This window comes from Lactuca serriola, chromosome 8, assembly GCF_051521515.1.
Source record: "Lactuca serriola cultivar US96UC23 chromosome 8, Lser_US96UC23_V15, whole genome shotgun sequence".
NCBI lineage: Eukaryota > Viridiplantae > Streptophyta > Magnoliopsida > Asterales > Asteraceae > Lactuca > Lactuca serriola.
In genome coordinates this window covers 251586631-251658719 of record NC_136415.1, presented here as the reverse complement: position 1 = coordinate 251658719, position 72089 = coordinate 251586631, and the positions used below count along the sequence as shown (strand labels likewise).

The window sequence follows — 72089 nt, the reverse complement described above, 5'->3', positions numbered from 1 at the left end:
TGATACCTCAGTGCTATGTGTTTGGTTTTAGAGTGTTGCACTGGGTTATGACAGATCCTAATTGCACTTTCAGAGTCACAATATAGTGGGATCTTCTTCATATTGAGTCCATAGTCTCGAAGTTGACTTTGGATCCAAATCACTTGTGATGTGTAGGATGCAGCGGCAATGTATTCCGCTTCGACAGTAGACAACGACACACACGTTTGTTTCTTGGATTGCCAGCTGACCAACTTCCCGTCAAGGAATTGACAGCCACCAGTTGTGCTTTTTCTGTCGAGTCCACATCCTCCAAGGTCAGCATCAGAATAGGCTTGAACGAAGAAGCCTGAGTTGGATGGATACCATAGACCTAAAGAGGTGGTTCGCTTGAGATAGCGTAAGATGTTCTTCACTGCAAGCATGTGAGGTTCGCGTGGGTTTGCCTGAAATCGAGCACAATAACACACAGAAAACATGATATCAGGCCTGCTAGCAGTTAGATACATCAGTGAGCCTATCATTTGACGATAGAGCGTGATGTCGACAGCCGGTTTGTCTAGAGATGGGGTAAGCTTGGTGCCGAATGCCATTGGGACTTTGACTTTTGAGTCTCCCATCATGCCAAACTTTGCTAGGAGAGTCTTCGTGTAAGCTTCCTGATTGATAAAGATGCCTTCGGGTCTCTGTCTAATATTTAAACCAAGGAAAAAGTTAATAGGACCCATTGAGCTCATTTCAAACTTAGTCTCAATCAACTTTATGAACTCAGCTGTTAAGCTGAGATTCGTAGAGCCAAAGATGATGTCATCGACATAAATTTGAACTATCATAAGGTGGTTACCTTCCTTTTTGCGAAAGAAGGTTGGGTCAACCGAACCTTGTTTGAATTTAGACATCTTTAAAAATTTAGTAAGCGTTTCATACCAGGCTCTCGGAGCTTGTTTGAGGCCGTACACAGCTTTATCCAGAATATAGCAATGGTTTGGATACTTTTCGTTCACGAACCCAGGAGGTTGCTCCACATACACAGTTTCTTCGAGTTCTCCATTGAGAAATGCACACTTGACGTCCATTTGGAAAACTTCAAAGTTTTTGTGGGCAGCATAAGCCAGAAATATTCTAACAGATTCTAGCCTAGCTACTGGAGCAAAAGTCTCTTCATAGTCTATCCCTTCCTCCTGACAGTATCCCTTTACTACCAGACGAGCCTTGTTCCTTATTACATTACCTTCCTTGTCCATTTTGTTCCTGAAAACCCATTTGAGACCAACAACCGAAGCATCTGGAGGAGTTGGAATGAGACGCCAGACTTTGTTCCTTTCAAATTCGTTCAGTTCGTCTTGCATTGCTTGAACCCAATCAGAGTGATCGAGGGCAGTGTTGACTGTCTTCGGTTCAACTTTTGATACGAATGAGTTAAACATACAAAACTCAACCTTTGAAAATAAGGATGTCTGTTTTGCCTTCAGTTGGGATCGGGTCAGAACCTTTTCAGATATATCACCAACTACTTGAGAGATAGGATGATCTCTGGTCCATTTGGTAAGAGGAGGGTAATTCGGATCAAAGGTTGGATCTAGTTCAGCATTGATCATTTCTTCTGGCCCAGATTGGCTATCGTAATCAAGCGTCATATCATCATGCTCCCCCTCAATTGATGAGCTTTGAGAGACATGAGGTTCAGGGGTTTCTTGTGGTGCTGGACTTTCAGGCGTTGAAGCACCTTCGGTTGACGAGGCACCTTCGGTTGGAGTTGTAGAACTTGGCTCCCCCTGGACTTGTGAGCTTGGCTCCCCCTCGACATTTGAGCTTGGCTCCCCCTCGACTGAAGCATTGTTGGATGGAGAGTCATCAGTAGTCGATCCTCCTTCATGCATTCTCCTTGCAGCGTCTTCGACAATCCACTTCATGTGATCAACCTTGTTGTCTGCTGCACCTGCTTCTGAGAGAGAAGCCTTCTCTGGTTCGTCAAAGAGTTCCAGAAATTTATCGTATAGGTTAGCGATCGAGACTGTGACTTGGCCAGTTTGAGGAAAGATTTCCCCAGCGGTATCTTCTTTGGCCTGCAGCTTTTTGACATAGCTATCGTCAAAGGTCACATAGTATGTCTCTTCAATTTTTCTCGAACGCTTGTTTAGGACTCTGTACGCCTTGGATGTGAGAGAGTAGCCCAGAATGATTACCTCGTCGGCTTTGACATCGAACTTGTTGCGGTGTTCTTTAGAGTTAAAGATGAAACACCGAGAGCCGAACACATGGAAAAATTTCACATTGGGCTTTCTGTTATTGAGAATCTCGTATGGTGTGAGCGTGAATCGCTTGTTGAGATAAGACCTGTTCTGTGTAAAGCAAGCAGCAGAAATAGCATCAGCCCAAAAATAAAGAGGTAAGGAAGCGAAACTTAGCATAGTTCGGGCAGCTTCACACAAAGATCGGTTTCGTCTTTCGACAATTCCGTTCTGTTGTGGTGTGTAGGGAGCTGAGAAGTTGTGACTAATTCCCTTTTCTGCAAGAAATTCTTCAAACTCCCTGTTTTTGAATTCCAGACCATTGTCGCTCCTAATGTTGCGAACGACTTTCTTGAGCTGTACTTCAATCTGCTTGATGAACAATTTCAACTTTTGAGTCGCTTCTGATTTGAGCTTTAGAAAGAACACCCATGTAAATCGTGAAAAGTCATCAACAATAACAAGAATATACTTGCTACCACCGATGCTTTCGATAGATGAAGGACCACACAAATCGATATGAAGTAATTCGAGTGGTTCAACAACTTTTGTGTTGATTATAGATGGGTGACTTTGACGACTCTGCTTCCCCATTTCGCATGCAGCACACAAATGATCTCTGTCGAACTTGAGCAATGGAAGACCCTTAACATGACCTCCAGTGACAAGTCGGTTGATATCTTGAAAATTGAGATGAGAGAGTCTTCGGTGCCACAACCAGCTTTCGTCAGATTGAGCTTTTGATAACAGGCATATAGCTGGGTTTCCTTTGATGGGTTTAAGGTTCAGAGGAAACATTTCACCCTTTCACTCCGACTTGAGAATCACCTTCTTTGTCTTTTTCTCAATAATTTAAGAACCTTCATCATCGAATGAGACTTTTAGACCTGTACCTCCAACAAGCTGAGATACACTGATGAGGTTGTGTTGGAGTCCTTCCACATAAGCCACCTTCCTTATAGTAAAGTCACCATTTGTTATCATCCCGTATCCCTTTATGGTGCCGAAAGAATTATTTCCAAACTTGACGTTGCCACCATTTTAAAGAGATATGTATTCCCTGAGCTCCTCTTTCCTCCCTGTCATGTGACGTGAGCAGCCACTATCGATGTACCATTCTTCGTCGAACTGCTCGTCACTTATAACCTGCAAAAATTAAGCAGATTTAGGAACCCAAAGTTTCTTGGGTCCATGTGAGCTTTTCATGGGAACAGGAACAGTAAGAGAGATGTCAACTAGATATGTTCGTTTCATGAGTGTTGTTTCATCTTTCTTTTTAATGGTAAAAACTTTTATCTTATTAGGATTGGGTGTGTTCGGTTTGGACTCTGGTTTGGATTCATTGACCTTCTGATTGCCCTTTTGTTCAGCAGATGGATGAGATTTTTGAGAACGAACAGAATTAGCTTTAGAGCGAGATGGAGATGAATTGGTAGAAGAATCAGAAGAAGTAGAAGAAGTGGGTTTAGATGGAGAGGACTTCTTAGCTGGAGACTCTAGGTGACCCTTTTGCTTTTGATCATTGGAGGGACATACCTTAGAGTTTTGTTCTCTTTTGACTTCAGAACCGAATCTTTGCTTTCGGTTGGAATCGTCTTTTGAACCGAACCTTTGGTTTCGGTTGAAGTCATTTTCAGAACCGAACCTTTGCTTTCGGTTGGTATTTTCTTGTGTACCGAACCTTGGCTTTCGGTTGTTGTGACTTTCAGACTTTTCGACAGGATTATTTTCATACTTCAGATTCTTGTCTTGATGTGAGAAGTATGCATTTTGGGATTGCCAGAATTGTTTCCTTTCAGAAAGATTCTTCCTGTATCTTTGGTTTCTTTCTCTCTTCTTATTCCTCATCTGCTTTGGTTGGTGATGAACATTAGCTTTCGTTTTCGGTTTCTCCTTGGCTGGTTCCTTTTGAACTGAAGGAGTTTTACTTTGAGCCGAGGGAGTAGAGGGAATGTCTGAAGGATTTTCACTTTGAGCTGAGGGAGTGGAGTGAACGTCTTCTTTTGCCGGACTTTCATCATCCTGAGGAGTATCTTTCGTACCACTGGTGCTTGGCTCATCGAAATTATCTGGCTTATTCAAGGGTTCAGGTATGTATCTACCTTTACTCATCCAGGAGGTTCTTTCAGATAAGCCAACCGTTTCATTTGCATTATCTATTGGAGCAGACCAGAAGAACTCATCACAGCCATCAGCATTGTCTTCGTTTACAATAGCTGTGAGTTCTGCTGTTTGATGTTCGGTTACTCCAGTCACCTTGTATACTTGATTCGGAGTGGTCCTGACCTTTTGATACACAACTGCTTTCTCTGTTAATATCGGGGACTTTTGTTGGGACAATCGAGCGAACTCCACTGAATTTTCAGAAATAAGATTCTTGTGGTTTTCAGGTTCGCTTTTAACAAATTCTGAGCAGTCAACCGTGTCCTCTACAAAAATTTCACTCATGTTATCGTCCTCGTTAAGCTCAGATGCATTTTCAACATCAATTTTGTTTTCTGAGCTTACGTTGGCGTTTAAAGAGTCAAATTTTTGTATGGTTTCGGTTCTCAGTTTAAGTCTATCATTTTCATCCAAAAGATTTTTAAGCATGTCCTTGTGGTCCTTGGATTTAATGAAGGACTCAATTTTGTCCAGTCCATACATGTAGGTCGGATTGACATCATCAGACGATATCACACTCTCACAATTGTAGGCTTCGGCATCAATTTCATCCTCCTTAAACTCTAGGAAGGGCAAAATCATGCGATGGATCTTTTGGCCTATTTCACAGTCTAAGTGAAGCTGAGTAATATTAGAATATAGACGTTTTGCAATTAAACAAAAAACATTCCGCTGTTTTAATAATTTTAAATTATATCTTTGCAAATAAATGTTTTCATCTTTAACTTTAACTAATTCAGACTCCTTCAACTCGATCCACATTCGCCGCTCCTCACTCTTCGATGCCACCCTGCTTAATTGATCAGTTAGGTTAGAATTGGTGACTCGAGTTTGAGTTAAGCTACTATCTAGATGAGAAATTCTTGTATTAACGTTTTTTAGTTCTTTCTCATATGAGGATGGTGGTACTTTAGATGAAATGAAAACCGATTGTACCTTCTTTATCAGTTCATCGAGCTCATTGAACTGCTGGCTGAGTGGTTTGGCAGTAAACACATGTCCTCCTGCACCTTCGGTTCATCGCTTCCTCCATCGGTGTTGTATCCCCTCATTTGAGATACGTCAGACACCATGAAGCATCTTCCTACGCTGCTCTCCTCCTTTGCCACATAAGCCTTTCCATGGGTAGGCTTCCTCACTTCATCGTCTTCTGAGTCGGTAGACCAAACTTCTGTGCTACCGAACTTGTCATCAGCAACCGAACCCTGCACAATAAGAGCATTAATAGAAGGGTTAGCGGTAGACTTCTTCTTTCTTAACTCATCCAGCCTCTTCTGCAACACAGCTTCCTCATCCTTTCCATCATCCTTTTCAGCCATCTTCTTAAGGACACAATCCTTAGCATAGTGGTTTTTCCCACCACAGTAGTAACAGCTTACTCCGGAATCGCCATCCACCATCGGTTCCTTCTTGGGCTCCTCAACCTTCGGTTCATTGTTCACCTTTTCTGAGCTGTAACTCCCCTGCCAGTTTCGGTTTTTATTGCTGGGGAATCTCTTCTTTATGAACCTCTTGGGATTGGACACCATCATGGCATAATCCTCAGACGTGAGGTCATATTCCTCCAGGTTGAGATCTTCATCCTCCATCACAACTTTACTTTTTGATAGGAGGGCCAACGAACCAAGGCTTGAAACGACGTTCTTCTCTTGCACCACAATCTTCTCTTGGGACTTGAGAATACCCACCAGTTTCGCCAAAGAGTATGATTTAAACTGCTCATGGGCTTTGACTGTAGAAACCACTGCTCTCCATTCAGACCTCAGTCCATTTAAGAAAGTAACCTTCTGCTCGATAAGCTTCCTTTCAATATCGTGTTTGATCATCTTGTTGAGAAGATGATTGAAGCGATCGAACGTCTGGGTCACTGTTTCTTCGGCTCCTTTCCTGAATTCTCCAAACTCAGATAAGAGCAAGGTTTGGATAGAGTGTTCAAGATCCTCGTCTGTAGAATACAGTTCGCGAAGTCTATCCCAAACTTCCTTCGCCGTCGTGCATGAGCTAACCAACCTGAATGTGTCGGACTGAAGGGCGAATCTGATCAACCTTAACGCCTTGATATTGCACTGGAATTTGTCCTTTTCATCTTGTGCAATATCCTTAATATCCTTCAACAGATCATTGTACTCCTTTTGTGTCTTAATAATCCTGGACGTTGCAGAATGAGAAAACGGTCCATTAATGATGGCTTCCCATATGAGGTATCCATTATCCTCAGATCCAATCACGTAGTCTTCGAAGTGATGCGCCCATACTTCATAGTCATGGGTGTATAAGATTGGAAACTTTGTCGTCGAACCAATGCTGTTGGAAATATTAATTGGATTTGATTGTGTCTCGTCCATTATGATCGAAAAAACCTATTCAAAGATCAGACTTGTAATCAAGCAGATTAGGGCAAAACAATAAATATCAAGATACGTCAATAATGAGATGACGGCTCAATAAATATCGATAGTTGCGGAAAAACCCTAATGGAAATCTTTTTCACAGAAAAGATGTGTATCGATTACACAGCCTCCTGCTCTGATACCAATTGATGGGATTAAAACAACCTTTAATCTATGAAGATCGATTAGATCTTGAACAAGTATGTAAATATAAAACTCTAAGAACGCAATAACAAGAACAAGACAAGATTGAATCAAACGAGTCGAATGATTAAACAAAATCCTCAGAAGAGCTCGATTAAGAACATCAACTGTAGAGGATTAGAAGGTTACAAGAACGATTAAAGAAACCTGCAATGCTATCATTAAGCTCTAGAATAATCGCTAAAATCGTTATCAATCCTTAACCTAATATGCATGCAAGCATATACTTTTATATTAAACATAATGGGCTCTCGGTTGGACAGGCCCAAACCGGAGTGTAAATTAAAACAACTAAACTATCGAGCCCAAAGGACGCAATCTTCAAAATAATCTTCAGCCCAACACTCTCTTTGTATGAGAAATCTCTCCAAGTATGTCAAATCTCTCCCAAATCTCTCTCAAAACCTCTTTTGGTTTTTCGTAATCAATTCGGGCGTCCTGACACTTGACTTAGTGAAAAACCATGCGAAACGGGAAGATACCTTGGAAAATAGCCTCTTAGGGTCGGAGTCCTTCTATGGGGATCAAACCCTTCTTGAACCGAAGTCAAAGGAGCCAGGCCGAGGAGACCGCAGCCAAGGAGACCGCAATCGTCCTGCCACAGCGAGCCTCGCCTCCTGACCGCATCAAGACTTCGGACCGCAACCCTTTTTCCTTCAGATCCACCTCCGCGACCAAGACCTCCCTTCGGATGTGGACTGCTGATGACCGAGCCTTAGCGCCTCCGGTCCTGGACTTCGGATTTCTTCATTTTTCACCCGGTTTTCGATCATTTCTCCGTTTTAAGTCCGTTTTTAATCATTTTAACATGGGATTTTCTCCAAAAATCATATTTTAACATATAAGACCCTAAATATTCATAATTTAGACATATTTTTATGGAAATATATATTTTAGAATAAAATCTATTAAGTGAAATTATGAGGTCTGTGGTGACAAGTGTCATTTAACGGCGACGCCTGAAGAACGTCGTATTACGAGGCCGTCTAAGTCAAGTATGGTTATGATAGCTCACATGTGGTATTAACAAATCATAAGATTTACGGGTTATAACTTTAAATTAGCGAGTTATGTCGATTTAGCTCACTGAAATTACTTTAAGTATGGAAAAAATACTTGTACGCCTTCATATCAAAAAGGGTTTTATGTCGATTTAAAATCACTTTTTATATAAATAATTACAGATATTATTGTATGTTTTCAGTCTTGGTATTTAAGACTACACATCATTCATTACGAGCTTCTTCTCAAATTAAAAAGGGTTTTTACGCCAATTTAAAACCACTTTTATATCCTTAAGTGTGACAAATACTTGTTCATTTTCGGTCCTGGTATTTAGGACCACATAACTTTCATAAGGAAAATATTGGATTTTTCTTGGTAACATACAACTCCTTACAAAGATCGATTTTTCAAACTCTTACTATCAAAAGCTTATGAACTCACCAACCTTTGTGTTAACACTTTTTCAAAACTACTTGTATTCTCAGAATTCAGTGAAACAGGAAATCAACAGCGTTTTGAGGATGGGACGATAAATCATAAATCAGTTCATTTTGTCATCATAATGTAATTGATTTGAAATATGTAAACATATACATTGGTGTAACCTTTTCAATTAAATTTATGATGGTTGTATTTACTTTGAGCACTATTATACACGTTGTTGTGATACTATACATGAAGTCCTCCACCCCCGGACGTTTCCGCCGTCCTTGGTTTGGGGGTGTGACATTTAGCAAATATGTAACAATTTACATACAACTTTCTTTTTATATACTCCGCATATCAGGAATATTTATTTAATTCTTTGTACATACTTTAGAATATTTCTTTCAATCACCCTATGATTTATTCTCGGATTATACTAGTATCTTTTCATCATGCTCTAATCATACGATATATTAAATTATAGTAATGAAAGTAGAATGTTATATCCTTACATTGTCTTTGACCAACACTTCAATTCCTTCTTCCACTATCTCCTTCATGAACCTTAGCATGTAGTAGCCACATTCGGTACCTCCGGGCAGAACTAGACACTACACAATTACATATAAAATGATCATTGCAATTGATCCAAAAAATAAAGTTAAAACTACAATTTCAATAAGGAATTAAGTGTTGACCGTAACATTAACCCAATTTAGTTTAACCCTTTTATTGGATCCACTTTGTGTAGCGTATAGAACCATTGCCCTATAAAAAACATCAACAAATAGGTGTTTATTGTATTCACATCAAATGCTTTGATAATTTATATTACTTACGAATCAACAATTTTCTTCAACTGCATATTGAAATTGGCAGAACTCAAGGAATCAAGATAATAGCAAGTATCCGATTTCATGTCTAGTACACCCAATACCCAATGTCTTCTACAAAAACCACAAACAAAATTAAGTCAAATAATTAATATAATTGCAGTCATTTTCAAAATAAAATGTCAAAATCAAACCCGGGATTGTAGGGCATAAAGATGATGTCATTGCCCTGTCTTTTAGACAACCGATCTGCTAAACCTCTGCTTGCATCGTCAATATTCTTAGATTTCCCTTTACGCGTACTTGGCGAAATTAATGCCGGGTTCACAAAGAAAATTCCATGATCTCTTTATGGGGAGCCATACTTCATTTTGTTAAACAATACTCTATTATCATACAAACACTAAATTCATTAAACAAATCTTGTTTTAAGACACAATGATATTTAAATTAAATTTCTTGCACTTACATCATATAAGACACAATAACAGCACCAATCAGCTCATCCATTGTAAGAACTGCTTCAAAATCATCCCAATTTAAGTACGTGTAACTATCGTACCCAAAAAGATCCTTCTCACTCTGCACTTCTATAGAATCAACCTTCGTAACTTGTCCATCAGCCATCATTGCAGTCATTTTCAAAATACTACTCTTCTCAATCCTTATTCTTGTCTTCATCTGTGCTCTGGTCCACCTTCTTTGCAAGGTCACATTTTGTTTCTCCTTCTTTTTAATCTTCTTTTCTATTCCATTCCCTTCTTCCATATCATCCACTTCTTCCACATCACATGGTTCTTTTTGTTCATGATCAACCATTTTTCTTGTCCCCTTTTCTTTCTTATTACTTCCTATTTCTTCTTTTAAAGGTGTTGCACCTTCCTTCAACGATGTTGCATGTTTCTTCACTGGTGTCACAGGTTTCCCCACCACTTTTCCCTAAAAAAATTATCAAAAATATAGAATGAAACAAGAATCATTTACTGAAGCTGAAAAAGAACTCACTCAAATATCAGAAAAAATAAGAAAACCAAGGGAAAATCTGTGAAAATTACCAGGTCAGAGCATCAATTAACTAAGTGTCTTGGCTAACTTAGTATGTGTCCCAATGCATCTTTGACCTTCACAATGAACTCCTTTTCAAGTGGAATGGGTATTAAAGCTTCTCCTTGAAAAATTGTTTCCATCATAACTTCAATGTTTTCATCTGTTACATTAATGCAAATATTTTTGAAAATACCCGATGCACTATACTTCATTATGGTTCCTTTAGCGACTACATTTGCAGCAAATTCAATCGCAAGAAGACATGAATTATCCTACCAAAATATAGTATGTTAGTTTGTAGAAAAAGAAAATTTTGTAAATATATTTTTCATAATTGTCTTCAAGGACTTACAAGTGATTCATCCCGTGATTCTTTTTCAACATCTTCAATGACGCCCCCTACTTGGCAACTTGCGGCTTCATAAACATTAAGTACATCTCTTTTTAGTTTCTCCAAGTCATCTTCAAGTTTGTTGATTCGTTTATCCACCCTATCGTTCTCAATGTCCAAGTAATACTTCACATTCTTGGGTAAATAAAAGTATTGTTGTGGCGTTATAAATTTACCCATCCCTCGTACACGCCCACGTTGTTCCTGAGTACCCAAGGCCTCTGTAAGCACATCATGTGTTCCACGTGTAACCTCTCCAAAGCTTCCCGATTTCTGCAGCTCATCCTGTAAAAAAATTGGGACAAATGTTAGAAAATAAAATGGGACAAATGTTATTTTTTTATATATATATATATTTGGCGTTCAATGAAACTTACAATTTTATCAACAATCATCTTGACATTTGATTTGTATCCTCCTGTCTTCAACTCTCTTGCTTTTTTCCACAACAGTGTCCTATCAATCTCCTCTTCTGTCTTGTCGGTTTCTTGCATCTAAATTATCAAGAATAACAAAGTCAATTAACATAAATTTATACAAATAAAATAATCAATACTTAGTGGGAATCATACGATGTTATTAATGAGTCTGGCATATCCTTTTCTGCTCAAACGATAATTGTATTTATGATGTGCACGAGTAATTTTTACCTTTTGTACTTTTCTCCTGCATTAGAAATATTAAAATTGTAACTACAAACTTTTAACTGTCCATTTTTTTGTAATTCTATGGGATATAAATGCATGTAAGAAAAGTTTAACTAACCTCCCACTTTTTTGTAACTCTATGGGATACAAAAACTTTCTAGTCTTCTTTCTTTATAAACGGATAATCTTTCGGAGGTTTGAATAGATTTGCCTTGGGATCTTTACTTTGGTTCTTAATGAACTTGGCATATAGATAATGCTTGAAGTTTCTCGACTTCTTCCTGATCGATTGGAGAGTTTGCTTCCGGATCTTTGGGTCAACTACAAACTTTTCCTGAAACATAAAAAAAAGGGGTTGGTTAAAAAACAGATCTAAACATGGACAAAAACAGAAACACGGACAAAAATAGAAACAGAGACAAAAACAGGTAATAACAAGAAGAAACAGAGACTTACCAAAACATATTGCCATAACCCTTCCCTTACTTCTTCACTAACTTCCAGCCAAGACGCGTAGGTTATGGGAACCATTGTTCTTGCAACCAAACCCTCAAAAGTAGACAGTTTTGTGGCTTCCTTTCCAACCAGGACACCTTTTTTATTGTAAGTTATTACGAGTTTCACTTTATTAGCTTTTGCCTTATATATCGGATCTCTTTGTTTGGATTCTTCATCGTGATCAGAAGCTGAATCCGATTCCATGTCACAAAAATACAACCCGTTTCAACAAAGATTCAAATAAAATTAAGTACATTGTTATTTGTTGCAGTTGGAAAAAAATTAATCACATTCAAAATCTGAAATATAAACATACCAAAAACTTTATTATTCTGCAAAAAATATATTTAAACTAATATGCCCTTGCCATCTGGGCGCGTACACAAAAAATCATCATCAAGGTCTAATAAAGCGGAGTCTTGTGTTAAATCAAAAGTAGCATCAAATTCCAACATATCATCAGTTTCACCATTTGATCCATACTTGTACATCCTATGTGGTGTGAATCCAACAACATGCAAATTCTCATCTTGTTGATCTTGAACATAAAAAACCTGTCTGACTTGACTAGCTAATACGAAGGGTTCATACTTCTGACTAAGCCTATCAAAGTTAACTACCGTGAATCCTAAATCATCCTTTTTTACTCCACGACTACCAACCCAATCACACATGAATATAGGAATAGTAAACATGCGATAATCAAGATCCCATATCTCCTTTATGCGACCGAAGTAAGTAACAGCACCATACACAGGATTGGAGTCTTTTGCACTAGCAATCTGCATAGTATGTGCAACTAAATATACTCCACTGCATTGAGTTGTTCTAGACTCATCTCGAGATGTTGTATGAAAATGATACTCATTTATGGAAAAACCGCTATATTTACTAACAACAAAATTTGGCCCTTTGGCCAACCAACGAACATCATCACAAATATCTTCCCTGTTAGCCAAACGTTTTCCAACCTAATAGAAAAATATCTAATTAATGTAATTAAAACAGAATAATAAAAAATATTATAATTCTAACAATCTTATTTTAAAAACAAACCTCTTTCTTAAAACAACTAATAGATCTTCGACTATGTTGGCTCTGCAACCATGTACTCTTGCGAGCGTGACGGGGGTTCAGATCCTTCAATTCCAACATATGTTGCCTGAAGTGTATTACAAGTTAGAAGAATGTTTTATATGATAGATAATGGTATAAGAGTATACAGTTTCATGTAATTCTTAATCTATATATGGCTCCACAATAGCAGTGTTTCGTAATACATAAAGATGAGCTTGATCAAGTAACTGAGCATCTACAACATCGATTGTAGCCTTTGATAAAGGCTTGCCGCTGCGGATTCTTTCATCAACATGTTCATGAGCATTGCCAATTGATTTCCTATTTTTTAAGTAGTCTGAACAAAATTCTAAGGCCTCCTCCGCCACATAAAACTCTGCAATGCAACCCTCGGGTTGATGATGATTTCTTACATACCCTTTAAGTGTTTTCATGTATCTCTCAAATGGATACATCCACCAAAAATGAACCGGGCCACACAACCTCACCTCTCTAACTAAATGCACCATCAAGTGAGTCATGACATCGAAAAATGGAGGAAAGTACTTCTCTAACAAACATGATGTTAATATGATGTCACTTTGCAACTTGCCTAGCTTACTAACATCAACAACTTTACTACACAACTCATTGAAAAAATGGCACAGGCTTAGGATTGTTCTCCGCACCTTCACATCTAACACCCCTTTGATTGCAAAAGATAGAAGTTGTTGCATTAGTACATGACAATCATCAGACTTCAAACCATTCATCTTTGAAACATCATCCGACACGAGATTCTTGAAATTAGAGCAATACCCATAAGGAACTTTTATGTTAGACAGGGTATCATAAAATAGATGTTTCTTTGCGGAATTCAATGTGTACTTGGCAGGCAGAAGCCAATGTCGATCCCCTTTTGGTTGAGGTCGTAATTCAGTCTTAATGCCCAACGCTTCAAGATCTTGTCGTGCTTTTAATCCATCCTTTGTCTTGTGAGGCAAATTCAACGTTGTCCCATAAACACTCTCGGTCACATTTTTTCTATGTGCATGAGATCTAACTGATGGCGAATAGGAAACTTCTTCCAATAGTCAAGTTAAAAAAAATCGACTTTTTATGCCAAAATTTAGATCTCTCGTCGATACTTTCTTTTTTCTTCTTTGAATTTTCCTTCTTTGGCGTTCCTTCTTTGATGCTCCCTTCTTTGACTTTATTCTCTTTAACTTTATCTTCTTTGGAACCTTTTTGCCTTTATCTTCTTACCCCATGTAGTCTCAGATCCCGCCAGATAGTCATAAATATCTTCACCTGATGATGGTTGTGGCATAAAAACGTGCTCATGTTGATTGTTGAAATGTTTTTTTCTTTTACGAAAAGGATGTTCAGGTGGTAGGAATCTTCTATGCCCAAGGAAGCATACTTTTTTGGACTTTGGCAACCATTGTGAACAAGTATTCTTTGAACATATTGGACAAGCATAATAACCATTGGTAACACATCCCGAAAGATTACCATATGCGGGAAAGTCACTTATAGTCCAAAGTAATATTGCTCTTAGATTGAAGTATTCTTTCTTATAAGAATCAAAAGTCTTAACGCCAGTTTCCCACAAGAGTTTCAGATCTTCTATCAATGGTGCCAAGTAGACATCAATATTGTTTCCAGGTTGGTTTGGTCCGGATATCAACAAAGTCAACATCATGAATTTTCTTGACATACACAAATAAGGGGGTAGATTATATGTTATTAGGATAACCGGCCAACAACTATGCTTGGAACTTAATGACTTGTGAGGATTGATACCATCAGCAAACAAGGCTAATCTAAGATTTCGTTTTACTTGTCCGAATTCTTTCCACGTGTTATCAACAAGCTTCCAAGAAGGGGTATCGCGAGGATGAGTAAGCTTCCCATTATTGACCCGACCTTGTGCATGCCAAGTTAATTCATGTGCAATTTGTGGTATTGAAAACATTCTTCTAAATCTAGGGATGATAGGAAAATACCACAAAACTTTTAAAGGTATGTTTTTGGTATTCTTCTTCCAATGAGAAGTGCCACAAGTTGGACATTGAGAAGCATCTTTATGTTCTTTCCAGAATAGAACACAATCATTTTCACATGCATGAATCTTCTCATATTGTAGACCTACTCCTTTTAGCAACTTCTTGGACTCATATATCGAGCTAGGGATGGTATTGTTTGATGGTAAGATATCTTTTAGGACAGACAACAAAGCATCAAAACTAGCATCAGACCATCCTAACTGACCCTTCAAATGTTGGAATTTCAATAATCCACTAAGTGAATTATACTTTGACCCTACATAAAGTGGCTTATCACATTCTTCAAGAAGTGATTTCAACGAATCAGGTTCTTCGTCTACATATTTGAAGGCATCATGTAGCATATCCTTTGTATAAATAGCATCAAGAAGAATGGAATTGTTAGGGAATCTAGAATCACTCTTGGGTTGATTTTCTCCATGGAAAGACCAAATCTTATAATTCTCATCGAAGTCGTGGGCAAACAAATGATAACGAATATTGTCAATTGCATGCTAACACAAATTGATGCAATTTACACAAGGGCATGGAATAACATCTAACTTTGGATTATTAGTTTGTGCAAACTCTAGAAAGCATTCACACCTTCATCATATGCATTTGATAATCTACTAGAGGAAATCCATGATTTATCCATTAACATTTGTTTCCAACCTACATAATTATTTACCATTTAAAGCAATAACGATTACGCATGTTTAAGGGACAAAAACTGCGCAAAAGCAAAACTGTACAGGGGCCAAAACTGTATAGGGACAAAAAACTGTACAGGAACCAAAACTGTACAGGGACAAAAAACTATATAGGAGCCAATCTTGACAAAAAAAAATAGTTCAGGGGCCAATCAGATGTCAAATACATGTTCAGGGGCCAATCCTTTACAAAATTTTATATTTGTATTTGTTGTGCAGGGACAAAAAAACTGTACAGTGGCCAAAACTGATGCATGGACGAAAACTGTACAGGGACAAAACTGAAGTAGGGACAAAAAATTTTATATTTGTATTTATTGTAGTTCCGGATTGCTTGTAGTTCATATTACTTTTTCAGCATGTTATTAGGGGTAGTTTAGTCTTTTTTTCAGCATGTTATTATGTGTATCTGTTTCTTTATACTATTAAAATTTTGAATATGAGCTTATTTGAATATTTTTATATGTTTGTTATAAAATTTTATGAGCTTTTACAGAAATTTGAAAGTTAGAAATACTGTTAAAATTTTGAATATGAACTTTTACAGAAATCTGAAAGTTAGAAATTTTGAATATGAGCTTGTTTGAATATCTTTATACTATCTGCTCTTGCTGTATAAGTACTATAAATGTTTCAAGAACATAATTATGCTACTTGTTTGTCATCTTTCAAGAACATATATGTATGTTTGAGGATTCATGTCCATAATATTTAAAGTGAGAGATACTTTTAACCATTTTACTTGGCTTTAGCTTTCTTGTAAAAATCCTAACAGAGTTGAAGTCAACCAAAGCATATCAGAAATGGGCTAAACAGGTGTCCAACACAAAACCACCTGCAAACCCATTACTTCATAATTTATGTGTGTGACCTTTTTACCCTTGGGTGGTCAATCTGTTTAAAATTAGCTTAATTTTTCAATATATAATTATCTAACTGTAATATTTTCTTTAATAAATATAGATTGCTCCAAGCCCAATCTTACAAATATAAATACATGCATTTGATATTTGGTTTGACGTATTTTTAAACAGTTTGGGTGATGCAACATTAAACATTCAGATAATGCCTCTTATCAACAAACTTAACATTCATCTACAACACGCAATTCTTTTTTTTTATTTATTTATTTTCTGGACTAAAATCCATAATATGTTAAATGATCATCTTATTTATTGTATCTCTATTATTAAAAATAAAAATCAAGCAAGGTGTTTATATGGTTAATTATTGATTTGCCCTTGATTCAAACGTACTAGAAGCACACTCCTATAAGGATAGTTATTTTAGAAAACTTTTGAGTTATAACTTCCAGATGACAATGATTTAAACTGTTGAAAGGTATAAGCGAGACAAGGGTAATTTGGTCAAGTACATGTTAATTAGCAGTCTTTATTAGGAATTATGGTATTGGCTTTAATCCATTAGTATGAACCAACGTGTTAGTTTAGAATGGGTATTAGTGAATGTTGTGTTGGTTAGATAGAAAGTAACTACCATAATTAGGTATTAACTGTCAGTTGACAGTTACATTCTAAACATGTATAAATATTTATGTTTGATGTTGATTGTGATTAATAGTGCATAAGAACTTCTCCTATCTCCTATCATTCTTCTTCAATGTATTTCTCCAACACAAATCAAGACAGAAATGGAAAAAACACTCCAATAGCTGCTTCTAGTAGCTAGAGATTTTTTTTGGACAACAAATACTTTATTAGAAAAGACCACCAGCAGGAAGCTGGAAACAAAGTACAAACAAAGAAACTTAAACGTACAAAACAAAACATAGAAAGACCGCCCAAGGGTAAAATTGTCACAAACATAAAGTTATCACCATAGGAGAAGTGAGTCATACAATTCTTTTACATTCTAAAAGTTTGTTGTACTGTGTTTCTCATTCTGTTAATTATTATTAAAATATTAACAGATTGAAGAAAGTGTCGAATGATCTATATGCTATAATTTCACAAAGTCAAAGTGAGAGAAAAGGGCGTTTGGATTCGATGTTTTCATATCTAGTTAGTAAATATGGTGGAGCGCAACCAAGTGAAGAGCCGAGTGAAGAAGAATTTGAAGCTGCAAGGGAAAAGCTTGAAAAAACGCAAGGGTAATAGAAAGTCTAAACAAAATAAGTACAGTTTTTAAGAGCTCTAGCCTCTAGTGTGTGTGTGTCGAACTCAATGGCATTTTCGTGATTTGTAAGATAGTTGTTTGGTCCGGTATATTGTGGATTTTACTTGTTTCTTGACTGTTCAGGGGCCAATCAGATGTCAAATACATGTTCAGGGGCCAATCCTTTACAAAATTTTATATTTGTATTTGTTGTACAGGGACAAAAAAATTGTATAGTGGCCAAAACTGATGTAGGGACCAAAACTGTACAGGGACAAAACTGAAGCAGGGACAAAAAATTTTATATTTGTATTTATTGTAGTTTCGGATTGCATGTTGTTCATATTACTTTTTCAGCATGTTATTAGGGGTAGTTTAGTCTTTTTTTCAGCATGTTATTATGTGTATCTGTTTCTTTATGCTATTAAAATTTTGAATATGAGCTTGTTTGAATATTTTTATATGTTTTTTATAAAATTTTATGAGCTTTTACAGAAATTTAAAAGTTAGAAATACTGTTAAAATTTTGAATATGAACTTTTACAGTGAGGGCAAGTTCTAAATGGAAAACAACTTTGGGAGTTGATAGAAGGCCTAGAAGCTAACAATCTACTATACTACACACATATATTGACAGATATTTGATTATTTTATATCTTTAAAAAACATTTTATTTAACATGACTAGTTACAAGAAGAATTATGATTTGATGGTTTTGTTGATGCATTTACAAATTACAATTACAGGTTACATTGGTTCAGTTTCTTTCTTTGATAATGTGTTAGAAGTAGTTAAAAAGATTCGATCCATCAATCCTACACTTACATATGGTAAGTTATGAAGGATATGTTTTCTTTTTGAGACTTGTGAATACCAGATATTGGGAAAAAGAAGATTCTGGTGGGAAGGGTAGCTTTAGTTTGACAACTTTTACTTAGTTGGATTGTTATTTGTGGTGTTAAAGTTATGTTGATTTAGTGATAAGTTGCTTGGGACTCCACTGGACAAATGATCTTCCTGGTGCAATGATACAGGTAATGATACTTATGTGAAAAGACGATTATGTCCTTCTCAATAGCAGCCTACAGGAACTAATGTACTGATAATTGGCTACTTGCTTTATATGTGTGACAGAGTAGGTTGGCATTGAAACCTGATGGCTAGTTTTTAGCAGCTATTTTTGGTGGAGAAACACTAAAGTTAGTTATATTTTTTATTTTCCTTGCAAAATGGAAGTTTACACAAGATGAAACCATGAAAAGAGCAGCTATAATCAAACCCAAGTAAGTGCAAGCATATACATGAGGAGAAAACCCAACTAAGAGCATCAGTTATCTTGAAATGTTACCTTGTGTTCAAATTGAGAAGCTTCAAAATGTGAGAAACCCTTGAATGTGTTCAATTTATCATCGATTTCATGGATACCAGGCGCTTCTTCCCCTCATTCTGCTCTTGCTCTTCTGTCACTTGATTCTAGCAAATATAGATGAAAGTTAGTTCTCTGGCTAACCGGGGAAGTTTCAGCAGGAATACCAAGCTCAAGTAACTTTACCTTAGTCAGACCTGGGGAACGTAAAATTGAATAGTCTCCAATGATGGCAGGAGAGCCCAAGCTCGTCGGCGATGCGAAGTCATCTGGAAGAGAAGGAACCTAACATCGTTGGAGGGGAACTCGCCGGAAGAGAAGGAACCTAACGTTGTCGGAGGGGACGTTTTCTGCAAGGCGAGTCGATGGTCGATTGTAGAGAAAGAGTGTATTGAGTGATGATCATAGTGTTTTGATCTTTGTTGAAAAGCCCTAGATATTTTTAGCGGATACCTCGATTTTCGAAACAAGAGCGCGTCTCATTAAAATTAAAAGGAGGCGGTTATAGAGGACGCATGTTTAATGGAAAGCGCCCTCCGTGTTTTTGAAGAGAGGAAACAATTTTAAAGTCACTTCCATTTGCGTAACATAAATCAAAGAGCATCGTGGATTGCACGTCGTAAAAGGCTATCTTTCTAGTAGTGTCAAGAACTCGTCGAGTTCTCATTCAAACAGAATCGGGACCTTTTGCTCATGACTCGCCGAGTTCATCCTTGAACTCGTTGAGTCCTGCTTCATATAAGTTGGAACGTTTAGCCCTTGACTCGCCGAGTTCTTCCTTGAACTCGTCGAGTTCTTCTTCATATCGGGACGTTGCCTTGAACTCGCCGAGTTCATCCTTGAACTCATCGAGTTCTTTGATCTTCAAGTCCATATTCACGTCCATCTTATTGAGTCCTCCTCTAGACTCAACCAGATTGCTCAGAAACAGAAAAGGTCGGGGAACCATGACCCGACTCGCTGAGTCCTATGAACGACTCATTGAGTCCCCCAAAGTCCAAGTCGATACAGTCGGGCTTATTGCATCCAAAGCATAGATCTGATCTCCTAGGTTCGATATAACACGTAAAGTTACAAACTTTACATGCATGCATGGGTGGTATGAAGCTAAAACACCAAAACTAAGCCATAAATGAGTTCTAATTCATGGGATAGGGACATATCTCAATAAAGGTGGCAACTTTAAGCTTCCTTGAGCTCAAAAGTTCCCATATTTGAATTCATTGCTCTATTATGCACTCCAATCCCGAGAGTGACTTAGAAATGGCTCAAAAGTGACAATATGCAAGCCCTAAAGAAGATCTAAGTGATGGAAAGCCAAGGTTTAAGCTTTTTACCTCAAATAAGCTGAAAATGCAACCAAAACTCTGGATCTACTGCCTTCTTCCTGGATCTCCAAGCATTTCCTTCCTTCTCCAAGCTTTAAATCACTAAAATGGCACAAGAAGCTCAAGGACACTCATAAACTGATTAGGGTTTCGAGAATAGGGTCTGAGGGTGATGGAGGCTGGAGTGGAGGTCATATAAGTTGCTTAATTAGGGTGCAAACCCTGAAATTTAGGGTTTCATTTAGACATATCTACTCGTCGAGTTGGGGCTTCTGACTCGTCGAGTAGACTCTTCCACCTGCGTCCAAAATTCGCCCCTACTCAACGAGTTTGGGGACTCAACTCGTCGAGTCACAGTGTAAAAATGCAAAAACTCATATTTAAAATACATACCGGGAACTGGGCGTTACAATCTAGATTTATTCAAAATTTCCAAGTGTAACATGTTCCTACTTAATAGGTACAAAACATGTATTGTTCAAATATGTCTATTTGGTCATCAAAAGTTCCGCCAGTGTCAATAACAAAAATTCTTATATCCCTAACATGGAATACCATTCGTCCGTAATTATTTGCTTATTTCTTCCAAACATATGCACATAATATTAAATATTAGTGTCACATGCAATATTAAATACTCAAGTGTATGGTGGAAAAATAAATAGTTCTATGATCTATCATATAGATATATGAAGTGTTGGTCATACCAGACATCCTCAGATCAGTGAAATAAGAGGAGTAGTTCCTCTTTTAGTGTTCAATTTCTTCACAATAAGAACAACAACGATCATTTTGTCGTTTTCTTGATTTCTTGGTTTTATGCTTTATTTCCCTTAACTGAACAATACGTCTCTTAGAGTACACATTCTCTTTTACCTTACTTTTATCCAACGATAAATAGTGTTAACCAGGTTCTACTGATCTGAATATATATATATATATATATATATATATATATATATATATATATATATATATATATATATGCTTTACTTGATTAAACATTTGATATGCTTCATAATTCTTCAAGACCTTCTGCAAGTCAAAGGAAAGTTCCCCCAGGGCTCTTCTCTGGCCATGAGTGACATATTTTAGTATGAACCCATCTTGAGGTAATTTTAGAAAGAATAATATGATGGTTCCCACCGTCCTCATAATCTTCCTCGTCTTGACCGATAATAGTCAATTATGGTCCAATTCCCTATAGTCTTCATGTAAGAAGAGAAATGAGTTCCATTCGGTGAAAGGGATCTATGTGGCTCATATGTCGATGACAAGCGGCTTTGTGCTTCAATATACTAGCATGTGTACTAGAGAGGCTACGTATGGATTTCATAAGGGTTGGCAAGTCAGCCAAGCAATTTTCTATTCTCGAAACATGGGTGAATGTAATCTCCTTAAAGCGCTTGATTAAGTCAATGGCAAGCTCTTTGTACGATATGTGTTGGCTCTCATTGGTCTTCCATTCTCCTATATGTATTTCTATAAAAAGCCTTTCTCTTTTGTAGAATACCCATGATAAGCATCCTGCTCTTGATCTAGAGCTACTGCTTCAACAATCAACTGAGCTTAGGAAGTCAGGTTAAGACGTCGAATTGTAATTGGTCTTGCTCAAGGAGATAAAAATGAATTAAGGTTTTCTTTCTCAATTCACATCTATGAGCAATAATTCCTTATGTCTTGCTCGCTTCGATCAGATTCTAGCAGCTTAGGGAAGAATGATGGCTCGCTAACAAGGCCCGGAAATGACCGATCAGAAGGCCTACCATTTTTCCCAATCTCTCATTCGATCGTCCCTCTCTCGTGAAAGATTGCCTCTCCTCGAGGAGAAGAGAGTAAAATTGCCTGCACCCTAATTTTTGATAGAGTTATTAAAGAACTCACTCTCTTAGCATAATAACAAAGAGAACTACATTTCCAACTGGATTCAGTGAGAAGAGAATTTGAACACTAACCCTTAAGACTATAATTGGCTTGCTAGTCTTTTTGTCTCAACTGGTAAAAATAAATTAGGAAGAGGAATTGACCTCGAAACTATATATATGGAGGGGCATGTTCAACTTCAGACACTGATATCACATAATCGGACTAAGTGAAAGTTAGAATCACTGACAAAATACTTTGGTCTCTATTTGTCGCTACACATAAAATATTTAGTCTGATGCTTCCTGGAGATACTGGATAATTAGGAATTGTGTATCGCCTAGTAGCTAAAGTACTTGGTGAATTAATAAAACCAGTAATATTGATAAGCGCTTACATTTTTTTTAGAATATAGCAAATAGTCTGATTTCTTTCCATATTGCCTATCATTTGACTAAGATTGCATACCTATATTGGATTTGAACCAAACTTCTCAACAGACTTGGTAGATTTCACAACCCTTGCCACTATGACTCCAAGAAAGCTTACGAGATGAGTGAGTAGTGTTAGGCTTGGAAATGAGGAGATCCGACGTCAAGTGTAGCAATTGATGTCGAAGGGGTGGGCACGTCTCAGTCTGTGTTCAATGCATGCTTGACTAGTTCAAAAAGAGGCAGTTGGAGTGTGTGTGGATCGGCTTTGAAGCAAGGCAAACATGTAGTGACTTGCCTAGATCTCGTATTTCCCACGTAGCTTGTCCATCAAACCAACGATTAATCTCTCAAAGTAACAGAAATATCCTTCTCTTTTTTCGGTATGTAGCTCAGCAAGCAAGGTGCACATCATCATAGCAGGGCGAAAACAAACATAGGATAATAGCCCTTTTCTTCTTTCTTTTGCTCATGGTCTCACATCGAGAGCAGCTCCTTCGTGTTCAAAACTACAATTTATTGACAGCGTGCTTTTGTGTTTCCTAAAATACTTACAAGTGTATATATTAGTCGTAATACTTGTACTTAATGTTTTTTTGTCATAGTTTATTTGTATAGGGTTCTATGTGTAACATTTCATTCTATTTATTGTTTTTTTCTCTGCCTCTTTTGGCATTCGAGAGTTTTCTCTCTTGGTATCAGAGCGCCTGATCCGATCCTCTCCCTTTTCTCTCTAAAAACTCTTCTCCTCCTCCATGGCCGGATCATCTTCTTCTGATTCTCTCCTCTCAATGAACACTATTCTCCACCTAATCTCCAACCGGCTTACCTCCTCCAATTACCTCATTTGGAGAAATCAACTTCTGCCACTTCTCCAATATCGGAATTTCCTGCCTCTTGTTGATGGCTCCTCCGCTAAGCCGCCTTCCACGATTGTCAAGGAAGGGACCTCTGTTCCAAATCCTGAATTAACAGAGTGGCAATCTGGCGATCAAAGGGCAGTCATACTTCTTCAAGCTTCTCTCTCTCTGAAGAGGCTTTTTCAGAAATTGTTGGTCTCTCTACCGCTAAGGAAATCTGGGATGCCCTAGAAGCCGCCTATAGCAACTCCTCTGTCGAAAGAGTTCAAAACCTTCGAGATCAACTCCGCCAGGTGTCAAAAGGCTCTTCCTCTGTCTCCGATTTTGGGCGAAAATTTCGCACTATTTGTGACCAATTGTCGGCCATTGGACACCCTGTTGCCGATTCTGATAAAGTTCATTGGTTTTTGTGTGGTCTTGGTGCTCCGTTGGAGACATTCTCCACCGCCATTCGAGCATCTCGTTCTACTGTGATGTTTTGCGACCTTCTTGCTCAGGCCGAGGGTCACGAATTATTTATGCAATCCATCCATGGGTATGTCACTCATCCAGTGGCGTTCACTGCTCATTCGACCAAATCTCAACCAAATCAGGGTCGCGGTGGTCGGAATTTTCGTGGGGGTCGAGGTCGTGGGCGTCGTCTTCCGCAATGCCAACTTTGTCGCACAAATGGCCATTTTGCCAATGTGTGTCCGCAACTTGTGCCGTATGCTTCGCTCACTCCGGGTTCTCCTTCCCCTGGATCGGACGCTGATCTTGCTTGGGCCTTTCATGCCCACTGCCACGTGACTTCATCTGGTCCAGATTGGTATGTCGATTCGGGTGCAACCGATCATATGTCCTCCACCACTGCATCCGTTACAAATCCGGCTCCTTTCCCCGGAAACAGCAAGGTTTTCTTTGGAAACGGTACTGCTCTTCCAATTTCTCATACAGGACACGTCTCTTTCAAAGGAGATATCCACCTTCGGGATGTGTTAGTCGTTCCGCGACTTACTAAAAACCTCTTATCTGTTAGCAGATTAACCCATGATAATTGCCTGGATGTTTTATTTTCTCACCCGCATATTTGCATTCAGGATCGAAAGACGAAACAGGTTCTAGCTCAGGGGCCATGTAGTCAAGGTCTTTATGTGCTTTCCACCGGTCCTCAAGCCCTTTTTGCATCCACCAAAGCTGCGTTGAAAGCTTCTTTTGATTTATGGCATGCTCGTTTAGGGCATGTCTCTTATGGCACTATTTCACTTTTAAATAAACAGGGCCAGTTGTTGGTTTCCTCCATTTTACCTAACCCGTCCATATGTTCTTCTTGTCAAATGGCAAAGGCACATCGGCTACCTTTTGTAAACAATGATAAACGTGCTATGAATGTTTTGGATCTTATTCATTGTGATCTTTGGGGTCCCTCCCCCGTATGTTCTATTGATTCTTATCGCTATTATGTGTCATTTGTGGATGATTTTTCTCGCTTTACGTGGTTTTACCCACTCAAAACTAAGTCCGGTTTTGTTGATGTATTGGATGTGTTTCTCAAATATGTACAAACTCAATTTAATGCCAAGGTGAAGATTTTTCAAAGTGATGGTGGCACGGAGTTTCTAAATCACAAAGTACGGTCCTTACTTGATATTAATGGCACGTTCCATCGCATATCATGTCCTTATACCCCTGCCCAAAATGGTCGGGTGGAGCGTAAGCATCGACATATTGTCGAGACCGGTCTCGCAATGATGTTTCATGGCCGTGTTTCCCCTGATTATTGGGTTCATGCGTTCAGCTCAGCGGTGTATATCATAAATCGCCTCCCCTCATTTGTCTTGCAATGTAAATCTCCATTTGAGTTGCTCTACAACACACCGCCCACATATGCTCATTTTCGCCCTTTCGGGTGTCGGGTTTACCCATATTTACGGGATTATGCGGATCACAAACTATCCCCTCGCAGCCTTCCCTGCATTTTTCTTAGTTATTGCTCACAATACAAGGGTTTTCAATGCCTTGAACCATCAACATCTCGTATTTACATAACCAGGCATGCTAAGTTTGATGAACAATGTTTTCCACTCCTTGATGATTCCAAGGCTACTCCGGCACATTTGCTTGCTCTCACAAAATTTTCCGATGCCATGCTACCTGCTCCGGTCTCGCCGACTCCTTCCTCTGATCCAACACCATCTCCAATGCCATGCAATATTTGTGTTGATCCTGTCCCATCTTCCGCTACCATTGAGCCTGATCCCACCAATGATGCCACGGGCTCTTCCTCCAACTCTAGTGACACTGTTTCTGATATAAGTGATGCCCTGACATATCCAGGTGGAGCTCCTTCTGACTCTGGTGATGATTCCTTTTCAGATTCCCCACCGACAACATCACCTACTCCGACTTCACCGGTTCCGCCATCTGGTTCTTCGGTACCTATACCGATCTTGAGTTACCAAATGATTACTAGAGCCAAGGCCGGTATTTTCAAACCAAAACATCGAGCGGATATGGCTAGCTCCATCTCTCATGGGCTTATTTCAAAGCTTCACACTTCTACTGATCCAAAAGGGTACAAAGTTGTTGCTCGATCTCCTCATTGGGTCCAAGCCATGGAACGTGAGTTGGATGCTCTCCGGAAAAACAACACCTTTACGTTGGTCCCTTGACCTTCCAATCATAATGTTGTCGGCTGCAAATGGGTGTTCTGAACGAAATATCTCGCTGATGGCTCGGTTGATCGTTACAAAGCCCGTCTTGTTGCTCAAGGGTTCAGCCAAATTCCGGGTTTGGACTACTCCCATACGTTCAGCCCTGTGGTCAAGGCTTCCACGGTACGTGTCGTCTTATCTTTGGCTATGGCAAACAAGTGGGCTCTCCACCAGTTAGACGTCAACAATGCGTTTCTCAATGGGTCCTTAAGTGAGCTTGTTTACATGGAGCAACCGCCAGGTTTCCATAGTACCCAGTTTCCGGATCATGTTTGCCGCCTTAATAAGGCCCTTTACGGCCTCAAACAAGCCCCACGGGCATGGTTTCATTGTCTCAGCACCTTCCTGCTTGCTAATGGTTTTGAGTGTAGTCGGGCTGACCCATCTTTGTTTGTTTTTAAACGAGACACATGCATTATGTACTTACTTGTATATGTTGACGATCTAATTCTTACCGGCAATCAGGACTCCGTGATTCGCTAGTTTATCAAAAAATTGCATCTTGAATTTGCAATAAAGGATCTTGGCCGCCTAAACTATTTTCTTGGCCTAGAAGTGACATATACATCTGATGGTTTGTTTCTTGGTCAGTCCAAATACGCTCATGACATACTCCAGAGGGCAAACATGCTAGATGCCAAACCGGTGTCGACTCCTCTAGCCGCTAATGCAGCATTTGTGACCACCGGTGATCTGTACGCTGATCCTACTCACTATCGGTCTCTTGTCGGTGCTCTTCAATATTTGACCATTACCCGTCCTGATATTTCGTATGCCGTGAATCAAGTGAGTCAGTTTCTACAAGCACCGGCTGTTTCTCACTTTCAAAGTGTGAAACGGATTCTCTGGTATATCAAAGGCACCGTGTCTTATGGCCTTACGTTCTCTCATCGGACGCCCTCATCCACTCTGCTCGAGTACTCCGATGCCGACTGGGCTCGTTGCCTTGAGACACGACGCTCTACCTATGGTTACTTCATCTTCTTAGACGGAAATCTTGTTTCCTGGAGTGCTAAAAAGCAACCTACCATCTCCCGCTCCAGTTGTGAATCCGAGTATCGGGCTATGGCCAATACTGCTGCCGAGATAATCTGGATTACTCACTTGCTCCGAGAACTTCATGCTCTCCCGGATGCTCGCCCCACCTTGCTCTGCGACAACAAGAGTGCCATATTTCTCACACAGAACCCTATTTCTCATAAGCGCGCCAAGCATATTGAGCTTGACTACCATTTTATTCGGGAACTTGTTTCTTCCGGCAAGCTTCACACCAAGTTCGTTTCTACCAAGCTTCAGGTGGCTGACATTTTCACGAAGAGTCTACCGCATCACCAGTTTGAATTCTTCAGAGACTTGCTCACTATAGGCCCCCCACCGTTCAGCTTGACGGGGGCTATTAGTCGTAATACTTGTACTTAATGTTTTTTTTGTCATAGTTTCTTTGTATAGGGTTCTATGTGTAACATTTCATTCTATTTATTGTTTTTCTCTCTGCCTCTTTTGGCATTCGAGAGTTTCTCTCTGTATCATAAAACCAATGGTAATTAAATGCATCATAAAATAGCTTATAAAGTTTTCCAAAAGATTCAAATATTTAACAAAATACAACATTATAATGGCATTTATATTAACAAAAGCTGTATTCTTTTGTTAAAACGAACAAAATACGTCTGACTATTCGAATACAACATATGTATTCTTTTTAGACTAACAAGTACTTATCAAACAATTTGAAAATTAACAAGGGCAGTAATCCATATAAGTATTTGCATATTCGTTTTGCATGTGGGATTCGATCGGTGTTTAACCGAAATTACTTGAGGTCTATGTCAAAGAAAATAAAGAAGTGGTAAACAATGCAAGATGGTCAACGACAAATGGTACACAAAGCTGCAAAAAGATAAAAGATGTCAAGGAGGATTCTATGTTAAAGAAGAGATCAAGTACACAATGCAGAAAAGAAAAGTATGTACGGTCGAAACAAAAATTAAAAAATAACAATAATAAAGAAAATGCAGCCTTTAAATAATAAGAAACATCTCGCATGGTTTCCCCACCTAGGTGTTTATGCCATATGTATATACATGTCTATATGATGGTAGCGACTGAGAGTGAAATTAAAAAATTAGTGTATAAGAAAATTTACATAATTTAATAATAGGCAATTCGAAAGTAAAGAAAGATGTCAAGTAAATTAAAAAGATGTCCAGAAGATTATATTATAAAATAATTGAATATTTGAATAAATAATTTTTAAATTAGTTAACGATAGTTACAAATAACATTAAAAGAATATTATATTTAACTAGAATTTATATAAAATAAAATATATTGACCTAGAAAGTGATTGGCATTTGAAAAGACCATTATAATAAAAATAGAAAGAAAAAAACTGTTTTTACATTAAATTAATATAACAATAATTAAAATAATATTAAATAAACTAATCAAGTAATCATCCAAATTATATGCTTTGAAATAAATACTTATCTTAAAAATATTAATTATATATTGTTTGTGAATTGTCAATTATTATAACTACTCCAACTCTTAAGTTACTATATTCTTCTAAAAGTCGTAGTAGTCCAACATAATGAAAATATTGGATATCAACTTTTAATTTGGTACAAAAATTGTTATTTCATACTTAATAACACTGAATTGGTTAATTATAAGAATACATATAAACTTGTTTATATCTTAACTACATAATTTACGTGCATCACAATTGTATTCACCTAACTTTACATTAGGAAGGAGAATGCATTGTTTATTTGACCAACACTTACTTGTTTCCAAACAAAGTAGCATTTGCTAGACATTTATATTACACTTAAGAGTATGTATCCATGAACAAGTTTTACACTTTCCACTGTTTGTGCGTATTGTATAGTTTTTACCATGTTTATACTTTTCTTGTTCCATTAGTAACTTTATTGTGTGTATCTCATCATTTTTTCGGCAGTCCTACACTGTCACATATTCTTCATGTGGGCTGACATGTCATTGCGTGTATCTTATTTTTTTTCTCATTCGTCCAACACTATCACATTTTCCTACACTATAACATTTACCATGTTTCTACCCTTTTTCCTGAATTCTATTAAAACCCAACTATCCCGCAACTATTTATGCACAATCATACAACAAAATGGTCCAAAAGCAGCTATATTACCATTCAATCTTTAAAAAAATTCACAAAATGACAAAAACAAAAAAAAGGCTAGTAGAACATGCTTTTTTAACCTGTCAAGTTTAGTCGTTGATTAGATCAGACCTTTATTACCAGTTCAATGCATGTCAAACATAGTATAAACCTTCTGTTGAAGTGTAGAAAGTTGAATACCATCCTATGAAGCTTTTATATTTTTCACACATTCTATGGAGCAGAGTTCATATACATTTTTAAAAAAAAAAATCACATAAGTTGTTCCATGAATGTTGATATAGCTTGGCTCAACGTTTACCTTTCTATTTGGGGGTGTAGTATAAAAGAATACAACACTATATCTATAACTCAGGGATGCCACGTATTCCCCAAGATTTCACTTTGGTTGCTTTTGCTTTTGCTTTTGCTTTTGCATTTAGCTAAAAATATGTATATAATATACAGCATTGAGAGTAAAAATTATATGGAGTCATGATCAGCCAAAAACTCGATTATGCTCGGAAATAACTGTTGTGGTGCCTGCAAATTAGCATCAGTAAAAATGTCACTAATCTGTACACAACAACTTTTTGTCACTTCCCATATGATATAGTAGAAATTAATGTTAATTTTTTCTTTCAATTCCCTAAAAAAAAAAAAAGAAGATAAATTACATACCAAACGGCCTCCAACAATATCATAGTGGGCATAGTGTGGCCCATCTGGCTCACCAAAAACTTTGTATGTTGCTAGATGTTTAGGAACCAGTTTGATTGTCTCTGCATTCATAAATTATAAATTTATAATTTATAAAAAAACAAAATGAATGAAAGTAAGTTGTTATTTCTTGCATTTAATAACGTTACCATGTACAGCTTCAGGTGGACAAATGACATCAAGATCACCAGCAATTGCTAAAACAGGAACATCAATTTTGTTAAGATGATCTTTGTAGAAGAAAGTTCCACTTCTGTCACGTAATCCACCTTCCTGAAAGGCTGTTGTTAGCTGCAATAGCAGCTTCGCAGGCACCGTGCCTAATCAAAAAAAAAAAAAAAAAAAACAATCTTAGATAAATACGTTTTTCTTATTTTTGACAAAATTACATAAATGGTCCCTGTGGTTTACCAAAGGTCACAAACTTAGTCCTTGCTAATTTCTTTTTGACGAACATGGTCCCTGTGGTTTCCAAAACTTGCATGACTGGTCCTTTTTGCTAACACCGTTGGTTTTCGTCCGTTAGTATGAGGGTAATTTGGTCTTTTCAGGTAGCAGGGACTGAGTTTGTTACCATAGGGACCATTTTATGTAATTTTGTCTATATTTTGCGTTTATTAGTTTGTAGCTTTTCCACCATTTTACAAAGTTCAAAGCGACATTTTAAAAAGTAAAATGGTGGAAAAGCCATAAAATATAGACAAAACTACATAAATGGTCCCTATGGTTTAGTTTACCCATGGTCTCACAAACACAAACTCAATCTCTGCTACCTGAAAAGACCAAATTACCCTCACACTAACGGACGAAAACAAACGGTGTTAGCAAAAATTACCATTCATGCAAGTTTTGGAAACCAATGGGATCATGTTGTTCAAAAAAGATTAGCAAGGTCTGGGTTTGTGACCTTTGGTAAACCACAGGGACCATTTATGTAATTTTGTCAAAAAATAATAATAGTAGAATGGTGTAATAGGAAAAACATACAGAAATTATTCATAACAAATTTCTCCATGAGGTCTGGATGCATCATATCTTGTGCAGAAATGAGGCGACTTAACCATGACATGACATAAGGAGGACGAGAAGCAAGAGGATAAGCTGCTGCAAGCAATGCGCCTAATGGAACAGCACGCACATTCAATACCTGAGCTGGATCTGCCTGCATTAAAAAAAATAACTAAATCATCATAAATTGCAAAAAAGAAAAATACATGTTTATATGATTAGTATTTACCAGAGGTGTGAGTAGTTTTAGCGATGAATTTGATGTGGTGTAATCAAGTGAAGCCCCCAAAGTAACAATTGCAGCCAGTTTTGAGTCTTTTCCTTCGTGAACTTGTAAAAGAAATGATGTTTTAGTACCCATGTTGATCAAGAAACTTGTATTTTAGCAACTTCAGATGATTTTTTTTTTTAAAACTAGTTGCATGATCCTTATACTGAACATACTTCCATTTAATTATGTAGTATAGCATCCTACTTTCATTTCTTTCTATTAGACCTATTTTTTTCTTATTAAAACATTGTACTTTAAAAAAACCTACTTAGTTATAGCATTGTACTCTCAAATTATTATTAGAAATTTTACTTTAAAAAATGGAATAATGAAAAAAAACCATTAAGTGTGAAAGTTTTAGTCGGTTTTACCCTTTAGCAGATTTCAGGTTCATTAAAACCAGACGTTTGAACTTTTTTTTTTCAATTTTACCCTGATTTATTAAAGCTCTTACATCTGGTAGAAATGTTCAGTTTTACCCTTTTTTCTGGTTCATTAAAGCCCTTAAGTTTGGCAGAAATTTTCAATTTTACCGGATAAATTTGCAAAAAGGGTAAAATTGAAAAAAAAAAAAAAAGTTGCAAATTTGAGGCATTAATGGACCGAAAATACGACTTTGGGTAAAAACCGACAAAAACTTGCAAACTTAAGGGTTTTTATGGCATTTGCCCTTAAAAAATCTACATGATTATAGCAATGAAAATTGCTTTGTATTTGGATGAAATTGCTATGAATGAATGGGTAAATTTTTTTCAAAGTACATTGCTGTAATAGAAAGAAACAAAAGTAGAATGCTATAATAAACAAATGATGGAAGTACATTGCTATTTGTTGAATTTAGCGTTTTTTGGATACCATTTCTTGAGAGCATGGCATACAACAAGATACCACCCATGGAATGGCCAATTGCAAGCAACTTGTCATCTTTCGGGTTGCATTGTCTTCGTATGTATTCCATCTGATTTAACAAATATAAGTTATATTAGATGAGAAGATATAACATAAAAAAAATAAAAATAAAAATAAAAATGATTTATGACATCACCGCAGCAGGCACGTCCTCTTCAAGGTAGTGGTCAAAGTCCCAGTTATACTTGCCAAGGATGTCAATTTGTGTTTGGAGGTTTTCAATTGTGGAAGAAAAGCGATCTAGTAAATCTGTAAATGGAGGAGACACTGAGCGTTGACCTTCTTCAATAATATCACCAAGCCTTTGACTTAAATCTCTTATTTGGGTTGCAAGAGTCGAATTTTGTAGAGCTTCTGGAGAACCTGAAATAAAAAATTGGTGTAAGTCTAATGAAGATAGTAAGGGGGGAGTTTGGTTCGCAGAATGCTTTTGGAAGAAAAGGAATTGGAATATGAGGGAATTGTAATCTTCCACATATTTGGTTGGCAGGAAATAGAATGGAATTCAATAAATAATCTGAATAATTTTTTTTAACTTTTACCTATAACTAACTTGTTTAGTATTACCATTATTATTATTACAGAATGTACGTTTTTTGGTCCCTGAGTATAGCTGATTTTTGCAATTTGGTCCTTGTTTTTTGTTTCTTGTAACATTTTTGGCCCAGGGTCCAAATAAAATTACTATTTTTGGTTGTGAATACAGCGGATTTTTGCAATTTTGGTCCTTCCTATTGTCATTTTACCAAGAACAGGGACCAAAAACCTTAAATAATGACCAAAATTGCAAGACAACTTTTTGAGACCAAAATTAAAAAATCAGCTATACTTCCAATTATGTAATTTACTCTTTTATTTATTTCAATATAAACATAAGAGTAAATTACAAAAATGGTCCCTGCTTTCTGGTTTTTTTCCATGTATAGTCCAAAACTGAAACCTTTTTCATTTTTGGTCCATATTTCAAGGTTTCATATTAGTTTTGGTGTCTGGGACCTTCTAATTTTGGTTCTTATTTCAAAGTTTCATATCAGTTTTGGTCCTTATTTTAAGGTACCATGATTGATATGAAACCTTGAAATAAGTAGCAAAACTGAAAAATGATTCAACTTTGGACTAAACCCGATAAAATAAGAAAGCACAAGGACCATTTTTGCAATTAATCCAAATATAATGAGGGTATTTTGATCTTTAATTAAAAAAAAGTACAGAATTGAATTCCTTCCACCAAGTCCTAGGAATGTGTTAAATCCATGAAACATGGAATTTAAAGGAACGATAAGAAATTGAATTCCGTCCATTTGGCAACCAAACAGTAACAAGGTATGATCGAATGGAATTACAAATTCCAATTCCATCAGAATCCACGAACCAAACATGCCCTTAGAGTTTCAGATTCACTTAATAAAGAATCCTGATTGACCTTCCTTTATTAGTGTTGATAATCTCTCAGAAAACCGCTTAAAAGTTTCTGTGAATGTCATCAACAACTGTGACTGATCATCGGATTCAGCCATCTCTTTCTTTTCTACAGAAGAATCAGAATTAGGGTTTGGTTGATTTTGGGAAGAAACAGAAACCACACCGTTTTCTTGTGTTTTGGGAGTTGATTCCATTCTTTCAGAAGGAAGGCTGATTGGCTGTTTGACTTCTTTCGATGCCACCTCTGAACTCAATCCAGCTCCTCGGAATTCAAGAATCCAGGTATCGTATCCTTGGCTTGACATGTGGCGTGCAAATGAAGACTGAAAAAGTTTGAAACTGTCAACAGAAATAGAAACTAAAGAATGATGGAATCAGAGAAGGAATGGAATTGTTCATTCCATTCCACTGAAGAAATTTTGTTAATGTTCATTCCTTAGCCAGATGGTGTTTTTTACATTCCATCATGGAATAAAAATTTGGGATATAACCCTTTTATTTATGTATGCTTTAATGACATAGATAATTTATAGGAATTATCATTATTTTAATTAAATTCAAATTTTTATTTTCTTCAAATAACTGAAGCTATTATTTTTATTAGGGTTAATTACATAAGACCCTATTTATTGGTTTTATCGAATTAATCCTTGACCTTTTTTTTTCTAAAAAACTCCCTAGGTTTTTCATATTTTTTGATTTGCCCCTTAGATTTTTCCATCTTTTCAGATTAAGCCTCAACTTTATTTTTTTTCTAAAAAAACCCTTACATCTTCGTATATAACCAGAAGATTACTGGTAAACCTGCTAAAAGGGCCAAACCGAAAAAATGGAAAAATGTCAGGGCTTTTTAAAAATAAAAATAAATTTGAGGTTTAATCAGGAAAAATCCAATATATAGGTAGGGTCTTTTATGTAATTAACCCTTTTTATTATAGCTTATCCAGTTTTAATGAGCTTTTATGTGTTTAGTTTTTTATTTGGTCCTAATGACAGAAAAGTCCTTAAGTTTGGCAGAAATGTTCGGATTTACCCTTTTGCGTATTTCTTGTTCATTAAAGCCATAAGTTTGCAACTTTTTTTTTCCAATTTTACCCTTTTTGCAGGTTTACCCGGTAAAACCGACCATTTTTGCCAAACTTAAGGGCTTTAATGAACCAGAAATACACAAAAGGGTAAAACTGGAAGAAAAAAATGTTGCAAACTTCTGGCTTTAATGAACAAGAAATACGCAAAAGGGTAAAACGGAATATTTCTCCCAAACTTAAGGGACTTTATGGTATTAGGCTTTTTTTATTTTTGTATAAAAAAAGTATTAATTATAATTAAAATAGTATAGAATAGTGTTTAATTATACTTTGTATTTACATATAATACATAAATTGATTCCATTCATACAGATCCAACCAAACATAATCATGGAATGTAAGCATTCACGCCATTCAATAACAAGCAAAATGTGTGTTAAAGATGAAATTGTATCCTTCCTTTCCATAAGCATCGGTATAAATAATTTACCATAATGACTAATCTACCCTTTATGTATTTGGTAGTCTTTTTAATGATATTCTGCTAAGAGAGACACGAGACCAAATTGGTAATAGATTTTTGGATTGAAGGACAAAAACTACAAGGTTATGCAATTGTCAAGGGATCATTATGTAATTCACTTCTCTTTTTCTAATAATTCCAAACAGCCAATGCAAAACTATTAGTTCAGGGATGAAAATGAGTTGTAAGAATAGTCCAGGGACCATTTATGTAATTCACTACAAGTATAAATTTGGCAAACAAAAAGCGGTCGTTAAAAAGCATTACAAAGACGCACAAAACCTTTGTTGCCTTATTTATAATTTCAAATATAATTATAAAATAAGATATATTGATAACTGAATATAATAGTTTGGATACAAACCTTAAATTGAAACATTAGTGAATAACAAGTCTTTGTGTGTGTTCATTTAAAATAATATTCAGTCCCCAACAATGACACTTAAAGCTTATTAAATAATTTAAGTAATGATTATGTAAAGAATGATGAAGCACAATCATAATTCATAAACATAAATTTGAACTCACCCCAGGAGCAAGATCATATCCAATTGCATTTGTTCCAACACCACTCAAAAGCAGTAATGGATGATTTCTTGAAGGTGCCTACAAGCATGCATAATCAAAGTAAATACATAAACATCTACAACATTCCTTTACTCTCAAACAAATACAGGTAGATCAAAAAAATATCCATAAAAAGTTATAGTATTATATAAACCGCAGAATCTGAACATGATCAATGAATTAAATTGCATCCACTTCTTTTAATTCACATCAATATAAGTTTTAAGATCTTTCTTTTGTAGAGGCGAAATCACCTAGCCTGAGAAATTCATGACATAAAAAGATCAATTTACACAACCAAAGATATTTGTTTCCATATTACAACTGATTTGATGTAGAACCAGATTCAACAGTACTTGCATTTTGTAGACAGGTTAAAGAATATGGTGGATCAATGATCATGTACTCATGTGTGCTCACATATAATCACGTGAAATAAACAAATGAATATGGTATCTGTGCATTTCAACAACTTGTCGTAATCCATGAAAGTTGTTAGGATCATATGATATTTCATAAATGCTAAAGTAGTGCATTAACTGAAGGAGCTCTTTCTTCAGAAGAAAGCCAAACATAAAGGAATAAGACAGAGAAAATATTCTCCAACTGTTAACCCATAGTTGGTATTTGTATCGTGATGGGTCAATTAGGTCATGCTATGACGTATGCTGTGAGGTTTCTTCCTGAAGGTAATCCGCAAGTGTTGTTAGAACTGAATCACCAACAAGTGTCATCAGAGTTGTTAGAACTAGAGGTATGTCTAATAGGTGAACTTTAATTTCAATTGAATCAGATCGTAGCTTTGAGTTTTGATTGAAAACTGATGCGGGGACGCTAGTTATATGGATTGATTGGACAACTGCTTTATTCTGAGGTTGGGCATGGCGTTTTGCACTCAAGAATCCAATGACATTCATTTGCTATAGAGGACATAGTGTCTGTACAGAATGACATATCAAAGTGACCTCCCTTCCGATTGATAGTGTGTTACATACATTAGTTTGAGCAACGATTGATATAAGAATTTCGAAGAAGAAGATGAAAGGAGAACACACACCTTAGGAGGAGGCTTGTAACGCCAGAGAGCGAGTCGCCAGTCGGAGTTATGAATTGAAACGTAATGAAGTTCATCAGCAGTACAGATCGGAGGCTTGTGAGATATTCTCTCTACGGCCGCCGCATGGAGCGGTCTAAGCCGGGGCGGCGTACGGACGGAAACGGGTCTGGGGAAGGGCGATTCGTAGCGACTGGGGTTCAAATAGCAAAAGGTAGCAGCAATTTGAATTGCAGATCGAAGATCCGATTGGAGGAAAAACATTTTTGAAGTTGGTATGAATTTACTATATCAATTCGTTTCTATCGCATGTGATGTTGTCTCCTTTTTTTGCACAAAATCCTTCAACGTTTTGAAAGCCAACCTTCCATGGCCATTGCAGCTTCATCTGTTGCCGGGATATATCAGGATAATACATATAAAATCAGGACCTGTAAAATGTTAAAAAATGGTAATAAGTTTGAAAAACAATTCGGCACAAAATCAAATTTATTTGGTGGCTGTGATATGATGCTAAACTTCAATTGTTTTGTACAGAGCAAATGTTTTAAAAACCGGTTTTTTAGTTGAACCGGTAGGGTGACCGGTTCCGGTTTAACCGTCGGATGAACCGGTTTTTATAGTTTTCATGTTTTTTTTTTATTTTCCTACATATACATACATATATAAATTATAAATTTTATACTTATAAGTTCAAACATTAAAAATACACATAAAAATACGTTGTAGATGAATTCAAATACATTAAAATAACACATAATCATAAGTTTTAATGTTTATATCAATCCATATATGTCAAAAAACAAATAAAGTATAATACCGAAACGAAATATAGGTTTAGATGAATACAAACACATCAAAAAACTTTATAATATTTACCATATGTTTTTATTTAGAGAAAACTAAATAGATTTGAAAAAAATCACCAAAGTTTATTATGTAAATTATTCTGTTTCATGTGTTTTTATTCGGTTTAACTGGTTCAACCGGTTTATTTTGACCGGTTCAACCGGCTTTTTCTAAAAACCGGTCGGTTCAATCTGGTTCAGAAATCAATGTGAAACCGGTGATAGTTGAACCGCTCCTTCTTCTGGTTCCCGGTCCAACCGGTTCGACCGACCGGTTCAAACCGGTTTTTAAAACATTGGTATAGAGAGCAGTAGGGTGCGATTTGGTGCGGAGTTTTGGGTTATTGACATAGAAGTACAAGGACTTTTTGGTTTTAAAATGTCATTTAGATAACTTTTCGTACCTTTGATCCCACTTTATTTTTCGTACCTTTGATCCCACTAAAGTGGTAAATTACCTGCCAAATTAAGGTTTTCTCTATTTTTTCCCGATTACCTGGTTGGTCAACGGAAGTCGAATGTGACATGGTCTGTGATATCCTATCCACCTGGTGTCCAGTCAGTATACTATATTACCTTCGTAAGGAGTCAATAGAACAACATTCACTATTTCCTTACCCTCCGACGAACACCAACCCTTTCGACTATGTCTTCCTCCTCTGAATCGTATAACACCCTCGCCATTTACCGGATTGAAGTGAATCATCCGTGTTTGTGTCGCGATCAGCCTGCATCAAAGCTCAGAGAAGCTTGGAAGCCTAACAACTCAGGTCGTCACTTCTACAATTGCGCAAAATCAATGGTAAGCCTTCTTTACAATCGATAAGTTTTAAACCTAAAGTTTTGATTTTTGTACTGCAAACCCCCTATTTTGATCGACAAAAAACCCCATTTATGATGAAAAAACCCTAAATGTTGAACAGTGAAACCCTTAATCTGTTGTATGGCCTTTTTTTGTAGATATCTAACGACAGTTGCAACTCCAGCATTACCAAAACACTACAAGGATACGTTATGGAACATGAAACTTAGGATCAATGACCTTTTGGTTAGGAATGGTCAAGTTGTTGAGCTGCAGAAGAAGGTGAAGAAACACAAGCTGCTTAGGAAAGCTGAGAAGGAACTTGCTAAAGCTAGGATCCAAGAACTACTCATTGAGATTGAAAGGTTGAAGAAGATGTTAAAAATGTTGTTTTCATTGCTCTAGTCTGCTTGTTGTTTGTGGTCATGTACTTTAAGTTGTAGTTGTTGATGTAAGATGTTGGGTCAAGGTGTATAGGTGATGGTCTTTTGGGTGATTAGATATGGGGATGTTCTTTTGGGATAGTGTTGGAACCTGAAAGTGAACCTCTAGCAATCCTAAGTACATATTCCGAAGGATGCTGATTCCGAAGATGGATATGATCCGGAAGCTGTTCGAAGCTGGTTAAAGGGAGTGAAGAAATTCAAAGAGCGCGTTCCGAAACTGATCTTTTTGTCCAGAATGATCAACGATCCGGAACAAAGCTTCATCTCCGGAACATCACTTGTCCGAAATGAAGTTATTTTGTCTGTTATGCGTTTATTAATCTTGTCTTGTATTTTGATGTGATGTTTCATAGGACTTAGTCTAAAGTTGTTTAGGACAATCAGAATGTCAGGCTTATGCCTTTTGTCCGGTCTTATGTAAACATCAAGGTTAATTCGCTGTAACTTAGTCTCCTATAAAAAGGAGCTTTCAATACAAGTCAATTACGGATCTTTCACTCTTACTTTGGCATTTTATTCTCTATCACATTTATAACATTCTTCTTGTTCCTCATTTATTAACTTTACTTTACTTTGATCACTATTTACTTGTTCTCATTTAATGTCTTGATCATTTGTTGAATTGATTATCTAAGACTTCACTGTTCTTTCCAGTCTTGACTTGAACATCCATTATTAAGCAGACATTGATCTCAAGCATTCACTCAAGGTTTGAGTTCTCAAATCTTGTCCCTACGCAAAGATCTTGATCTTACAATTGGTATCAGAGCTCGAGTGGTTGTCCTTTGAATCCATAAGATCAGATTATCGTTGGTTTGAATCTTCCTTGGAAATTCAACCATTTATGTGTTAAGGATAAAAGTTCTTCTATATACCACTTAAGCTCTAAGATATCTTGACTTCAATGGCTGCTTCAAATCCTCAACAAATGATTTCAATGCAAACCGCAAATAGCGTTGGTGGCCCTACACGTGCCCCATTGCTAGTTGTGGAAGAATATGATCACTGGAAAGTTAGAATGGAAAGATTTTTACTAGCCAAAGAGAAAGGTGAACAAATTTGGAGATCCGTCACACATGGTCCTCATGTTCCTGTAAGAACAGTTGTAAGAGATGCAGCTGCTCAACTCATGAGAGAAGATGAAGTTCGGCCAGCTTCGCTAACTGCAGATGATATTGAGAAATTGCATGCTGATCAAATCGCCTTCTCTGAAATGGTGTTTGGTGTTCCTCCGTCACTCTTTGAGCACATCAAGTTATGCAAATCGGCCAAAGAAATTTGGGACACTATACAAGATCAGATTGAAGGTTCAAAAAACATGAAGGATAAACGTTTCACCTCAGTTGTTAATGACTTTGACACCTTCACTACCACTCCAGGTGAATCTGTAGCCTCAGCCTCCAACCGATACCGAATCGTTGTTAACAACATGACCGCTCATAGGATTGTTCGAACTCCTCTCGAGTACAATCTCAAGTTCATTAACAGTCTTGGTAAGGGATGGGGAAATGTAAAGTCCTGCCTTCAAAGCAATGGTTCCTTAAAAAAATTGAAACTCTATCAACTTTTTGATGATCTTCAAGGACATAAATCAAACGTTGCTCAAACCATTAGAGAACTTTCCGGAGGACCACTTGCTCTAGTCAGCTCTTCCAAGTCGATCATTCCGAACCCACTTGCTCCGGAACCTTACAAACCTATGGTTCCACTACCTCAGTCGTCCCCAACTTCCCTTCCTACTCACAACTATCCTGATGGTGATTCCGAAACCTTAGATTCTGAACTCCGTTTCCAACAAGAATTTGCCTTACTTTCCATGAAATACAAACGACCTTTCAATTCCTCTTACAAATCTTATCAAAATAGATTCAACGCTCCTCACCAAAACCATCCTTAACCATATACTTCTTCGGAACCAAAACAAACATCCAAAAATCCTCCGAAATACAAGCCTAACCTCACTAAACCACATTCGACCCCAGAATCCTCAAAAAATCTCAACTCGGAAAAACCAAAAATCCTGTGTCATAAATGTGGTCATGCAAACCTTTGCCAAAGATTGTCTTACTGACGCACCTCAAAAACCAAAAATCAAAGACTCAGCTTACTATGTCCGAAAAGCACAAGAATTGGCTGAAAGCGAGAAAGCATTTGTTACTACCGTTTCAAGAGATGTCGAAGGATACTAGTCGTCGGGAGATGATGATGATGTAGTAACTGGAAGGAACATGTGTTTAATGGCTAGAAAAACCGTTGTATGTGATGAAGGTTATTGGTCTTCTGGTTCCGAAGATGAAGAAGATGATGCTAAACCCAACTACTGCTACATGACTACCAACGACCCACCAGGACGAAGCATTGTTCAACAGGTAAAATCCATGATCTCTGATAATAATTTTGATTTGACTTTATGTGAACCTTACTTGACCCAAATTCAAACAGATATGAACACTATCTATAAAGCCTATGAGTCAGTGTGAATTAAGTTGTCTTAGATTACGTTTTGAGGATAAGATATTGAAAATCGAGTCTTTAGAGCATGAACTTGTAATGTCAAAAGATGAATGTATCATTTTGCAAGATAAATTTGAAATCACTTATTTCGAACGAAATATTTTGATTTTTGACAACAAACGTATCAATGCCAAAATTGATGCTTTGCATAACTCTGTTGACATGCTTGAAGCTGACATTCGGATGACTCATAATTTTCGTCATCCATGGTCAAAAGCTCCTGGTCTCGGAAGTAAATTTCCGAAAGTAATTGTTAGTCCCCTGAAGGATTTGCAAAATCTGACATTCATGGGAGAGGTTCCGAACATTCAATATTCGGACACTCCTGTCTCCCCATTGTCACCCCTTCCGGAGACTAAAAGATCCTTTGAGTCCCTAATTCCTGAGTTTCAACCCATAGTTGTTAAATGTCCTGATTCCACGCCTCTTCCGCCTCTGATAAACCTGGACCTGAATCGGACCACGGAATATCATCATAGTCTTCAAAACTGTGTGGACCATATTCCTATAACCAATCACGTCAATAACTGTGTGATTGAGGAAATCATTCCGGAAACAACTGAAGTCAATGCCTCAAAATTTGCATGGGCATCTGTGAATGATAATGTTGAAACATCAAGCAATCAATCCTCTGATTCATGTGAATCAGACTCTGTAGTTCTTTCTAAATCCAAATTGGTTCCCATTTCTCCAAAGTTTTCAAATCCATCCAAAGGTCAGTCCTCTGGATCCTCTAAGAGAAAACCAATGTTGAATAGAAAAGATATTGTAGATCCCAAGGTGGAAGCTAGGAATGCTTACAAAAAGGAAATTAAAGATAGACAAAATTCTAGGTTCCTTACCAACTCCAAACCAAACTCATTTTGGAACAGCCCAAGGATGGCAGCACATCAAAAACATAGTCAAAACTCTTTTGTTCCGACTACAATTCTGAAAGGACCTTCCAAATCTCCTAATCTTTCGGATCCAAAGGAAGTCCTTAGATCCATATCACCTCAAGGTCATGTTAAAGTCAAAACCATCTGAAATACTTTGACTACACCTCAAAGTGTCTCATCTGTCTTTATTGCAAAATCTGATGGCATAATTTTCAAACCAAAAATTTCTAAGAACAATGTGCCCTCAACCAGATCCACCAGCTCAAATCATACTGTCTCAAAATCTTCAAACAAAAATCTTGTGTGGAGAATCAAGTCATCTGTTAGCAAATCAACTAACTTGGAGATAGCCAAAAGTGTAACTTCTTTAAATACCTTCACTTTGAAGAAATCTGCTCCGAACCCCCGTGTAGTTGAATATGACTATTGGATAGATGAAAAGACTCTAGCATTCTGTCTGTTCCCAAAGAAAAGCAATCTCACCAAGAAACACGAAATTGTTCCATTTTCTAAATCAAAGTCTAAAGTCCAAGCCTACGTCCCAAAGCCCAACTCGGAGCCTAAAAGCTCCATTGCTCATTAATTTCTCTTTTGTAGGCACTTTGTGTTTCGGAGCAAGAAATAATATGGTATATTGATAGTGCTTGCTCCATGCACATGACGGGACAGAAGGACTTTCTACGAGATTTAAAGCTCTCTCCAAATGCTGGTTACGTAACATATGACAACAATTCAAATTCTCAAATTCGTGGTTATGGAACTCTCACCAATGGAAACTTCTCTATTTCACATGTTGCTTATGTAGCTGACTTGAAACATAATTTTATAAGTGTTGCTCATCTTACCGAATCAAACCGACGTGTGGAATTTTGCAAAAAATATAGCTATGTGATGACTGAAAACCGAAAAGATTGTTTGATTAAGTCTCTTCGCAACAAAAACATGTACTCATTCGACATCAACATGATCATTGGAAAACCACAACTCTGTCTTCTTTCCAAAGCTGTTCCCGATGTTAATTGGATATGGCACCGAAGGCTCGCACATCTAAACTTTCGGTACATGAATGATCTCGTTTCAGGCGAAATGGTAAGAGGTTTACCTCTTCTCAAATTTGAAAATGATCATTTATGTGCTGCATGTGAGTGTGGTAAGCAATCAAAAAAGGGTCATCCTGTCATCATCGAATACTCCATTTTGGATCCTCTGGAACTTCTACATATTGATCTTTGTGGACCATCCACTGTAGAGAGTCTTCATCATAAGAAATACATTCTTGTGATTTTTGACGACTTTACAAGGTTTACTTGGGTTTTCTTCCTTAGGCTAAAATCCGAAACCGCATCAGAGCTCATCAAGTTTATCAAAGGAATAGAAGTTCTTATCAAACTTCCGGTAAGAAGAATCCGAAGTGACAACGGCTGGGAATTTGTCAATGCCACCATTGAGAAGTTCCTCACAGAAAAAGGAATCGATCACAATTTCTCAGCTCTGTACACTCCACAACAAAATGGTATAGTTGAAAGACGTAATAGAACACTTGTTGAAGCTGCTCGATCCATGCTCAATTACGCAAATCTCCCTCATTATCTTTGGGCTGAAGCCGTATCCACCGCTGGCTTCACTCAAAACTGAAGCATCATCAATCGTCGACTCAACATGACTCCATACAAAGCAATGAATGGTCGAAAGCCATCAATCTCATTCCTTCATATCTTCAGATGTCGATGCTTCATCAAAAACAACCGTGATCAGCTTACAAAGTTTCAACCAAAAGCTGATGAAGCAATCTTTCTAGGATACTCTTCTAAATCCAAGGCATACAGAGTTCTCAACCGAAGAACCCGTGTTGTGGAAGAAAGCTTCGACATTACCTTTGTTGACAACTTTGTTCAGAATTCTGGCCCCACTCACATGACTACTCACATCATGGAGTCTGATGCTCCTCCGCTAGGATGTCCGAACCTTCAAACCATTCTTGAGGTTGACTTTGAAACTCTCTTTGGTCCGTCCGAAACAACTCTTGATTCCGAATCACGATCTCGTCCGTCTCTCATTCTAATTCCTTCTTCGGAAGCCTTAATCTCTCAAAACCTCTCTGGTCCTCCTCTTAGCCTACCCCCGTTTGATTCTGAACCTTTTCAACCTTCACAAGTTGAGGGGGAGAATAATGCAAATCCCTCTCTTGAACAAATGTGGATGACTTCCAAGATGCAGCTGCTGACTTCAATGACTCAAATCCTCTCAACATTGATGAAAATGAAAATTTCTTTGAATTTCCCTCCGATGATGATGTAAACCTCTCTGGTTCTGGTTCAGAAGTGCAGGGGGAGCATCACTCTAATACTCAAATCATTCAGGGGGGAGCAAATCACTTCTACTGTTGATATAGGATCCTCTGCTGCACAAGAACTCCCTCGATTGCATGTTTGGACGAAAGATCATCCTCCAAACCAAGTAATTGGCAATCCCAATGTTGGTGTTCAAACTCGCTCAGCTACCAACATCCAAAACGAATGCCACTTCTCAGCTTTCATCTCCATGGTTGAACCAAAATCTATCAAGGAAGCATTAGAGCATGCTGATTGGATTACAGCCATGCAAGATGAACTGGCAGAATTTGACCGCAATGAAGTATGGACTCTTGTACCTCCTCCTCAACATCACCCTATTGTAGGGACAAGATGGGTATTTTGCAACAAACTAGACGATGCAGGTATTATCATCCGAAATAAAGCAAGATTGGTAGCGAAAGGATTCACTCAAATTGAAGGTCTTGATTACGACGAGAAATTTGCTCCTGTTGCACGACTTGAAGCTATCATAATCTTTCTTGCTTACGCAGCTCACAAAAGTTTCAAAGTTTTTCAAATGGATGTTAAGAGTGCTTTTTCTAAATGGTGAAGTTGACACTGAAGTTTACCTTTAACAGCCCCCTGGTTTTATCAATCTCTCCTTTCCAAACCACTGCTACAAACTTCGGAAGGCTGTCTACGGACTCAAGCAAGCTCCTCGAGCTTGGTACGACACTCTCACTGATTTTCTCAAGCACTCAGGTTTTCAAAGGGGTATTTTGGATCCCACGTTATTTCGAAGATCAAATGGCAAACACCTCATGCTGGTACAAATTTATGTGGACGACATCATTTTTGGATCTACCGATTCATCTATGGTCGCTGACTTTGCCAAACTTATGGTCAGTCGTTTTCAAATGAGCATGAATAGAGAATTAAGCTTCTTTCTTGGACTTCAAGTTAAACAGACAAACAAAGGCATTTTCATTCATCAAGAGAAGTACATTTCTGAGCTTCTTAAGAAATACTCTATGGATACCTGTGCCTCAGCCAAGGTTCCCATGGGCTTCAGTCACAAAATCTTTGCTAACCCTTAGGCTGTTTCCGTAGATGAAAAGAAATACCGAGGGATGATTGGATCCTTACTCTATCTCACCACAAATCGTCCGGACATAATGTTCTCAACATGCTTATGTGCCATATTTCAAGTCAATCTGAAGATGTCTCATCTTTTGGCTGTGAAACAAATTTTTTGGTACCTCAAAGTGTGACAACCCGAAATTTCCATTCTTTACAAACAATATCAAATCAATAGAAGTTAGATCAGTTACAATGAAATTCCAGACTTTGGGTATAAGTTTGACAGTTTTTAAGGATTTACATTTAAGGAGATATCAGGAGAGTGGATGCACTAGGGTTTAGTGCAACACTGTTATTCCAAAACTCTAGGATATTAGGGTTCAATTCCGGAATAAAAATATTTTCTGCCAAAAAAAATCCCAAGACTATATATAGAAATCTGAACCATATTCATTCATTAGTTACATTTCCAACTAGAGAAAATCCAAATTCTCTCTCACGGATCTTCGGGTTTTCATCCCAAATCGTGAGTACTTCTATCTAGTTGTATTATATAGCTTAGATTATGTTTAATAACATCAAAATCATGTCAAAACAGCAAGATTCGAGAGTTTACCGCCCAAGAACACCTTGGGGAGTAAACTCCTTTTTAAGGGCTAAAGTGTGCCCAATGTCCCTCCAAACCTTGGAAATGAACCTTGAGTCTACTCATAGCTAGTTTAGACATCCAAAACATTAAGAATTAAGGCTAGAAGTGAGTTCACGGCCAAGGAAGTTCTTGGGCCGTGAACTCCATTTTTATGTGCCAAAATTCCCTAAAAGCCTTCCTTAAGCCAAGAGACTAATTTAGACAAGTACCCTAATGTGTTTAGGACTAACAAACACCTTTAGAACACCAAGAAAAAGGTGTTCATGGCCCAAGAAGTTCCAGGGCCGTGAACTCCAAATAATAGTGCCAAATGGTGCTATAAACTCTTCTAAAGCCTTGTACACTAGCATAAGTTTAGTTCCTAGTAAAATTAGGGACTTGAAAACACCACAAACACCCTCCCAAGGGAGATTATGGCCGTAATCTCCAAGGGATTGGTCCCAAGGCCGTGAACTCCTAAAAGGAGTTAAAAAGAAGCCCTAACACTCTAGTAAGCCTTGAAGCACTTCACCACTTAAGTTGTAATAATTTTAAGCTTCATTTAGTGACCCTATAGAGAGTTTACAGCCAGGAGTTTACTCCCCTGGGCCGTAAACTCCAACACATATGGTCTTTTGACCATAAACTCCCATAAGAGATCTTGCACTCCTTTGTTGCAACCCATTAGCCTCCTAGCACTTGACCAAAGTTTTTTTCCTCGCACTAGGATGTTTATACCTGTTTAAATAGTGTTATAATCACTAATTGTTTATATACATATGTCTTCATATGTAATTAGGACCATTGTGTGTGTCTAAAGTCTTCACTTGACACCTAGCAGTCCTACCTCTTCAGTTCATCCGTATCACCCACAATAGGTAAGTTCATACCCCCTTAATCAATGTTTTAACTGTTTTTAAATGTTTTATGGGGGGGATACAAGTAGAATTATGCTAATTATTATATCAATCACATGTGATTAATAAGCAGCATTCAAATGATTGACTACTCATTAGCCGTTTTACCAAATAATTTCCTTCAAATGTTTTTCATAAACACTTTATGTGTTTAAAACTCCTTATTACACTGTACATATTACTCTGTATGTTACATTTCAAACTTATTTACAATTGTGTTTCAAACAAATGTTTCTTTATACTAAACTGTTTTATCAAACCCATGCCTTCAAACCGTTTTATAGATTGACATCAAGTCGATCTTTTCTTAGATAATAATTATGTTCAAAGGTTTTACAAAACTTATTTTATGCTTTTAAATTATCAATGGCATGCCTATATATGTATAGATATATAAGAAATGTTTAAAAGACTTAGGAAGGCTATCCACCCTATTTCCTTTTCCTCGATTTGGATGTGGTCTGGTGGGATACCGGGCATCCGTCCGAAGGTTGTTTAAATATTAATTATATATCATATGTACATATATAGTCATAAAGGCCCTTCCAGTTCATCCAATGCCCTTGGGTAGCAAGGGTATACATCCATGTTCATACGTACCATTTAGATTACTAGCAAACTACCATAGGGGTAGTTTAGGAAGATACTATAACTATTACTAGAACGCGATATCATACAATAAGTCAGTTCATTCATGAGTCAATACTTGCTAGATAAAGAGCACATACATTACAGCTAGAACATTACAGTACATTACTATACTTGCTAGATAGAGAGCACACACATTACAGCTAGCACACGTAGAACAGTTCAGTACATTACATATACATGAATACGTTGACATAATTGTGATCCACTGTATCGGAGCATGACTTCAATGTCATGGCCCGAGTTATAGCCAGAGTCTCTTGGAGGGAGAGCATGAGTTTGCGTATAGATCTATACTGGATTGACTATCCTACACCTTGCTGCTAGCTACAGCCGGACCTGCAGGTCTGCGGGTGCCAAACGTCATTCCTTTTTACAACCTACATTTGTCGTTGTTATCCAGTCGATAGTATGGTGCAATTAATCACATGATGCCTTAATATAAATCCGGTTTAAGGTAGTTAGTACAACAGTAGTTCTTATAGCACTACACTACAGTACTACATTAATTTTCCCTTTACATATATTTAGTGATCTTTTCACTTAAGCATTAAATGTAAAAACTATATTTTGTTAATGATAGTTACACTTGGGAAAATTACACACTTTTACAAGAAACGTACATTTAGAACAGTTAGGTCTTGGTAGAAGACTACATTCAGAGCAGTTAGGTCTTGGTAGAAGACTCTCTTTCATAATAGTAGGATTCATAGGGATTTCTAGGGTTTTTCAAACGTTTACAGTTTTTTTACAAACATTTTCATACTTACAATTCATATACATTTTTAATACTTGCAATTCGTATTCATACAAATCCTTACATACAAATTAAGACACTAAAATACTTATGATCTCACCAGCTTTAAAGCTGATACTCTCTTTCAAAATAACATGTATCCTCAGGTCAACCATAGACAGGTACCGATGCAAGGTTTAGAGAAGATGGAGCTCGTTCAAGACTCATCTTTCATTTTGTTTATACTTTAGTATCTATTATAATTTGATAGAACACACTTGTATTAAAATTATATTGTTAATGCAATGGATGACGTTGTTGCTTGTTTACTACTTTACATTGTTGTGATACTATACATGACGTCCTCCGCCCCATAACGTTTCTGCCGTTCTCGGTTTTGGGGTGTGACACAAAGGCACAAAGAACCTCGGAATATGGTATCCAGCAAACGAAAGTTTCCTTCTGCAAGCTTACTCGGATTCAAACTATGGTGGTCTTCAACTCGATAGGAAAAGTACATCCGGAGGATGTCAATTCCTAGGTGGTCGCTTAGTCAGCTGGTCATCCAAGAAACAGAACTGCATTGCTCTCTCAACAGCCGAAGCTGAATACATTGTTGCTGCTAGCTGTACCTCTCAAGTTCTATGGATGAAATCTCAACTCTTAGATTATGGTTACCGTTTTCAACGCATTCCTATCTACTGTGATTCTCAAAGTGTCATTGCCATCTCGCACAATCCAATTCAGCACTCCATGACAAAGCACATTGACATTCGGCACCATTTCATTAAAGATCATGTTCTAAATGGTAACATCGAACTTATTTTTGTTCTATTTGATGATGAAATTGCTGATGTCTTTACTAAGGCGTTAGACAAAACCAAATTTTTTGGATTTTTGAACAAAATGGGTTTGATGATGCCTGATCCTCATTTCTTTCAGGAGACATGTTCTCTTTGATCAAAGTAATTCAGCAGAAAAATATGCTCCGAACTCATTTATTTTATTTCGGAACTATTTTATTTCGTTCCTTCGTTTAACTCAGGTTGTTCAATATGTATGGTCGCTTCCTCTCGATTTTGCTGAAGCAAACGTCTGGTTTCCTCCATTTGGCGATCCAACATCGCCTGGATCATTGCTTGCACTTCGGCCATCGTTATTGGCTCAGCAGCGGCCACCACAACCGGTATTTGCTCAATCACTGGGGGTTGGTTTCGGTTCCCATTTGCATTCACGTTTCCGCTACGGGTCCTTGCCATCTTGATCTATACACCAAATAAGGTGAATCTAGATCTTTATTTAGGATTGACGTTTAAATCATCCTTATCACTCCGAAACGTTTATATGCTAGTTCTAATATCGTAGTTAAACGCTTAGAATCCTAAACACATAAGGTTTCCAGATCCGGTCGGCATCAGACCATAGATCCGAATAAATAACAGCATATAAGGCATAAACCATTTAGCACATAAAAGCATTTTAGGCATAATTCCTAAAATAAGCTAGTGCTCACACCTCAAAATCATTGCTTAACATTCTAAGTTTAAGTCTAGAAATAAATTCCATATTCCTAGTTCGCTTAAACTAATGCTCTGATACCAACTGTGACATCCCCATTTTCACGGCCAGAAAAGACCGATTTTGTTTATGCTTTATAAAAATCAGAGTACTTCTTTTAATAAAAATGTTGCGGAATTTGTTCTCAGAAAAACATGATAAATACGTTATTAAAAACATTTTCGAAGGAACGTATTTTATTCATTTTAAAACGTTTGGGATGTCATCGTTAATACAGAAACATAAGCATAAACAGAACTTACATTTATTTACACTAGTGATCTACATCTCTTTAATTGCTTAGTGTAATGTGACTTCATAAAAACACCTGTGACATAAATAAACTGAGTGGGTCTGGTTGGGAAACCTGGTGAGTACATAGGGTTTTCAACCCATAATAATATAATTATTATGTTTAAACAATTAAACAATCAACCCAAATACCCATCCTCATTATCTTCCTTATTCTTAAGGATCTACCCTAAGAATCCGCTATTTCTCATTCATTCATTCCTAAGGATCATCCTAAGGAAACAACATGAATTCCATTGTTGCCAATGACACATTGGTCAAGCGCAGCTGCTAATATTATCACTTAGGCGCAGCTGCCAGGATTTGGACATTTTCTATGAGGCGCTTCTGCCGGTATTGACCTTTAAACGCTACTGTCATGGTCATAAGACTCCCTATTAGGCGCAGCTGCCGATACTGTCCTTAGAGCGCAGCTGCTAGGACGTTTACCGTAGATCTAAAACATTTACAGGTTGTGGCGCAGCTGCTAGTGCTCATCTATAGGGTACTAGGTCCACTGCTGCCAATGTATACCTATAGGGCACTAGGTCCGCACTACTAGTGTTCCTCTATTTCAGCTTTTATTCCTCATCATTCATCTACCCATGTTTTACCCAGCATATTTTGTAGATATAAAATACTTATATAGTTTAAATCATTGAAAACATGTATAAAATGTTCATCCAGCATAGATAGCAAGTATTCAGATAATATGCACACATAGCACGTAATTTATGTAAAATACTTCATATCTATGTGTAAGCTGAAAGGGACCATGCACTCACTTGAAAGGTGGTGACTCAGCACTCGGACAGCGCTTCGATACTCTCAAAACGATTTCCTTCGATAAAACCTAGTATCAATACCACTAGGGTTTAGTCTAACGATAACCGCGACTAATTAATAGTCCAGCTATTATTATTATTATTATATAAGCGTTAAATAACACTCAATATAACTCATAATAATAACCCAAATACTTATTATAAGGTCCTAATAACATTACTATATTAAAACATAAGCTATACTAAAGATATGTTAGGCGTGGCTCACTTACAACGGGTTTTCTCGAAAACCGGGCTTCGCTGGAGCAGCGTTTCCGAGCCGAAAGGCTCTTTTCTCGGGACTCTAGTAGCCTCGGGGCTTCCTTCGGGTGCTAGGGGGTTTACCTAGGCTTTAGGGGGCTTAAGGTAGGCTAGAAAGAGAGTGTAGAGAGAGAAAGAAGTGGGGAAAAGTGTGAGAAATGAGAGAAACCCGACACTTCTATTTATAGGGTGAAATCCTGACGAACTCGCCGAGTAGGAGGACCTACTCGCCGAGTTGGTGCCACATGTCATCATCTGATGGCTTTCCTTGGGGAGAAAGCCTTGGCCCATATTCAGCCACGTCACCCATTTTGCAGCAGCACCCTGCCGACTTCTAAACCCCGTAACTTTCGCATACGAGCTCTGTTTTCGACTTTCTTTATATCCACACGTAGGTAAAATCAAGATCTACAACTTTCGTTTAGACTCCGTCGGCTAGTTCTCGACCGATCTTAAATTTAACAGTAGGAGGAGATAAGACTGCTAAATGACCGCGAAGAATTCGTAACTCCTTCATACGGACTCCGTTTTCATATATATTTTTACCGTTGAGTTCCTACTAATGAGATCTTCAACTCTCATTTAGGTTGTGTAAGCCAAAAACCGCTCGAACTAAAATTCGAGTTTCGAGTCGTGCACTGCTTAGCCGAATCTTAGAAAAATCATAACTTCTTCATACGAAGTCAGATTTGGGCGTTCTTTTTATGGATTTTCTCGGTTTAACATATTCTACGACTTTCATTTAGATCACTAAGGCTAAATCTTGCTCTATCGTAAATTCACTATTTACGCTTCCCGGTGCCGTGCCGGTTTTGCCGTAAAACTTCGACGAGCCATAACTCCTTCGTTATAACTCGGATTTCGGCGTTATTTATAGGTACGGAAACCTTGAGACATATTCTACAACTTGGTTAAGACTATTTATTATAAATAATCTCTTGCCGAAAAGTCATTTTCGACACTTATTGCCTCTAAATTGACTAGCCCGGATCTACGGGCGTTACAAATATCTTTCTTCATCCCCTCTAACTTTTGTGATAATTTATCGACTTTACATATGGCTTGCAATCCAGTATTTCATGCTCGTACTCGTCACCAGTGGCGGCCCCGGGGGTGTATGATTGGTGCGGTCGCATAGGGCCTCCGATTTTAAGGGGCCTCCAAAATTTAGGGACAATATATAGTAATGGTGTTGGTATTTTCATAAATTACATTTTTATGTGTTATTATTAAAGAAAATATCTCTTTCTCTCTCTCTCTCTCTATATATATATATATATAATATAAGTTCAAGAAAACGTTATAGTTTTTATAAAACTCACCAAAAGATCAAACCCTAACAAACATAATAACGATGACAATAGATCTTGGTATTGTTCGTCTCTATCAGCGGAAATCCCATTTTTCTGTCTTGAATCTTGATATTTCGTTGAGTTGTTGGTAGTCCACTTGTCCTCCTTTACACCCCATTCCCGAGTTTAACAAAAGAAAAGAAGAGAAAAGAAAAGAAAGTCACAAGAGAAAAGATAGGAAAACAAAATTTTCTTTTATGTTCCCGAGTTGGAGAGAAGTGGAAGGAAAATGAATTATGTTGTTCTTTCTTTCCAAATCCTCCCAAATCGAAAGGAAAGTTAGGAGGGAAAGTGATCCTCCCATTTCCCTTCACTTCCTTCCATTTCCCTCCTTTAATGAAACTCAGGAACTCCAGTCTTTTTTATTTCTTCTCATTTCCACTCATTTCCTTTCATTTCTCTCGTTAAGTTGAACTCGGGAACGGAGTGTTAAGTCCTCTAACTGAGTCCCTAACTACAGGTTAGTATCTCTTATCAATTTAAATTTTCCAAATCCCAGTCGTGCTTAAATTCTTTCTCTCTCAGGCTAAATGCTCCTTTTTATTTGAATGATTTATTTATGAACTCATAATGAAGTAGAGAAAGTAAAAAAAAACAATGTTCTTGGTTTGTCTTTTTGTATACTATAATGTCTTGTGAATTGTGTTTATCACTTTATCATTATGTTTTATAATTTTAGTTTTTTAATGTTTTGGTATATTGGGGTCATATAGTATATTGTCTTATAGCTTTAACTTTTCAACGTTTGTCATAGAAGGGTATTGCAATCACATATTTTAGGGTGGGGGTGAGGGAGGGTGACAATGGGCTTCCCATTTTTTGGCTTATAATATTAATATAATATAAGATAATACTTAGAAAGCTTAGAAAACAAGAATTTTGTTTATTGATCTGACTGTTTAAACATTAACTTTTTGATAAATATTACAAATATATTGTAAAGTTAACATTGATTTTTTTTTTGTTAAAAATAAAGATGTCTATAACTTGAAAATTTAAACTAAGATTTTCTAAATGTAATAGAAAACAAAAAGAATAACAATTTATTCGTAGTAAAAGAGGATCTATCAATCATTTTATCGTCAAACAAGTGTCGAAATACCATCGTAATGAATAATCAGTTGTGGAAGAACATAGGGAAGAAAAAATTGAATTGTGTGTGCCAAAAAACATGGATGAAATTCAAGAAGTTGTGGAAAAACCTAAAGAAGAAGGTCATGATGTTGTGGAAGAACCTAGAGAAAAAGAAGTTGCATATAAGTGTCAGAAGATATGTATTGTGTAGATGAATACATAGTCACCTTGAATGGTAATGATGATACCAAAGAATATATTTACTGAATATCTATGATCCTCGAAACAGAAACATCTAATGAGTGAAGACATGCTGCTGTGGTAGTGAATTTACGAGATGCTTATTAGCAACTTTGAATTTTGAATTTAATGGTAGCAAATTTCCTTAACAATATTTTACAAGAAAAAATTTATGGGGCCTCACTTTGATTTTCGCACAATGCCTCCGACATATCATTGTCGGGCCTGCTCGTCACATTGAGATAGACTATCATTTCATACGAGAACCGGCCACTCGTGGATTTTTAAAGCTTTACTACATTGAGATAACTATCATTTCATATGATGCGTTAGCAGATTTGTTCACAAATGGTCTTTCTAAAGTCAGGTTTAATGCGTTATTTGTCAAATTGCGGGGGTTAAGCGTAAATATAGTAACAAAATAACGTGTTTTATATATTTTCATCATGGTTGTTAGTCTTGGTAATCAAACATTTATGTCCTGTAATGCATAATCTTTGCCTTATAATCCGGTGTATTTCCTATTTTACCCTTGTAATTACCCTGTATATATTCTACTGTTTCTTGATTGAGACACCCAAGTTGGGGTTTTTTTTCCACACGCTTTCTATACTCTTTTTTTCTCCCCTGTATAGTCGTCTCACATTCCAGTCAATGTGGAAAAAGGAGCTTTCTTAATCGTAATTTGAATCGCTATAATCTCACACATAATAGGAATTCAATAAATCCAACAAAGCTTACCAACCATTTTCGAGAACATATGTCCATGGAGTATCAACCCATTCTTATGTTAGTGTCTAGTACCATATTCTTCTTCTTCTTCTTCATGTCGGGTTCTGCTGCAGTAGATACAATATCTGCATATCAACCAATCAAAGATGGCAGCACCATTGTTTCAGATGATGAGACGTTTGAACTGGGGTTTTTTAGCCCCGGCGAGTCCAAGAATCGGTACCTTGGGATATGGTACAAGAAGATATCACCATTAACTGTTGTGTGGGTTGCTAACAGGGAGAAACCAATTATCGACACATCAGGCATGTTTGAACTCACTACAGAAGGAACCCTTCAGATTCTTAGTGGTGGTAACACTATCATCTGGTCATCAGATTTGATAGTATCTACGAATAATATAAATCCAGTGGCACAACTTGTCGACAATGGAAATCTTGTGGTGTGGGAAAATAGCAGAAAAGAAAATCTAATCTGGCAAAGTTTTGACTTTCCTGGTAACACGTTGCTACCAGGGATGAAATTTGGGAAGGATTTGACAACAGGAAGAGAGAGCTACTTATCATCATGGAAAAGCCCTGATGATCCCTCTATTGGTCTGTATAAACTCTGGTTAGACCCGAATGGATATCCACAGTTATTTATGAAAAAAGGTCAAGTTGATCACGCCAGGGTTGGACCATGGAATGGTCTTGGGTTTCGCGGGCGTCCTATTGAAAACACGGGTCCAATTTTCTTGATAGAGTTTACTGTCAACGAGAAGGAGATGTATTATACATATACACTCAAGACTTCTGTTGTTTTTAGAATGATTATGATGCATGATGGCATTATAATGCAGTCAAATTGGATTGAGCGAACACAAGAATGGGCTGCGTATGGAAATATAGTGGTTGATACATGTGGTCTTTATGGACGTTGTGGTCCTTATGCAAGATGCACAGTTGAAAATCCGATTTGTAGTTGCATTGAAGGTTTTGAACCAAGAGTCCTAAAAGAATGGAATGAAGGAGATATGTCTAATGGGTGTAAACGCAAAAAACCTTTGAATTGTGGGACCAAAGATGTCTTCCATAAAATTTCAGGAGTGAAATTTCCAGATACACGTCATTCATCGTACAATTTGAGCATGTCTCGTGAAGAATGTGAGAAGGCTTGCAGAAGGAATTGCTCTTGTACTGCTTATGCAGATTTAGATATCAGAAACGAGGGAAGTGGATGTTTGTTATGGTTTGATGACCTTATGGACATTCGAAAGTATGATGATCATCAGGAACTTTACATAAAAATGGCAACCCCTGACTTACAAGGTACAATCTTTATATAACAGTGAATCCTACTACATGCTAAAACATATTTGATAATACAAAGGATGTGGATTTAATTAAGTGAACCTTTCTGAGAATTGGTTTACAAAATCGTTTATGAGGCATCTTAACAAATAAAATAAATAAATTATGTTGGTGTTCTACTGGTTTGATTTGTAGTCTTACTAATTCTTGTATTTATTGAAAAAAGGCAAATCCAGTGATAACAAGAAGAAGGCAGTTCTCATTATAGTGCTTTCCGTTTCTTCAGCAGCAATGCTTGTGTCTGCAGTAGCATTTGCTTGTAGGAAGAAAATGAAAATGCCTCACAAGAAAGGACGAGGTAAACATAAACAAGTCATTTTTCATGCTTCAAGAAATGAAACATTAACAAACATTATGACTACGTACAAGTTTGTATGAGTATGATTTTTGGCAGATTCATGCAATAATGAGAAGTTGAAAGTGAACTTGTGTAGGGAACAGGGGACACGCATTTGATAAGGATAAAGTTCATATGGAAAACTTTGATGACTTACCTTTTTTCAGCCTGTATAGAATAGCAAAGGCTACTAATAACTTTAACATTGACAATAAGATTGGAGAAGGTGGTTTTGGTCCAGTTTACAAGGTAACATATTGATGTTTTCTAATACTTAAGGAATTTTTGAATCACAAGCTCCAATATATATATATATATATATATATATATATATATATATATATATATATATATATATATCTTTTAGGGTGTGTTGGAAGACGGAAAAGTAGTAGCTGTAAAGCGGCTCTCAGAAACATCCCAACAAGGACAAGAAGAGTTCCAGAATGAAGTCATTTGTATTGCCAAACTCCAGCATCGGAATCTTGTGAAGCTCCTTGGATATTGCATTCACGGAAATGAAAAGATTCTAATTTATGAATACATGGATAACAAAAGCTTGGACTCATTTCTATTTGGTTGGACTCTCTCTAATGCCTTACATTCACACTTGTTTTTGCGACTTGCATTGACTAAGTAGTTCATATTGAGCAGATGAAACTAGAAGTTCAATGCTTGATTGGCCTCAACGCTTTAACATTATCCATGGTATGGCACGAGGTATTCTTTATTTACATCAAGATTCCCGCCTCCAAATCATCCATAGAGATCTCAAGGCAGGTAATATATTGTTGGACAGCCAAATGAATCCAAAAATATCTGATTTTGGGCTTGCAAGAAAGTTTGTAGGACAGGATGCCACGGCTAAGACAAAGAATGTGGTTGGAACACAGTAAGAATCTGTAAAACATTTTAACAATTCCTTCCAATGAAAATGGGAAATTTTCAAATAAAACAGATATAATCCTAGCAATAATATGTGTTTATGAATTGAACTTGGGTGCAGCGGATACATTTCTCCAGAGTATGCAGTACACGGGCGTTTCTCAACAAAGTCGGATGTATTTAGCTTTGGTGTTCTTGTGCTAGAGATAGTAAGTGGGAAGAAAAACAGAGAATTCTCTCACGAGGCTCATAGTGACAACCTTCTTGGACATGTAAGTTAATCAGGTAGACTAAAATCGATGTAAAACTACTGTCATCTTAACATCACCTTTTGACATACTTATATGATCTATGTTGGATTTCGATCAGGCATGGAGACTCTATAAGGAAGGCAAGTCCATTGAACTCATGAGTGTGTCTTTATCTAACTCATGTGTCGTCTCTGAAATACAACGATCAATACATGTTGGATTATTGTGTGTTCAACATCATCCAGAAGATAGGCCAACTATGTTATCGGTGGTTCTTATGCTGATTAGTGATGGTGTATTGCCTCCACCTAAACAACCAGCCTTTTTCACCGAAGAAAGTAACGGTTTACTTAACTCTGTTTCATTGTTGGATGATGAATACATGATAACACTGTTGTATCCTAGATAGATCGCATGTTGGCATGTACATTTTCCAGACGTACAAATACACGTAGAAAACTATATTCATCTCCGCATGTTGTTGGGTTCCATAACTTAAATTATGTAAAAAGCTCACTTGTTAGCTTTATAGATAGTTAGGGATTGTTTAGTAAAGTGTAAAAGACCTGTAGATGCCTATGCATGTGATGATATGTTATAGTTTGTTTCCAATAGATATGTGTTCCTTGCGGGTAATATATTAATGTATTCACATCATATTTTGTGGATAGCTACTATTATGTGAGTTTCATGACTCTATGTATGTTGTAACGTCATGTTCTAAAACAATAGCATAAATAATATATGATCTTGTGAATAATCTAGTATATAAAACTTATGAAGTGTCTTAAGAAGTTAATGTGATAAGGAAGGGTATCCTAAATGGCTATATGCAGCCCCTAGGGCATCCATCTACTCGCAGATAATCAATAATAGTGGGTCGACATTGGTGCCTTCGACCCACAGGTATAGTGAGGCGAAACTCACCTCGATGTGCGCGCAGAAACCACTGTAGCAATGAAGGGTTCTACCAGCTTCAATTCACTTCCAAACACTCACAGGAAGATACTTGAGTCAATATCCAATCTCAGTCACATGCAACAGTGACCACTTCTCATGAAATGACGCTTAGGGTTTCACATGAAATGAAGATTAGGGTTTCACATGAAATGAAGATTAGGTTTCACATGAAATGATGATTAGGGTTAAGTGATATGTGCATATTTATACAACATATTTTAATATTTTAATCACTTTTATGCCTTTATTAGAACAAAAGATACTTAATTTGCTATGAATCGTGTTGTAGGTACCAAAAGACATGCTTGGAGCAAAAAAGGAAGCTGGAAGCTGGATTAAGGAAGCTTGGAGTTGAAAGTTTGGATCAAAGTTCTAAAATGAAGAAAAATACGCCCAACACGTCGTGGTGATACCACCACGACGTGGCAACTTGAAGAAACTCGATCAATTTAGAAGACTTGGAGAATACGAGATAAGCACGATAACCACGACGTGGTGCCCTGATTTCGGGAAAAGTATAAATAGATCACTCAACCCTCTGAATGACGACTTTTGGCTCTGCAGAATTCGATACTTTTTGAGGCAAAACACTGGAATTTAAGCTTGGAAGCAAGGATTTCAATCACATCCATTGGAAGGAAGAGCATTAAGGCAATTGAACTTACACTTCAATTTTTCTTTGATTTAGCCATGTGTATGTCACACCCCCGAACCAGACGGCGGAACGTCCGAGGGCTCTTGTGACTTAAATTGAATACCATCACAATGAATATACATGAATCTTAACATAAATCATCACCATGCATTAAAATAATACAACTGATATTGTTTACATCCAGTACATTGTTTTGAACATTTCAAATTCATAACATAGATTATCTGATAGATATCATAAGCAAAACACCCAGACATTACTTGGTACTTATTCTTCGGTTTACCTGTTACCTGAGAATACAAGTTAATTTGAAAAACATCAACAAATGAAATGTTGGTGAGTTCATAAGCAATGTTGTGATAAAATGATTTGGTGCAGTTTGTAAAACCCAAAAAATCCGATATTTTTTGAAAAGATCGTTGTTTATAAAATAAAAGTGTAAAGATCCGTAAATATATGCTTGTTGATTTTTAAAACATGTATAAATGTTGAACTTTAGTATTAATCGCGCAAGTGAAGATGTTGAACTTCCCAGGAAAACCCGATGTTTTCCCAATACATAAAATACAGTGATTTCTCAATTGTTATACCGTCACGACGAATGATTTTGATTACTCGGGTGGCGTTGGATTAATTTGGGTTTGTGAGTTGTTATAACCACGCATTAGAAAATGACTAGTTTATAACTATAGTTTTCGAACGATCCTTAAAGGCGTCGCCCGTTAATACTCACTTAATCCACAACCATGATTACTCTTGATTAACATCCTGAATCTGTTTATCTTGATTACTCGTAAGCCTAACAAACGAGGAAAAGGGGGAGTACGAAGTCCCGTTAGTTCCGTGAGTTATTTTAGGCTGTCGGGGATGCGAAAGGCACGTTGGCCCAACTCGCATTTGATTTCTTGACCTCACTAGCAACACTAATGGGCCACTGGGGCCCAATAGCACATTAGAGCCATTGAAGTCCTTTTACATGAAATCGGGTCATAGGAGGCCCAATAGCACATAAGCATATTCCCTTTGGGCCCAAAGATCATGTTAATGGGCTAGCAAGGCCCAACAAGCATGATTTGAAACTTCCAAGCCCAAAGTTTGTAAATTGGCTCATCGTAGTTATCGTGTATTTATTTAGGTGGTTTGGTTTAGCACTTGCTGTTTTGTATTGATTCGAGACCGAATCACTTCGTTTGTAACGATATTTGTTGTTGAAAGTGTATTTGTTTTTCGTTTCGTTGGTAGTCGTGGATCTTGTATTTTGTATTAATGAATTAATTTGTTTAAAAGTGGAAATTTGACCTTTTCACTACCCTTCTTTTATAAAAATAATACTTTTGGTCATTCTATATAAAAGAATTCCATTTTTAGTTCCTTAAAACATTTTCCTGACACTTTTGTATCATAAACTTGTTGAAAAGACAATTCTAACCCAAATTTAATTTTATTGGCAGCTTCAACACTTTTCAGAATGGTGTTTCTCGGTTAGAACCCCATTTTTCTCAACTTTTACAGTTTTGGCCCAAAATCTAAAAACTTTGCATTTTTGGTCCTTTTTGACAGTGAAAAGCATTTTTGACCCTTACAATATTTTCTTATGCTAATTACCCCCTGTTTTACATAAAGTTTCATTTCAGCCACTTAAATTTATCATTTTTCGCATTTTGAGGCTTATTAGGCCGAAAAGCCCAAAATTAGCCCATTAAGCTAAAAATTTACATTTTAAGTTCCTAGAAAATTCTGTTATTCAGAAAAATGATTATAGAAAATGTTTTGACCCTTTTGACCCTCAAGAAACAGTGACTTGTCTGTCACACCCCAAAATCATGAATGAACTGACTCATTGTATGTTTCATTGTTCTAGTAATAGTAATAGTATCCTCCTGTGCTACCCCTATGGTAACTTACTAGTGATGTAATTGGTACGTATGAACATGGAAGTCTACCCTTGCTACCCAAGGGTACCGAATGAACTGGAAGGACCTTTATGACTATAGATGTACACATGATATATAACTAATATTTAAACGACCTTCGGACGGGTACCCGATATCCCACCAGACCACATCTCAAGCGCGAAAAGGAAATAGGGTGGATAGCCTTCGTAAGTCCTTTAAACATTTATTATATAATTATACATACCTAGACATGCATTTGATAATAAGTAAAACATAGTTTACGAAAATGTATTTGATAAGTATAAGAACTTGTAAAACAGTTTGAAGCAAATCAGTTTGATAAACAATTTGAACAATAAGGAAATCACTAGTTTTTTAGTTATTAATCACATGTGATTGATGTAATAACTATAAGTATTTGACTTGTATTCCCCCCATATAAGCATTTAAAAACATTTAAACCATTGATTAAGGGGTATGAACTCACTTGTGGTGAGTGGATTGGATTGGAGTGTCGGTTACGGTGCTAGGTGACAAATGGAGACTTGTTCACACGTACAAGCCTAGTTATCATATAATGAATATATATATAACTAATTAGCTAATTTATAACTAATAAATTAAGTTGGGACACTCTAGAACATGAAAACACTTTGTTTCAAGTGTTAAAGATCACAAGGATTGCATCCAAGTGTTGGTAGGGCAAAGCTAGGGTGTTTGGAGTTCAAGGGTAAACTCCCTTGGAGTTTACGGTTTTGATGGTCATAACCTAGGGAGTTTACGGCAGTAAACTCTAGACTTTACGGTCGTAAACTCTACTCCTATTGACCATGTGTTGTTTTGTGGGTTAACAAGTCTTTTGAAGCATTTCTACTAAGTTGTTTGGCCTTTGGAAGGGACTAGGGCAACAAAAACACTCCTTAGAGGAGTTTACGGCCTCATGGTCATTTCCCTTTGGTTTTACTACCGTAAACCCTTATGGAAAAGGGTATTGCCATGTTTTCAAGTCCTTAACACAACTAGGTAAATGTATAAGCTAGTTTTTAGGCCTCAGGAAGGAAAATGACCCATTTAAACACACTTTAGGGTGTTTACGGTTTTGGGAGATCCCCAAACCGTAAACACATACAATTTTTGGTCTTTGATGTTTTTCAAGGCTTAAACACACTAAGGGAAGGTTTAAGCTTGTAAAGGAGGGCTTAAACATCAAACTAGGACTTAGATTAGGGACTTAGGCACTATTTGTGCCTTTCTTGGTGTTTACGGCCCAAGAACATTCTTGGACCATGAACACCTTTAACCTTGTGTTCTTGGCACATTTTCTTGATGTTTAAATGTTATACTAGCTTAACAACACTCAAGGATGGAAGTACTTACGATTAGGAGGCTTGATTTGAGCTAAAAATCCAAGAACACTTAGTGTGTGTTCTTGGTGTTTTGGAAATCTAGACAAAATACATAAATGAGTGGATGATTAGATGTACAAACACTAGATTAAGTGTTTTACTAACTTGAAATGGTTAGAACACTTACAACTTTAAAGATTTGGAACCAAATTTAGGATGATACTTGAAAGCCTGTTTGGAGTTTACTCTTTTGGGTATTTGGGGAGTAAACACAATATGGTTAGTCTTGGGGAGTAAACTCATATATAGGTATGACTTTATGGTTTTTGGGATGATTTATCAACCCAAACATAATATTTTGGCCGAGAATTTCTAAGATGCGAGGTGTTTGTGGTTTCTAAAAATCAAAACCCGAGACGACACTTTCATTCACCCGATCGTTTAAAAATAATATTAAAATAATCAAACGAACTTTATATTTCTTAAAAATAAGAAATAATGACATTAACTTATGATACGAAGTGGTTGACTTTTAAGGTTTGACCGAATGGAAATTTCGGGTTGTCACATCATCCCCTTGTTAAAGGGAATTTCGTCCCGAAATTAAAGTCTAAGCAAATAAAGTAGTTACAAATAACTAAGAAAAAAGATGAGGATATTTCAGTTTCATCTGATCCTCACGCTCCCAAGTGAATTCCGGTCCTCGCTTGGTGTTCCATCGAACCTTCACAATCGAGATACGGCTTTGCTTCGTCTGCTTGACTTCTCGGTCCATAATCTCTATTGGTTCTTCCACGAAGTTGAGGCTCTCGTTGGTCTCGATCTCGTCGAGTGGGATTACAAGAGTCTCGTTGGACAGACACTTTTTCAAGTTCGATACGTGGAAGGTAGAATGTACGTTACTGAGTTTGCGCGGTAAGTTATGTTTGTAAGCTACCGGGCCGATTCTTGCGAGAATCTCGAGAGGCCCAATGTACCTTGGATTTAGCTTTCCATGCTTTCCGAAGCGTATCAAGCCCTTCCAGGGTGAGACCTTTAATAGAACGCGGTCGCCCACCTGGAATTCCAACGGTTTCCTACGTCTATCAGCGTAGCTTTTCTGTCGGTCTCTGGAGGCTTTCAGTCGTTCACGGATCTGAAAGATCTTCTCCGTTGTTTCCCGTATGATTTCCGGACCCGTGAGAGTGCTTTCGGGAATTCGTCCCTTAGCTAGATGGGTATCACCCACCTCAGCCCATCACATAGGGGATCTGCACTTGTGGCCATAGAGGGCCTCGAATGGAGCTGCCTTTATGCTCGTGTGATAACTATTGTTGTCGGAAATTTTGACAAGGGGTAAATGAGTATCCCATGCTTTCCCGAAGTCTATCACACAGGCTCGCAACATATCTTCCAAGGTTTGGATAGTTCTCTCACTTTTCCCGTCGGCCTGTGGATGGTAGGTTGTACTCATGTCCAGCCTAGTTCCTAGGGAACTTTGTAATGACTGCAGAACCTCGAAGTGAATCTACTATCTTTGTCCAAGATAATGGATAAGGGAACAACGTGCAGTCTTACAATCTCCCTAATGTAAATTCTTGTAAGTTTCTCCATCTTGTCTGTTTCTTTGATCGGCAGGAAGTTTGCAGACTTGGTTAGTCTATCGACGATGACCCATATGGATTCAAGTCCACCTGTCGTCTTAGGCGACTTGGTTATGAAATCCATAGTTATCTGCTCCCACTTCCATTCGGGTATCTCAGGCTGTTGTAGAAGACCGGAGGGTTTCTGGTATTCGACCTTGACCTTTGCGCAAGTAAGGCATTTACTCACGAAGGTAGCAATCTCTGCTTTCATGTTAGGCCACCAGTATAACTTTTTGAGGTCCAGATACATCTTATATGATCCTGGGTGCACGGAATAACGAGTGTTGTGCGCCTCGTTCATCACCAAGTCTCTGAAACCACCTAGTTTCAGGGTCCAGATCCGGTCCATGAAATAATAAGCTCCGCCACCCTTTACCTCTAAGTTCTTATCCATCCCTCTTAGGGATTCACCCGCCACATTTTCAGGCTTCAAAGCGTCAAGTTGAGCTATCTTAATTTGTGTGGACAAGTGTGAATGGATGGTCATAGTCAATGTTTTGGCTCTACGACCAGAATATTCCTTCCAACTCAGGGCGTCAGCTACTACGTTGGCTTTACCCGGATGATAACAAATTTCGCATTCGTAATCACTGAGTAGCTCGACCCACCATCGTTGTCTCATGTTGAGCTCCTTCTGGTCGAAGATGTGTTGTAAGCTCTTGTGGTCTGTAAAGATAGTGCTCTTCGTTCCATACAAGTAATGTCTCCAGATCTTCAGGGCAAACACAACTGCTCCTAATTCAAGATCGTGGGTCGCGTAGTTGACCTCATGTGTCTTCAGCTGTCTCGAGGCATAGGCGATGACTTTACCTCGCTGCATCAGAACACATCCGAGTCCTTGATTTGATGCATGGCAATAGACAACGAAGTCTTTTATCCCTTTGGGGAGGGATAGTATTGGTGCGGTGCACAAGGCTCGCTTGAGCGTTTGGAACGCTCTTTCCTGCTTCTCTTCCCAGTCAAAGGCCACGCCCTTCTGGGTCAGTGTTGTAAGAGGTTTCGCTATGCGGGAGAAGTTCTGAATGAACCTGCAATAGTAGCCAGCGAGGCCTAGAAATTGACGAATTTCCGTAGGCGTCTTCGGTGCTGACCAGTTCTCAATGGCCCTGATTTTGGAAGGGTCCATGTGTATACCCTCTTCGCTAACTACGTGCCCTAAGAATTCGACTCGTCGTATCCAAAATTACCATTTCAAGAACTTCGCATAGAGCTTCTCCGAACGTAATGTTTCGAGGACTTGTCGTAGATGTTGACTGTGCTCCTCCTTACTTCGAGAGTAGATAAGTATGTCATCGATGAAGACGATGACGAACTGATCCAAGTAAGGATGACACACCCTGTTCATTAAGTCCATGAATATAGCGGGTGCGTTCGTCAATCCGAACGGCATCATTACAAATTCATAGTGCCCATAACGAGTTCGGAAGGCTGTCTTTGGAACATCCTCCCCTAGCACTCGTAGTTGGTGATATCCGGATCTTAAGTCGATTTTTGAAAAGAAGTTCGCTCCTTGTAGTTGGTCAAACAAATCATCGATCCGAGGTAAAGGATAGCGATTTTTGACCGTCAGCTTGTTGAGCTCCCTGTAGTCGATGCACATACGAAACGATCCATCTTTCTTCTTGACGAACAAGACTGGGGCTCCCCAGGGTGAGAAGCTTGGTCTTATAAAGCCCTTGTTGAGCAGTTCGTTAAGTTGACCGGACAGTTCTTGCATCTCTACAGGTGCTAGACAATAGGGCAATTTGGCTACTGGGGTAGCCCCTGGAACTAAGTCGATTCGGAACTCAACTTGACGTTGCAGAGGTAATCCTGGGAGTTCTTCTGGAAATATGTCGGGAAATTCGCGCACTATTGGAATGTTCTGGATGTCCTTCGTTTCTTGGCTCACATTGACCACATGAGCAACGAATGCACGACATTCCTTTCGCAAGAATTTCTGAGCCTGGATGCTCGAGATGATACGAAGGTTCGTGCCGAATTTGTTGCCATAGAATACTAAGGTTTCGCCGGACAGCAGATTAAGGCGAACAACCTTTTCGTAACACATGATATCGGCACGATGGAGACTCAACCAATCCATGCCGATAATGACGTCAAAACTTTTAATTGAGACCAGCATAAGATCGATAGAAAATGAATGGTTATCTAAAGTTAGGTTACACCCAACGAATATACTGCTAGTGCTCTCTGTCTTCCCATTAGCCATTTCTAACGTGAATGGTTCATTAAGTGCTCGTGATTTTTGCCTAAGTAAATGAGCAAATTTTTGGTTCACGAAACTCCTCTCCGCTCCACTATCAAATAACGTACCAGTGACCACTGTAGGGTCGACAACCGCTTCCTCATGGCATATGGCCAGAACTCTTGCCACTACACCGGCAAACCCTGCCTTGGGGCAGTTTCTTTTGAAGTGGCCTACTTCGCCACATCCATAGCATGTTTGGCCCGCTCCAGCACTGGGGGCTTGGTTGATTGGCTTCGCCGGAGCTTTACAGAAACGGGTTGTGTGCCCCTTTCCGTTGCAGTTCAGACACTACATCTCCCGGCATGGGCCGACGTGATGGAAGTTGCACTTGTTGCACTTAGGCAAACTTCCAGAGTACTGCTTTACCGGAGCAGTAGCGGCAGGGGCTATCGCAGCATGTACTGCCACGACCTGCCTCTTCTTGGCAGTCTCAGCCTTCTTCTTGTCATCCCAGAACTTCTGCTTGGGGTCAGCAGTCCTTGTAGGTTCTGAGATGGCCAGGGTAGTTGTTGCGGTCGGGGTACGAACCCCATGGTCTATGAGCCGCTGTGCCAATCGCTTGGCACTATCAAATGTAGTGGGTGTGATGCCAAAACATTTCCCTGGTATAGGGGCACCAGTCGCCATATGTATCTTTCGATCTTCTTTCCCTCTGAAGGAATCATGTTGGGACAGAGGGCCACCAGTTCATAGAATCTGGCGGTGTAGGCGACTACGTTGGAGCCCTTCAAGGTTAGGCCCCACAGTTCTTCCTCCAGCTTTTGGATCTCGCCCCTCGGGCAGTATTCCTCAATCATGAGGTCTCTCAAAGTTTCCCATCCCATAGCATTAGCCACTACAAGAGATAGTTACTTAACATGGCCATTCCACCATGTTAGGGCTTTGGTTTCAAAGGTGCAAGCAACATACTTCACCTTGCTAGTGCTTTCTGTCTTCCTATTAGCCATTTCTACCGTGAATGGTTCATTAAGTGCTCGTGATTTTTGCCTAAGTAAATGAGCAAATTTTTGGTTCACGAAACTCCTCTCCGCTCCACTATCAAATAGAATGCATGCATAAGAGTTATCGAGGAGGAATGTACCAGTGACCACTGTAGGGTCGACAACCGCTTCCTCATGGCCTATGGCCAGAACTCTTGCTGCTCCACCGGCAAACCCTGCCTTCGGGCAGTTTCTTTTGAAGTGGCCTACTTCGCTACATCCGTAGAATGTTTGGCCCGCTCCAACACTGGGGGCTTGGTTGATTGGCTTCGTCGGAGCTTTACAAAAACGGGCTGTGTGCCCCTTTCCGTTGCAGTTCAGACACTACATCTCCCGGCATGCGCCGACGTGATGGAAGTTGCACTTGTTGCACTTAGGCAAACTTCCAGAGTACTGCTTTACCGGAGCACTAGCGGCAGGGGCTATCGCAGCATGTACTGCCACGACCTGCCTCTTCTTGGCAGCCTCAGCCTTCTTCTTGTCATCCCAGAACTTCCGCTTGGGGTCAGCAGTCCTTGCAGGTTCTGAGATGGCCAGGGTAGTTGTTGCGGCCGGGGTACGAAACCCATGGTCTATGAGCCGCTGTGCCAATCGCTTGGCACTATCAAATGTAGTGGGTGTGATGCCAAAACATTTCCCTGGTATAGGGGCACCAGTCCCCATATGTATCTTTCGATCTTCTTTCCCTCTGAAGGAATCATGTTGGGACAGAGGGCCACCGGTTCACAGAATCTGGCGGTGTAGGCGACTACGTTGGAGCCCTTCAAGGTTAGGCCCCACAGTTCTTCCTCCAGCTTTTGGATCTCGCCCCTCGGGCAGTATTCCTCAATCATGAGGTCTTTCAAAGTTTCCCAGCCCATAGCATTAGCCACTACAAGAGACAGTGACTTAACATGACCATTCCACCATGTTAGGGCTTTGGTTTCAAAGGTGCAAGCAGCATACTTCACCTTGCTAGTGCTCTCTGTCTTCCCATTAGCCATTTCTACCGTGAATGGTTTATTAAGTGCTCGTGATTTTTGCCTAAGTAAATGAGCAAATTTTTGGTTCACGAAACTCCTCTCCGCTCCACTATCAAATAGAATGCATGCATAAGAGTTATCGAGGAGGAATGTACCAGTGACCACTGTAGGGTCGACAACTACTTCCTCATGGCCTATGGCCAGAACTCTTGCCGCTCTACCAGAAAACCCTGCCTTCGGGTAGTTTCTTTTGAAGTGGCCTACTTCGCCACACCCGTAGCATGTTTGGCCCGCTCCAGCACTGGGGGCTTGGTTGATTGGATTCGCCGGAGCTTTACAGAAACGGGCTGTGTGCCCCTTTCCGTTGCAGTTCAGACACTGCATCTCCCGGCATGCGCCGACGTGATGGAAGTTGCACTTGTTGCACTTATGCAAACTTCCAGAGTACTGCTTTACCGGAGCAGTAGCGGCAGGGGATATCGCAGCATGTACTGCCACGACCTGCCTCTTCTTGGCAGTCTCAGCCTTCTTCTTGTCATCCCAGAACTTCTGCTTGGGGTCAGCAGTCCTTGTAGGTTCTGAGATGGCCAGGGTAGTTGTTGCGGTCGGGGTACGAACCCCATGGTCTATGAGCCGCTGTGCCAATTGCTTGGCACTATCAAATGTAGTGGGTGTGATGCCAAAACATTTCCCTGGTATAGGGGCACCAGTCCCCATATGTATCTTTCGATCTTCTTTCCCTCTGAAGGAATCATGTTGGGACAGAGGGCCACCAGTTCACAGAATCTGGCGGTGTAGGCGACTACGTTGGAGCCCTTCAAGGTTAGGCCCCACAGTTCTTCCTCCAGCTTTTGGATCTCGTCCCTCGGGCATTATTCCTCAATCATGAGGTCTCTCAAAGTTTCCCAGCCCATAACATTAGCCACTACAAGAGATAGTGACTTAACATGGCCATTCCACCATGTTAGGGATTTGGTTTCAAAGGTGCAAGCAGCATACTTCACCTTGCTCTCCTCGGGACAAGAGCAGATTTCGAAAACCGATTCGGTTTTCTCGAATCATTGCGAGAGGGCAATGACTCCGCCAGTCCCCTTGAAGGACAATGGTTTGTAGTTCGTGAAGTCCTTATAGGAGCACTCTCTCGAGCGCACAGGAGCTTCCATCTGAACAGACTGAACAGGGGTTCCTCCTCCCGTGGAACCCGATGAATGATATTGAGCCATGGCTGTAGCCACATCCGCAGCTACATCAGCATTTAGAGCTGTCGTATCGAATTGAGGAGTAGGTGGTTGAGGAGGTGGAGGAGATGGTGTTTCTTTATTGAGATTTCTCCTTGGATTTCTGCGAGGCGGCATCTTTGATCTATAGTTTATGAAGATGAAACATTGATAAGATTTCAATGGAAAGAGTGATGAGAATGACTCATGGACTAACTCTCTATAGCCCAAATGATACAATTGAATGGAAATCTTTAAAACAATTAAATGATCACATTTGCATAATAATTCTCATAAGATTAGGTACCTGCCAATATTACTGGAATTACATATGTAATAAGTTCAGGAAAAACGGACAACAGAAATAGGCCTTACATCAACCAAAATGGGAAAATTCTGACAGAATTACAACCTAACCAAGGCCTACCACGCCTACGATTTACAAGATAGAGAATTAGACCAGAGTTTTTACATAACTAGGTTATATCCAAAAGAGAGAAGTTGATGAGAATCTATCAGCGACGAGAACTACCATAGTGAGTTCTTGATCCCAACAGAAGGCGTTCCATGTCTCACATGCGCCTATCAGCTCTTGCTTGCTGAGCTCGAAGTTCTCTGACTTCAGCTCGGGTTTCAGTGAGTTCCCTCTGAAGAGCTGCATTGCGAACTAGAGTCCTTTCTTGGGCAGACTCCAGTTGGCGAATGCGGACAGTGTTGACACCAGAGTTAGCATCAATTTCCATGATTCGATCGATGGCTGCTCGACCCTGATCCCCATTACGAGCTATTCTGCGAATCATGACCGGCAGGGACCGATCAGCAGAGCCACCATCGCTGAGGTTGTAAAAGCTTCGGTCCCCAAAGTAAGGTAAGGGTTGTCCCTGCCCGTCGCTCCAGCGGTTCAGGTTGGTTGCCCACAAGGGTGTGGGTCCTGGAAATGTTGGACGAGGGTTGTTGTTAGGGGCTTGACCAATTGGTGGTAGGTTGTTGACTTCTGGCTCTGAGTCAGAACCATCAGAAAAGCCTTCAGCTTCGTGATCATCCAAAGGGATTGGGTGATCATCTTCTGGCTCATCTTCTAGCCATCCTGCATTGTCGTGGTTGGGATTGTACGGGTCTCCGGGAAGGTGGAATCCAACCATTAAATCTACGCGAGAAGGGAGGTATAAGAATCTAACACATAAGTAACCCATAGTAATGTAAAATACCCCTATAGTATTTTAAGTTTATGTTATGTTGTTCTCATTATGGTATTGTAGGTAAGTTTTTAGACTTGTTGCAACCTCACAACCACACTTAGGCTCATGCTAGTCAACCCTCAGATAATATAGTTGATCAGGCTATATCTTCCCAGTTTTGACCATATGTCTCTAAGACTAATTGTTTTGCCCAACAATCGTAATACTTTTGTACAGTCTTAGTGACATTGATTTTAGAATGAATGCAGACACATATACTTAGATAAATATTTTAAATATTTAAAGTATAAACTCTTGGTCAGAGTATTTTAATTCCAATGTATTTATAGTTAGTATATCTTTTATGGGTTGATATACTCAATTCACTATCAGCAATGCTCTGATACCAATCTGTCACACCCCAAAATCATGAATGAACTGACTCATTGTATGTTTCATTGTTCTAGTAATAGTAATAGTATCCTCCTGTGCTACCCCTATGGTAACTTACTAGTGATGTAACTGGTACGTATGGACATGGAAGTCTACCCTTGCTACCCAAGGGTACCAAATGAACTGGAGGGACCTTTATGACTATATATGTACACATGATATATAACTAATATTTAAACGACCTTCGGACGGGTACCCGATATCCCACCAGACCACATCTCAAGCGCGAAAAGGAAATAGGGTGGATAGCCTTCGTAAGTCCTTTAAACATTTCTTATATAACTATACATACCTAGACATGCATTTGATAATAAGTAAAACAGAGTTTAAGCAAATGTATTTGATAAGTATAAGAACTTGTAAAACAGTTTGATAAACAATTTGAACAATAAGGAAATCACTGTTTTTTAGTTATTAATTACATGTGATTGATGTAATAACTATAAGTATTTGACTTGTATTCCCCCCCCATATAAGCATTTAAAAACATTTAAACCATTGATTAAGGGGTATGAACTCACTTGTGGTGAGTGGATTGGATTGGAGTGTCGGGTACGGTGCTAGGTGACAAATGGAGACTTGTTCACACACACGAGCCTAGTTATCCTATAATGAATATATATATATATATATATATATATAACTAATTAGCCAATTTATAACTAATAAATTAAATTAGGACACTCTAG

General features: G+C 38.1%; 5 protein-coding genes across 6 annotated transcripts; 3 read left to right on the top strand and 2 right to left on the bottom strand.

The window, feature by feature from the left end:
* Positions 1 to 12096: 12096 nt before the first annotated feature.
* Positions 12097 to 15539, bottom strand: LOC145068025 (uncharacterized). Its single transcript, XM_079015028.1, has 6 exons — positions 15525 to 15539; positions 14137 to 15433; positions 13095 to 13951; positions 12920 to 12976; positions 12197 to 12785; positions 12097 to 12113 (listed from the first exon to the last, which is right to left on the bottom strand). Exons 1-6 carry the CDS (start codon positions 15537 to 15539, stop codon positions 12097 to 12099), a joined length of 2832 nt encoding a protein of 943 aa, XP_078871154.1.
* Positions 15540 to 29594: 14055 nt separating this feature from the next.
* Positions 29595 to 37360, bottom strand: LOC145065766 (uncharacterized). Of its 2 annotated transcripts, none has more exons than XM_079012836.1 (10): positions 36938 to 37360; positions 35842 to 35919; positions 33764 to 34085; positions 32477 to 32703; positions 32287 to 32389; positions 31390 to 31490; positions 31140 to 31314; positions 30302 to 30472; positions 30114 to 30214; positions 29595 to 29975 (listed from the first exon to the last, which is right to left on the bottom strand). In XM_079012836.1, exons 1-10 carry the CDS (start codon positions 37196 to 37198, stop codon positions 29916 to 29918), a joined length of 1599 nt encoding a protein of 532 aa, XP_078868962.1. In that variant the 5' UTR covers positions 37199 to 37360; the 3' UTR covers positions 29595 to 29915. The 2 variants fall into 2 exon arrangements, with proteins under 2 accessions (XP_078868962.1, XP_078868963.1); XM_079012837.1 differs by having other exon boundaries at positions 33926 to 34085; positions 36938 to 37359.
* Positions 37361 to 41267: 3907 nt separating this feature from the next.
* Positions 41268 to 44057, top strand: LOC145068023 (uncharacterized). Its single transcript, XM_079015027.1, has 3 exons — positions 41268 to 41399; positions 43020 to 43480; positions 43748 to 44057. Exons 1-3 carry the CDS (start codon positions 41268 to 41270, stop codon positions 44055 to 44057), a joined length of 903 nt encoding a protein of 300 aa, XP_078871153.1.
* Positions 44058 to 44081: 24 nt separating this feature from the next.
* Positions 44082 to 45326, top strand: LOC145068022 (uncharacterized). Its single transcript, XM_079015026.1, has 2 exons — positions 44082 to 44716; positions 44783 to 45326. Exons 1-2 carry the CDS (start codon positions 44082 to 44084, stop codon positions 45324 to 45326), a joined length of 1179 nt encoding a protein of 392 aa, XP_078871152.1.
* Positions 45327 to 54994: 9668 nt separating this feature from the next.
* Positions 54995 to 58641, top strand: LOC145066337 (G-type lectin S-receptor-like serine/threonine-protein kinase At4g27290). Its single transcript, XM_079013566.1, has 7 exons — positions 54995 to 56366; positions 56575 to 56706; positions 56843 to 56994; positions 57113 to 57323; positions 57400 to 57637; positions 57752 to 57902; positions 58000 to 58641. The coding sequence occupies exons 1-7, from the start codon at positions 55085 to 55087 to the stop codon at positions 58288 to 58290; spliced, it is 2457 nt and encodes an 818-aa protein (XP_078869692.1). The 5' UTR covers positions 54995 to 55084; the 3' UTR covers positions 58291 to 58641.
* The last annotated feature ends 13448 nt before the right edge of the window (positions 58642 to 72089 follow it).

Excerpts from the sequence above, each read along its gene's own strand:
- LOC145066337 (XM_079013566.1), top strand. The coding sequence starts at position 55,085 with ATGTCCATGGAGTATCAACCCATTCTTATGTTAGTGTCTAGTACCATA. Across the intron at positions 56,707-56,842 it reads GCCTCACAAGAAAGGACGAG|GGAACAGGGGACACGCATTT; the intron begins GTAAACATAAAC and ends GAACTTGTGTAG. Across the intron at positions 56,995-57,112 it reads GTTTTGGTCCAGTTTACAAG|GGTGTGTTGGAAGACGGAAA; the intron begins GTAACATATTGA and ends TATATCTTTTAG.
- LOC145068022 (XM_079015026.1), top strand. The coding sequence starts at position 44,082 with ATGACTCCATACAAAGCAATGAATGGTCGAAAGCCATCAATCTCATTC. Across the intron at positions 44,717-44,782 it reads AATTTCCCTCCGATGATGAT|GGGGGAGCAAATCACTTCTA; the intron begins GTAAACCTCTCT and ends CAAATCATTCAG.
- LOC145068023 (XM_079015027.1), top strand. The coding sequence starts at position 41,268 with ATGGCTAGAAAAACCGTTGTATGTGATGAAGGTTATTGGTCTTCTGGT. Across the intron at positions 41,400-43,019 it reads GACGAAGCATTGTTCAACAG|GCACTTTGTGTTTCGGAGCA; the intron begins GTAAAATCCATG and ends TCTCTTTTGTAG. Across the intron at positions 43,481-43,747 it reads CTCGCACATCTAAACTTTCG|GCTAAAATCCGAAACCGCAT; the intron begins GTACATGAATGA and ends TTTCTTCCTTAG.
- LOC145068025 (XM_079015028.1), bottom strand. Across the intron at positions 13,952-14,136 it reads GGGATCTGAGACTACATGGG|TTTCCTATTCGCCATCAGTT; the intron begins GTAAGAAGATAA and ends TATTGGAAGAAG. Across the intron at positions 12,786-12,919 it reads CACGCTCGCAAGAGTACATG|GTTGGAAAACGTTTGGCTAA; the intron begins GTTGCAGAGCCA and ends TTTTTCTATTAG.
- LOC145065766 (XM_079012836.1), bottom strand. The coding sequence starts at position 37,198 with ATGTTTTTCCTCCAATCGGATCTTCGATCTGCAATTCAAATTGCTGCT. Across the intron at positions 32,390-32,476 it reads AAGAGGACGTGCCTGCTGCG|ATGGAATACATACGAAGACA; the intron begins GTGATGTCATAA and ends TTGTTAAATCAG. Across the intron at positions 30,215-30,301 it reads TCCACCTGAAGCTGTACATG|AGACAATCAAACTGGTTCCT; the intron begins GTAACGTTATTA and ends TTATGAATGCAG.